Source organism: Lactuca serriola, chromosome 8, assembly GCF_051521515.1.
Source record: "Lactuca serriola cultivar US96UC23 chromosome 8, Lser_US96UC23_V15, whole genome shotgun sequence".
NCBI lineage: Eukaryota > Viridiplantae > Streptophyta > Magnoliopsida > Asterales > Asteraceae > Lactuca > Lactuca serriola.
The window spans coordinates 205,850,444-205,922,532 of NC_136415.1; the positions used below are offsets into that span (position 1 = coordinate 205,850,444).

At 35.8% G+C, this 72,089-nt stretch overlaps 5 protein-coding genes across 5 annotated transcripts; all 5 read right to left on the reverse strand.

The window, feature by feature from the left end:
* Nucleotides 1-6,283: 6,283 nt before the first annotated feature.
* Nucleotides 6,284-7,009, reverse strand: LOC145068788 (dirigent protein 23-like). Its single transcript, XM_079015784.1, has one exon. It carries the CDS (start codon nucleotides 6,962-6,964, stop codon nucleotides 6,407-6,409), a length of 558 nt encoding a protein of 185 aa, XP_078871910.1. The 5' UTR covers nucleotides 6,965-7,009; the 3' UTR covers nucleotides 6,284-6,406.
* Nucleotides 7,010-11,725: 4,716 nt separating this feature from the next.
* LOC145067784 (putative amidase At4g34880) lies at nucleotides 11,726-14,862 on the reverse strand. The gene is made up of 5 exons (XM_079014834.1): nucleotides 14,359-14,862; nucleotides 13,486-13,700; nucleotides 13,157-13,399; nucleotides 12,286-12,484; nucleotides 11,726-12,207 (listed from the first exon to the last, which is right to left on the reverse strand). Exons 1-5 carry the CDS (start codon nucleotides 14,860-14,862, stop codon nucleotides 11,851-11,853), a joined length of 1,518 nt encoding a protein of 505 aa, XP_078870960.1. The 3' UTR covers nucleotides 11,726-11,850.
* Nucleotides 14,863-15,522: 660 nt separating this feature from the next.
* Nucleotides 15,523-17,172, reverse strand: LOC145070881 (Pollen Ole e 1 allergen and extensin family protein). The gene is made up of 3 exons (XM_079017840.1): nucleotides 16,945-17,172; nucleotides 16,423-16,843; nucleotides 15,523-15,988 (listed from the first exon to the last, which is right to left on the reverse strand). The coding sequence occupies exons 1-3, from the start codon at nucleotides 17,108-17,110 to the stop codon at nucleotides 15,631-15,633; spliced, it is 945 nt and encodes a 314-aa protein (XP_078873966.1). The 5' UTR covers nucleotides 17,111-17,172; the 3' UTR covers nucleotides 15,523-15,630.
* Nucleotides 17,173-20,489: 3,317 nt separating this feature from the next.
* Nucleotides 20,490-24,274, reverse strand: LOC145068311 (magnesium transporter, putative (DUF803)). The gene is made up of 9 exons (XM_079015264.1): nucleotides 23,817-24,274; nucleotides 22,905-22,961; nucleotides 22,704-22,794; nucleotides 22,397-22,557; nucleotides 22,077-22,204; nucleotides 21,712-21,849; nucleotides 21,501-21,593; nucleotides 21,290-21,407; nucleotides 20,490-20,903 (listed from the first exon to the last, which is right to left on the reverse strand). The coding sequence occupies exons 1-9, from the start codon at nucleotides 23,941-23,943 to the stop codon at nucleotides 20,812-20,814; spliced, it is 1,005 nt and encodes a 334-aa protein (XP_078871390.1). The 5' UTR covers nucleotides 23,944-24,274; the 3' UTR covers nucleotides 20,490-20,811.
* A 23,627-nt stretch (nucleotides 24,275-47,901) lies between these two features.
* Nucleotides 47,902-48,785, reverse strand: LOC145065638 (peptidyl-prolyl cis-trans isomerase). The gene has a single exon (XM_079012669.1). It carries the CDS (start codon nucleotides 48,732-48,734, stop codon nucleotides 48,219-48,221), a length of 516 nt encoding a protein of 171 aa, XP_078868795.1. The 5' UTR covers nucleotides 48,735-48,785; the 3' UTR covers nucleotides 47,902-48,218.
* Between the last annotated feature and the right edge of the window lie 23,304 nt (nucleotides 48,786-72,089).

Below are 72,089 nucleotides of genomic sequence, written 5' to 3' on the forward strand. Positions count from 1 at the left end.
GTTTGACATTGATGGGGACAAAGAAACACAAGTGAATTCACCTTTCCATGATTATACTGACATACCAAATAATCTTGTCCCCTATCCTCCTCCACAAGATGGACCTCAAATTCAAAACCGTCAGTATCACTTAATTGTCACAATTGCAGTCATGTGTAAGAAAAGTTACTAACTTTTAGGTTTTGTAGCTAATGAAATCCATGAACAACATCCGGGAGAATGTAACCTATTTCAAGTTCTTGATTTCTGGTGGTTTACTTAATCTTATCTAATCTTTTTTATTTTTATAATGCTTGACTTTTTTTTGTCCCGATGCTTTTGATTTTAAGGTTTAATGCGGTAAGAAAGCAACTGGGCGCCAAGGTGGCGGGGTCAAAGAAGGTAAAGTAATTCTACGGGCTATTTTGGGTGGGGTTTCAGTTTTCTATATTATATATATGCTTGAACGTACTATTAATTCGGAGGCTAATTAGAAAGGTTTTAAAGAAAATAAAATTGAAACTAGTAGTAATGTGTTAAATTCCTTTTGTAGTTCTTTCTTGAGTTTTATTGTTTTGTTAACAAGCAAATATTAAGCTATCAAACTTTATAAGCACTAAATTCTCTATGTTGGTAAAAGACAAGGTTGCCCTTTCACATTGTCCCCATAATTTTTTTTAGGTTCATGTTTAATATTATTTGTGTTGGGTTTCCCTTTTCATGTTTGACATTCTTTATGTCAAAACCCTACGTGCATTTTTATTGAGCTTAAATTATTTGTGTTTTGTATCCCTGAACCTGATATTCTTTATATTCATTTTACAATAGTGATAAACTTCAACTTTGGATATTATATGGGAAGATTTACACTTTCTGTTTGGTAGAAGATGTTGATAGTGGTTTGATTACACTTCTGTTATATTATCAAACATGCTTGGTTATAGTTGTATAGTTGGATTAGATTATAACCAAAAAATGTTTATTTTTGTTTATTAGGTATAAAAAGTTGAGACCTTTTTGCCCTTTTTCTAACAGGATGTATTGCTTATCAGAGAGTTAGCTTACATTTTCTACCTCTTCCTGAATACGTTTCCCAAATTTCACCTAGACCAAATTATGAATTTTATACCCTAATCATACGGCTTACAATGTCATCACCTGTTGTATATTACTCATTTCTTATTACTTACTTTTAAAAAAATTGTATCTTAACAAAGATGGTATTTAATGATTTATGTTATTTTTTCAGTAAAGCTTGTGTGGAAGTTGGGAGTCTTGTGTTTGGTGACATAATGATGACTGATATTAATTCCTAATTTTATTATGTAATTACTCGAATTCAAATTAGATGGTAATGAGGAAAAATAGAAGTTTGTGTAGGTGACTGCTTCAATTTCAACCATTATGCCACATCAGCAACACAAATCAAATAAAGTAGCTATAAGATTCCTACTAAGAAAAATATGTTGCTTTCGCAACCTTTTATTTCTGTTACCGAGATACCGCTTTTGTAACCATCTTGATTTAGTAGCCAAGCTAATTGTTGCCGAAGGTGCTACCTCAAGGAACGCTTTGACAACCTAGACTAATGATCCGCTTGTAGCTTCCAAAAATTCAAAACAACATTTACAACTTCCAGTTTATCTTCTTTTTTGTTAGGATGTTGATGGTCTCTCTATGCTTTATGGAATAATTCATTGATGTTATATAGAAATTGTTGATTGAATGGCGAGCAAATGAGAATAACGATTAATTTTTGTTGTATCTTGGAACTAGATAGCATCTTATGAATTGTTAGATAACAATAATTAGTTTTGAGTATTCTTCTGTAAATGTTTTCGTTATTGACCTATATGATTTAACAATAATTATATACGTTTGATTCATTACTATTTCCATTCACCCAAATATGAAAATTTGAGGTAAAAAAATTGTTATTCATGAAAATTTTGGTGCTGAAAAGGAAATATCGGTTCAATGATATAAACCTTTTTATATAAATTTTTTTAATTTTCGTAAGACATTGGCCGCCAAGTTTAGGAGATGTTAACATCTTCATTTTATTGATTTGTTTGATTAACTATATATTATTTTATTAGAAATCTCAATTTTTTAATCAATAATAATTTCAATTTTAAATTTCAATGTTTATTTTCTATCCTTTTAATGTTAATAAGAAAATATAAAAAGTATATTTCTTCTATAGGTTGATGTAGTAGGTATAGAAGATAGTTTTTCTATTTTAGGGAATGTTTTATCAAATTAATTGTTATATAGAAAAGGGTTTGGATCAATTTTGTTCACTTAATTTTTGGTATTGTGCTCATTTGGTCACTTAACTCTTTTTAAGTTTTAAAAAATCATCAAACTTTTGGTTTTGTGCTCATTTAGTCACTTAACTTTTGGTTTGATCACTTAAATTTTGGATTTGTGCTCATTTAATCACCTAACTTTTAAAATTGTGTTCATTTAGTCACTAAACTTTTAAAATATTTTAGAAGTTTAGTGACTAAATGAGTATACTTTTAAAAGTTAGGTGACTAAATAAGCACAAATCTAAAAGTTAAGTGACCAAACCAAAAGTTAAGTAACTAAATGAGCACAAAGTCAAAAGTTCGATAACATTTTAAAACTTAAAATAAGTTAAGTGACCAAATAAACACAAAGTCAAAAGCTAAGTGACCAAAAATGACTTAAACCCTATAAAAAATAAGAAAAATGATGGTGTTGAAAAATGTGTATGTGAGGAAAAGGATGTGGAAGATAGTGCCGGTCGTGACAATATATGATTTAAATTATTTATTTTTAATGTTGTTCTATATTTTGTTACTTTTTTATTTTTCTTATTGTTATCATTGATTTATTCAATTAGGTTGGTTATGCTACCGTTGAAGATGATATTTTAACACACCTATCTCTACATGTGGTTTACAAGATGGTGAAGAAAACAAGATAAGTTACCATGTATTGTCTAAAGTTTCTATTTTTCTTATGATATGGAAAAAAAACAAATTCAATGGTTATTGTCATCTATTTTGTTATATTATTTTATATGTTATGATTCTTATTATTGGTTTTTAATTTTTACAATTCGGAAGCTTGTGTTGTTGTTAAAGTTCATTCTTCAAAAAAATCGTATATCTGATCCTCAATAACACCAATGAAGCGTCGACTTCCATAATTGTCTGAGGAGTCTTCGGAAGATGAGATCATTTGTTGACTTTAAATTAGTGTTAAAATGTTTTCTGACATTGTTTTGTAGTTTGCATTTCTTTTCCAATTTTCAGTTTTCATGTCATCGTACCCGTATGTTGTTTGTATATGTTATTTGAAAGTATAAACTAAATTAAGCACTTCATAAGTGTTTTTAGACATATTTATGGTTCGAGTATATTAAATTTATGGAATCACATAGTACATTCATTTTTTTGTTCTTATGGGGAAACACATTATTGTTTGGGTACCATAAGCCAAAGGATCTTACTAAGTTTGTCTTTATGGGTGCTTTTATCTAAATTGATAAGTTAATGTTGTCTTCTAGCTCTACATTGAATAATATTTAAGTTTTAGAGTTTTAAATTAACTGTTTTCTTTCTTTTTATGTTATGTATGCAACACAATTATAGATATTATTTTAGGACATAAAAGATAATTGGGTAAATTTGTCATGTACATTGCTAGTATCGGAATAAATGAAAGAAATATGCTATAAAACAAAGTAAAATCAATGTATTGTCTATACATTTATCAACATGTCTACTAGATGGGTATGACACTAGTACTAATAGAACTCAAGAGAGTTTACATAAAGGACAAGATAAGTTTTGTAGTTCTAAAACCGCCAAATTTGAGAAATTAGGACATTTTAGTCTTTAAAAGTTTCAATCATTCCATGTTGGCCCTAATTTTGACATTCAAAATAAAAATCATAAAGGTTTACATCAATAGAAGACCAAAACAAAATGCTAGAGTAGCAAACCTAAATTTTAGGGGTAGCCAGGCTCCAAGTCTCCAACTAAAGTTTACCCTAAGTTAACATTATTCATGCTAAAGGTGTGGTCACTACATGTTGACTAGAAAAGTGATGTCATTTATGCGCCACATCATTTCCACTACATGTTCGTTAGCCCTATGAAATGTTTATCACTCCACATTGTTTATCATTTTTTTTATATTTAGATTAAATAATAAACATAAATAAATATTTCACATTACATAACTTAAATTACTAAAAAAACATAAAAACATAAATTTCAAACCTAAATTACTAAAAAAACGTAGAAATTTAAACCTAAATGACTTAAAAACCATAGATAATTAAACATAAAAATTAAAACGTTAAAAACCTAAATTCCATAACTGTCACGAACTTGTTGTTGGATTTTCAGAAATGCGGCTAGATTTTCCGGTCGAAATCCGGTTGCGGCTTTGTGTTTAAAATTTGAAGTGCTAGTTTCGACGACGAGCTTCCTTCTTTGAGTCATATTTTTTGTAAAAAACATAGAGTTTTGTCAATTATTTCCGCAAGTACGTCTTCATTACTCGTTTTTCCGCTTGAAGACGTCACCTTTTTCCATTTGTCCCTTCCCTGTGGTCGACGAAGTTGGACTTCCGGTGGACCCTCCCCTACGGTGTCGTTGAAGTCTTCATTGAGGTCAACACCAAAACCCACATCCGACTCGGACGTTCTTGGCATTTTGCTGGAATCGATAGTCGATTCCAAATGCGAAGTCTCCGGTTTAAGGACCCATTTTGGACCCTTACAACAAATTTCCCACGTTTTTTTGGTGGCCGAATGTTTTACTGTCGTTGGTGACCTTGTATTGTTTGCAAGCAGTTGATAAAATATTGAAATCTTTGCTACCACTTTTATGCATATTTTTCAAATTTTTAAATATGTAGTTAAACTTGGTGCAAGCCGCTTGTAGTTCACGTCATTTTTCATTGACCGTGTCATACGTTCGACCCGTTTGCCTTCCCAAAAACGAGCGAAAGTGATCTAAAACACGAAACCAAAAACTGTTTTCCGTTTGCGTATTGTCCATCCTCGAGTCACATGAAATAAAAATCCAAGCTTTAGCTAAAGCTTCCTCCTCATCTTCGTTTCAAGTTGTTCCTCATTTTTTGTAGTTTTTCCTTTTGGTTACCTTCTTATAGATGGTTGTGTTTCTTCGACCCCGTCGTCATCGTCATTGTCCAAGTTTATAGATGGGGATTGAGATAAGGGACTTGAGATGGTTGTATTTGGAATTGTTGAGATGGTTGTGTTTGGAATTGTTGAGGTTGAAATTGTTGAAAAGCTTGGAAGTGAGGTTGATTGAATTGTTGTGGTCATTGTTGTGGGAAGTAGTTTGGCTGATATGGAATATTGGTAAATAGAGATTGTTATTGGATTGTGGATGTTAACATTTGCATGTAACCTTGATATTGATCATTTGGAGTATTTTGGGTTGTTTGAAGTGGTTGGGAAATTTTGATTTTGCTCCATACTTTGAGAAAAAATAATGAGAGAATAGAAAGATATTTGAATGGTTTTGTGGTGTGAAATGGTAAAAATGTTGGTATTTATAAGGTTTAGTTTAAAGTTTAAAAAAAGATTTTCTTTACAATGTTAAAGGGTCAATTTTTGACCGTTTCTATATATCAGATTCTATTGGTCATAAGGAGGCGTAACAGGCATCAATCCACACTATACTACGGGTGATGGGGCGGTGTTCACGCGTAAAAATGTGTGCCACATCACCCTTTACGCGTAAAAAAGAGCGTCATACCCCATGGTCTCATGATGATTAGTTTCTATATTCATATATGATTGTATGCCGGTATGTTGCTTACGATTGCTTCAGTTTCTTAGATTATCTTAGATTATGTGCATTTTAGATGCAATTTTTAATGAAAATTAAAACATGTTTATATGAGTCGACGAGATGAGATAAATAAGTCTGTAATTGATAATATGAGACATCATTGATAATAATAATCATGGACGTCGACTTTAGATTCTGGTTCAAGACAATCGTATAATAGTAGTGGCCGACTTAAAGTTTTTATTATTTGCATCATTCTATAATTCTGTTTAAAACAAAAAATAACGATTAAAAGTTCCATTAGAAGAAAATTGTGTACAACATGTAATTATTATCTATAAACATCTATAAAGCGAGTCTTGAAATAATAGTATGGTCGTTCTTAATATTTTCTTTTCTTAAAATCAAATAATTAACGATATCCCAAACATTTCCAACAAAACAAAATCAATATCCATCTTAAAATTTTCGCATACAAAAGATTTAAGTGGCCACCATTGTACTTTCTAATATATTACCGATTTATTAAATATTTGATAATGTAATGAACAACATACATCTAAATAAGAATCTCAAATACATTGGACACTAAAAACAAACATTAACAAAAAGGTTACAACTTAAATATAAGTAGATATCGTGACATTGTACCCTACAACAGCATCACCACTAGAATTAATCGAGTACGTTTGAGCCAACGCATACCCACGCGCCAGTCGAAAAAGTCCAGTACCACCAACTATCGTCATCTCACGAACTGTCTGCATAGCAGGGTTTAAACTCAAAAGACTGAACGTACTATCTTTATATATCCCATCAGTAAAACCATAATTTAAAACCATAATCAGCCCAAGCTCATTTCGGGCAGCTTGACCATACATCCCACGAGCATGTCCAATGAGCTTGGAGTTCTTGTCAGGTCCTTCGGTCAACGGGTCATCCACCATCATTAGGTTACCAAACCCTCCGAGTGAGTTGCTGCCTGACTGCGGTTGAGCCACTTGGATTGCACTTGGATTGCTTCCACTTAAAGTGTCATGGAAGTAGAATTGCATGGTTGTGACTACTTGTGAACCTGTGTCTACACGTTTGGCCCAACTCACATCATCCGAGGTTTGACCTTGGGTTCCTATGGCTAAGAGGAAGATGAGGAAAAAGGTGACCATGGACTCGACCATTGTAATTGTGTGTATGTGTGTGCTTTTTGGATCTATTCCACTAGTCTTCTTTTTAGTTTTTATAGTGTTCCAGCTAGGGTGTTGGTTGGGTTGGGGTGGGGTGGTGGGGTTTGGGGATGGTGGTTCAGCTACAATAAAGAAATCTTGTAGTGAGTCATAGAACCAACTTGGAACCCATTTGAAATTGGTCCTTGTATTTTTTGAGTTCATGACACTTGAGCCCTTATCTTTCTAGAATATTGTGTAAAATGACGTTCCTAAATCAGAATAAATCAATCAAATGTATTTAAAAATAAATTACATAGAAATTGGTCCTTGATTTTATGATAATAATTGTATCGTGTCATTTTATTCGTAAATGTAAACCATTCAAAATAATTCAAAATAATGATATAACTTGTAAGTTTCTTTTATGCACGTCATCGCTTATTATAAAGACAACAGAATCAACAAATTATTCGAGTTTAACCAATAATATTTCCGAAAACACCCCCTTTGCTTCAAAGTCAAATACATGATTAAAGTGGGTCAACCAAAACCTGTCGCTAAAATTCAACATTCAAAAGGAAACCGTGGTTTGTTGTTTGGTTACCAACTCCCCTAATTATATTCATAATAACCAACTAAAAGAATCTTTTTTTTCAAACATTGTTCTCCTACAGTTTTAATATATGACTTTCGTACCGTTATAATCTTTATATAAACATCGATGACATCATATGTCATGTGCATGATTGAAAACCAATAAGATTTGATCGACAAACATGCTATGGTGACATATAAACAATGAAGAAGTAATAAAAAATGAATTTGTTCAACTCGAATAACTCAAGTTCTTTGCCTTTCTTTGTGACCTGTCATCAGATGTCATAAATTTATTTTATTAAACATCTGAATTATTATTAAAAACCAGCTAAAAAGCATTACAAATAAGAAATTGGCATCGTTGGGTTTTGCAACCACCCAATCAAGTTTTCTTTAAGTTTAACACCTCTATTATACAATCAAAAGTACAAAAGTACGATTGAGAAATAATATTTTCTATTAACTCATCTTTTCTCGGCTTCTTCGAACCAAAGAGTGTAGTATTTCAGAAGAGACAAATAAAAGCAAGGACAACTACAACAAAACACATCTTTTGTGAAGTATTGAGTCTTAGGGCGGATATAGGCATGCACAAACCGGTTTCTTTTTTTGAACCGGACCGGTTCGGTTCTAGTCAAACAAGTCAAAACCAATTCACCCAGAAACCGGTTCGGTTCCAAACCGGTTCACCACAAAAAAAAAAACCGAATATATGTAAAAAGGTTCGGTTTTATCGAAACCGATTTACAAAAAACCGGTTAGACGCATTATTTTCGCACACATTAAAAAAAATTGGTTTAAAACTAAACAACTTGTAGGATAATAATCCCCTGATAAAAAAGTAGTTGTTTTTTTAAAAAAACATCAAGCATGTCAGTAACAAGTTTGATAGTATCCCAACTTGATTCCGGATAAGCCATAACCTTATTACGGTCCGCAAGGTTGTCATGAAACATTTTTAAACTATCTTTTTGACGTAAGACACATCGGGTATTATTTTCCCAATCCGGACCTAAAAAAAGGGCATTCGCATCGGCACAAATTTGCATATAATTATGATATCGAGCATTACTAGAACTAAAAACATCTTTTAGCATGTCTTTGAAACCATCTTATATAGTTTCAATTCTAGTTAGTCCATCTTTTTTTTTGGAAAGGGAACTTCCCTAACGAGGGTTTCCGGACCAGCTTTCGCGCACCGACTAATCCCCCGCTGCAAACATAAAGCTTTGCCTCATACCCTGGAGTCACTGCAGGCGAACCTCCATGGCCACAAGGGCTAAGTGGTGTCAGGATTTGAACATGGGTCAATATGTTATCCACCATATCTTCCACATGTCTTACCAAGTCATCACAACCCAAGTGGTTTAGTTAGTCCATCTTGCACAACTAAATTAATGATATGTGCAACACATTGACTATGAAAAAAATATCATCGCAAATTGGTTTATATTTTAGTTTTAGTTGTCCAACCGCGACGGTGTTGTTTGAAGCATTATCAAAAGATATAGAAAATATCTTTCCTTCAAGTTTATAAGTTTTGATCACACAATCTAAAATTTTAAATAAATTTCTACCGGTGTGCGGATACTCAAACAATTCAAACGTAATCGTACGCTTCATCATTACCCAATTAGTTGGATTAATCCAATGAACGGTAACACAAAGGTACGCATCCGGTGAACCGTGAGGGGCCGTCCAAACATCACAAGTTAAATTCACACTGGTTTCTAAAGATTGAAATCCTAAAATCAATTCATTTTTTGCAAGTTTCCACATTTCAATACAATCACATCTAATAGAAGTACGACTCACATGGCAATATCGTGGTTGGAGAGTATCTTGGATTAGTGAAGTCAATCGTATGTTGTCGAAGTGGTCAAAAGGCAAGCATTCTTGAATCACGAACTTTGTCATCTTATCCCGAACTTTAGCCAAATCGTAACTCCACAATGTTGTATCATTTGTCATTGTTGTTTGATTATGTCCCGACCCAAATTTCACCGCGGGGTATCTCTTGGTCATATGAGTTTTCAATGTCGAATTCCCATCTTCATTGAAAAAAGCACCACATGTCTTGCATCGCGCTTTTCTTGGACCGCTCAACATTACACACAAATCGAAATTGCACCAAATAGTCGGGTTTCTACTTGTTTCTTTGATGCTAACAACGGTAAGATTTTCTGATGAATCTCCAACACCAACGGAAGTCGAATCCATTGTTTGAATTACGAGCGTTTTTTGAACTAAGAGAGGCTTTTGGAGGTTTGGTTAAGCCAAAACAACTAACAGCTATTTATACTATCAAGTATTGGTGAATATGGTCAAAAGGGACCCAAAATCGAGTGTGTAACAGCCTTAAACGGCTATATAGCCATTAGTATAGGACAAAAAAACGGGCAGAAAAATTAGAGGTTCAAAACCGGTCGAAAACCGGTTCATAATAAACCGATTTGAAAATGGTCCCAACAAAAAACAAGTCGAATTGGTATGGTCCGGTGGTTCGGTTCATATGTGAACCGGTTCGGGGATAAACCGGTTTTCGGTTCATTGACCAATTCGGTTCACAAACGATTTTTTTTCCCATGCCTAGGCGGATATAGCGTTTAAGGAGAAGGACCGAGGCCCAAGGCCCAAGGACTTTTGTTGGACTAGAAGTAAAAGCCCTAAATGGTAACAATGAAAAGATGATAAGACTTTTGTTGGACTATAGTTGCACGCTTTTTTTTAACTAGGAAAATGACCCATGCTCCGCATGGGTCGGAAATGCTTTTTGTTGGAGGCTTCGACCTCACCGGGGCAGCCTCTGCAAGGGACTGGAATTAGGGCTACAAATTATACAAACGGCGGTCGGCTTTAAAAGCAAGGCAACTCCAAAAAAAAATTCATGGTGCAGAACGAAGACGATGTAGAACACATTCTCCAACCACCGATAGAACATAAATGAAACGGTGGTGGAGGTGGGTGATTGGAACGTAGAGACGGTGGAATTTTATGCAAAGCTTTTATATGAATTTGAGTCGGTGATGGACCGCTTCACATATGAAACAATATTGACCCGGTCAATGGAAGAAATTTGACAATCTATTATTAATTTTATGTGGCAAAATTAAAAAACAAATGAAACAAAGGGACCAATTTAAAAAACATGTGGCAAAAATGAGAAGTTGAAAACATGATTGTGAAATTTGACAATCTATTATTAAACCTATGTGGCAAAATTAAAAAACAAATGAAACAAAGGACCAATTTAAAATTCATGTGGCAAAAATGAAAAGTTGAAAACATTACTGTTCATACATCCCACGGGATTTAATATATATATATATATATATATATATATATATATATATATATATATATATAGAATTTGTGGAATTTTTTATATAAAATGGTATAGAAAACTTAACATATATTTATCTCACAAGATCATATTGATCATTTGAACGGCGTTGCTTATATAAATTAGGGGTGTGCAAAAAAACCGTAAAACTGAAAAACCGAGCCGAACCGGCCAATCCGAAACCGAAAAAACCGAAACCAAAAAAAACCGTAACCGAAAAAAACCGAAACCGAAAAAACCGGATATCAACGGGTCGGTTTTTGGTTTTTATATTTAGGTATCCGCGGATACCCGAACCGAACCATTTGATTATATATATATATATATATATATATATATATATATATGAACCGTTAAAAAAAAGTATTATTTCATTAGTATTGTTTCGATTGATCTACGAGTGTAATAACCTAAACAAAAATCCATATCGACAAATCCAATTTTGTAATTCTAAATTCATTTGATTTTTTTGTTTTTATTATTGTATTTATTATACAAATTATAATATATGATATTTGAACTTCATTATGTTTTTTTTTAACTCTTTGACTTACTCATTTTAAGAAAGAGATAAGTAAAATGGAGTTTTTAGTTTCAATTGAATTTAATTTTTTATATTTTACCGGGTACTCGTGAACCGAACCGTGGTTACCCGCTTTTATACGGTTCGGTTCGGTTCGGTTTTTTTGTCAATACGGTTTGGTTTCGGTTAGTGCGTATGAGGTACCCGTCCCGTGGTCACGGTTCACAATTTCATTACTATCCGATCCGAACCGCCCCGTGAACACCCCTAATATAAATGACCAATAATGGCCCAAGGAAAATCCATCTAAACAACAACGCACTACAGCACTACTAATCCCCTCACAAATTAATGGCTGAAACACCTTTTCATGTTCTAAAAGCAAACAAGTAAACTAACTTCGAGATCCATACAAGTATCGACAAAGATTCTAGATCAAGGCAAAAACGTCGGAATCTTTCTGACATTTGTTGCTTGTTCGAATCCATAACTGATTTCAATCAATGTAGGTTCAGACCCCTTCAATCCACTGAAACAAATACCTACAGGAACACCCTTGTTGTCATACGCAGCTGGAACACTGATCGCCGGAAAACCACCTATAGCCAACACCGGAGAAATATCAGCACGTGGACTCACCACCGCGTCTAGGCGGTTCTCCACCATCATCTTCTCGTATCCCTCTCTCGTAAGCCTCGCCATGTTTGCAATTGCTGCCTTCTCCAAATCTCCGATCCCATTTGTCCCTTCTGCTGCCAAAAATATATCTTGCCCAAAATTCTTAATCTTTTCCTGCAATCAACCATAACTTTTTGAGCTAAAAACTTGGAAAACAAGAGTGTTTAAAGTTTTTATGAATCGGGTTGTTACTAAATCGGAAAATTTGTTATTGAATGCGATTATATCCGTTAACGAGCGAACAGAAGACGCTACAAGTGATTTCAAGTAAGCGTTTATTGCGATCTTAAATTCGGCTATTGCAACTGCTGCTTCACCACTAGCAGTGGCATTAGATATTGTGGTAATTCCCTTAATCTCCAAATTATCAATCAAGATCGCACCTTCGTGCCTAAAAAGTTTATCAAGTAGTAAAAGAATGCAATCGTTATATAATGATGAGAATAAAAAGACATTCATAAGGTAGTGAATGAGTCAAAACATAACCATCGAACTCAGTATTGGTTGTTATTGAAATTCATAACGCCATGATTGGTAACTTTAAACTATAAGGTTTACTAACCATATTTAATTTTGGCCATTGATTTTTTAGTTATACTGTTCTGTGGTTTTGTAGACTTTATACTTTTTGGTTTTGTTGTGGTGTTTTTAGACTTTATACTTTTTTGTTTTGTTTTGAACCTCTCACATTCAATGTGTTGCACACAAATATGCACATACACATTGAAAAAGATTGTTGTATTTGTGTAACATTGACATCGGTTAGGGTCTTAGGGGTGTTTGGATAAGAAAAAAAGAGGTGTTTATTGCTTATTCCCACAATAAGCTAACTTTGAGTGTTTTGATAAAATCCAGCTTATTGCTTATTGCTTATTCCCACCACAAATAAGCTATAAGCAATAAGCTAATAAGCTAATCCAAACACACCCTTAATTAAATGCATGTCAAACATAAAATAACAGATTATGTTATGTCTACTCAGAATATATAATAAGTGAAACCTTATGTTCTTGTTTTCTAATTATATTTTTGTAATTTAAACGGTATAATCCATTAAAGATACCTTAGCGTTTGCAAATGATTTTCAAATACTTGATGTAAGTTTGATCCATTAGAGAACACGAAAAACGGGTTTCTAACAACACCGATTCGCTTCCCCTTGAGCCCATCAACCTTTAGGAACTGAGTGTATCCACCATACGGGATGTATTGCGACGCTTTTCTAGTAGCGTCGCGATCATTGTAGTCGAATCCCACGATGGTCTCAAGAACATAAACCGCATCTGACACGGTCCTACATATCGGCCTGATAAAGGACCAAAAAACATTATATCATACAAAATAATACAAAAAAAAACAAAAAAAAAAAGTCGATTGTGAAAAAAAGTTTACCCGATGGTGTCTAGTGACGGAGAAACCGGGATGACCCCGGCTCGGCTAGTGAGACCAACAGTAGGTTTGATGCCAACCACTGAATTGAAGCTAGCAGGACATAAGATAGACCCGTCTGTCTCGGTTCCTATTGACACTGCCGCCATATTAGCCGCCACTGATATTGCTGGTCCGCTACTCGAGCCACATGGAGTTGCTGATAGGACGTAAGGATTCTACAAAGATGCATTAAAAAAATTTAGATGATGTTCATTTTGTTCATAAACAATACGACATATTGCAGAAAATAGCAATGAACGTACTTTCGCTACCGATATATACAATGTAATTATCTTTTACTCATAATAGCAACATATTTACATTTCATTATCCATAATAAAAATGGATTTTCATCACTTTACCAGTAACAACACAATATGTAACAAAGAATAGGTATATATGATCTAAATATGTAAAATGCTTAAAGATGTTAGATTACATTATTCTATTTTTCCGTAAAGAATAATAAAGTATATTGCTATAATGGGTAAAGAAATATAATTAGGTTGTAATTATGGATAAATAAAGTTAAGTACATTGCTACTATAGGTAATTAATAAAGCACAGTTTATTTATTTCGTTTTTCATATTAACACGATCGGTATAGATAAAAAAGAAAATATGTTGATATACGAGGAAAAAATGTAACTATGTTGCAATAATGGCAAATAGTTACTTATAGTGATAACGAGTGGTAAAGTAAGTTGTTAATTTTTGCAACTTACCAAATACCATAACGTGTGTTGTAAGAGCTTCTTGATTCTTTAGTTGAGCAATTCATGTAAGTTGCAAGTTTGAACTAAAACTCTAGACACTATAATTTTTAATACTGACCTTTCCTTGTCCACCTCTCGGGCTCCAACCACTAGGTGCACTCAGAGATCTAAAATTAGACCACTCGCTCAAGGTAGCCTTACCCAATATAATTGCTCCGGATTTCCGCAATTTTGAAACAATCCCTGCATCTCGGGGCACGATGGACCCGAGTAGTGCAAAGGAACCACTTGTTGTGTTAAGTTTATCTTTTGTGGCAATACTGTCCTTGAGAAGGACAGGAATGCCATGCAAGCCGACCAGGGACCGAGGCACGTTAGCTGCCCGCTCTTGGTCGGCTCTATCTGCTTCATATAGGGCATCGGGGTTCACTTCAAGGACCCCTTTAAGAATCGGGTTGAGTTTCTTGATCTCACCAAGATAGAACTCGACCAGTTGCCTTGAGTTGAGTCGGTTTTGGTTAAATGCGATTCTGAGTTCGTGAATCGTGGCTTCTTTATGAGCATGGCAAGTAGACAACGAGAGCAATGCTAGAAGAACTAGGAAGAGCATGGGTGTTGTCATTGCTTAGTCAACTCGGTAGTGAATCGAAAACAGAGTTCATTAATAACTTATTTGGATCTTGGATGGGTTTATAAAGCTAAAATTACAGAATTCATCCATAATTACAAACAGCTAAATGTCAAAAGAAAAAATTAAATAAATTTGCAGGCCAATCCTACTTAATTTGCCGTTTTTAGGAGACGAAAAAGTCTTACAACGCATTAAATAGTTGTACCGTATAATTGAAAAACGTCTTGCAACGTATTAAACACTTGTACCATATAACCCAACATCGCATTATGTCGCTACCAAAAACCGCATCTTGTACCAACATATGCTCATTGCAAACCATATACGGATTACATTTTTTACCCAAAGTAGTATATACAATAACCATATGTCTTATTTATAATATCAACATCGTCGTCATATATTTTTACTAATAATAACAACTTATTTGTTACACATAATTATTATTGGTAAGAAATATGAGCCTAAGAACTTTTATGAGGTGGTTAATTTCTTATGAGTAAGTACGAAATAATTTGAACTAATATCTACATAGATCATTACAAGTTTATTTAGCCTACATATATAGAATATATATTGCAACGATCAACAACATCTTTAATTGAAATAAAGAATAATACTGGATTTCTTAAACTATCGAATACAACAACATTAGGATTTTAGTGATACCTCACATATATCATATATTATAAAAATAGTAATCAGTCAAAATATACTCGTTTAAACATAAGAACAAGTTTTGACACGAAAACATCCATTTTACTTGCAAGTTGTGAACTTGCACGTAACATTTCCGGGTCGACCCGAATTTGCCCTAAGGAATTGAAGGGCAGTGATGAGAACTTGACGTGTGGATCCTCCAATCAAGGCCATATTTAAGTGTTGAACAACATCGAGTGGATGATAGGGGAATTCGATACTATTGTAAGAGTTTAAAAGTGCAGTTGTAGCTTCTCTTAAAAGGGTTTTGTATGGGTCCCCACGACCAGTCATGCTTCCACGCAGTGTAATATCATTCCCGTATTTCCTTGCTGCCAGTGGTCCGAATACAAATGACACTTTTAGGTCCGGGGCTAACACCCTCCAATAACACTCGTGCTCCGGCATTGTCCACATGCTAAAAATAAAGATGGTGAAAAGAAATTATTAACCTTCAAGACATGAAATAACTTCTCTTCTCATTTTGTAGTTATGTAAGATACAATTTCAAAAAATTAGATATTATTTTAGGAAATACATACCATTGTCATGTAGGATAATGAGAATTTGTGTTAGTCTAGCAAGGTCACAGTGATCGCTATATAATTTTTCTTTAAAAAAAATTGATTAGTATAGTTTTTTTTCCTATAATTTTTTTTCTAAGATGTACACAAGTTAGTATATCATGATACTTTTATATGCATAATGTACAAGTGAATGTAGCATGGTGCATTTCAGTTTTCAGATTCATAAAGTACAGTCAACGGAGAATAATAGCAGGAATTTCATATGCACAAAGTACAAGTCAATACTGCATGGATAGAAGTTTGAATGGTTGATGATCACACTTACCGGTATGGGCAAGCTGAAGCTTCCAAGAACGGAACTGGCGGCATGGGCGGCAACCGTGGTAGTGGCGGTGGTTGAAGAACAGGCGGAGACTTGGCCGGAGGAGGCAATGTTGGCGTTACCGGCGTGGGCACAGGGGAAGATGACCGCGGGCAGTTGGGCATTGGCTGGGCAGGTTGGGAAATCAAATGACCAACGGTATAAATCGAAGTGTCAAACATTTGAAACACGAGATTCAAGCTCTGGGCAGGACCGGCAACTGCCCGACACCCTTGCCCGTCGCCGGAAACCTGTGCCCGGCAGCCACTCATATCCGGTGCCCCATCAAACCGCATTACGTAGCTCCCTAGAAAATTTGTGGTTTCTTCGCTAATCACCTTGAGCTGCCCGCCCTGCCCCGGGCAAGCCATTGCTACTTTTACTCCTTTAGATAGAATTTGTTTTTGATCAATTAAATTAGATTAAATCAAAAAAACAACTGAAATACAATATGCAAAAACATTTTTAGTCTTTGTAAAAACTGACCAGTGAGAGGGTAATCCATAAAAAGGGAAACTTGGCCATCTTTGCATTGGTCACAGAAGACTGAGCCACTGACCATGGCATCTCCATTGGCTCCACCAATGGCTGCACCCACAATCAAAATGGTTGTGACCAGACCCATGCCCACATCCATGGTTCTTCGAGCCATGAACCCACTTTGGAAGGAGAGAGATCAGAGAGAGAAAGAATTGTGAATACTGGATATGAAGTTTGAGGGTAGAAGGGAGTTAATAAATGAAGTAATACACTTCTCAACTGCCTAACATTTAATGAAATCTTGAAAAATCCATGTAATCTTGATCCTTTTTCACATGCACAAATGGTCGGATCATAAAAATGTATAACTTTTTTATTGCATAGAGTACAATAGTGTATAATTCTATGAAACCTTAAAAAGTCGTGAAGTATTAAACCCTATTTGGCCATAGCAATCGGCCAAATTAGGAACCATATATATTAGCATTTTGGGCAATTTGTTTTTCTTTTGTAGAATAATAATATACTATAATTTGGGTCAATATTCTAAGGTAATATAAGTTATTTTCTGCTATATAACAATGTACTTTAAATTTTATTGTTAAATAAAGTATGGTCAATTATGTAATGTGGACGCAAAGAAAATACAATGCCTAAAGTATAATCAATACAAAATATGTTCTTAACTTCGTATTTTTACATTTAGGTATTTTTCCTAAAATGGTTGGTAACAAGAGATTTATTTGTGCACAAGTGTTTGTAAAAATAGATTTGAAGGTTTTAAAAATATAAAATTATATTAACAGAAAAGTTAGATGTAAAAGCTACTATGGTTCTCTCATTAACTACTTATTTAAGAGTTTTTTTATTGCAAACTAAAAGCTTTAAATTTGTATCCTCAAACAAATTCAAGAGTTTTTTATTTGTAAAAGCTTCTTAAATCTTTCAAATTCGTTGACAAATATGACAACTTTAAAAAACTTGATAAATAACTTAATTTATCAGTTAAATGTAATGCATCAAATACATCTAAAGTGAGAATTAGTACAAAATATGTAATTTTTCTTTATATATAACTGAAAACAATGAAATGTTAACTCCTTTTCCATTCCAAAACCATTCAAAACTAAGATAATGTCTAACCGCTAAACTATGTTATGTAAATTGTATATACCAGTTTGAGTTAATTTATATACGCACTAAGAAAATAATGAAATAATTAGAATTGAGAGGTTACCTTCTTTCTTTACAAGAAGCCGTAGATAGGGATTAATATATGTAATTTTCAGTATACAAAATACAAGAAAAACGATATTTTTCTGCTCAAAGAAATGAAATAAAAACTATTTTTTGCCAAAACTTGAACGGAATCTATCAACTTGTTTTGTGGGATTTGTGACGAAAATGTATAAAAGATAAACCTTTACGATAATACAAACCCAATAATATTTTATAATCCGCCAATGTTTAAAGATCTGATAAAAAAAAACATATATTTTCAAATATATAAAACATATGTAATACATTGATACCGATTCAATACCATTTAATCGTTGCGGTTATGTGATGTTCAACAATTTGTGCCTTAGTTACTAAAATGATATTTTTTTTGTACTTTTGTAAATTAAGTGTAGCATCCATAACGATTGAATGCACAAATTATGAACTTCGGATCTATAAACGTGGTAGTAGTATTTCGATGTCTCATTAAAGATAGTAGTAAGATCTTCGGTGAGATTTGAAAATAAATGGTTTTTGAACCAAAATGTTTGGTGGTAGAATTATAATTTAATATAACTTTTGACCATAAACATTAACTTCTGACGTAACTTTGGTGAAGAAAATAGTGAACTTCTTGACATTTGTCTCCAAAACATTTATTGTTATTCTAACCAATCAAAGCGTGCATTTAAAGTGCAAATATGAAACCTAGCTACTTTGGTGGGAGTTATCAATACAATGGAAAAAATTAAAAGACAATTTTTGTGGGCCGAAGCGACAATAAGCCAAAAATAAGTTGGGTTGTTTGGTAAAAGGTTGTAGCACCAAAGGAAAAAGGAGGATTGGGATTGGGTTCACTCCGAGCCTTCAATTTCTCTTTGATCGTAAATGGTGGTGGGTTTTTGTTATGTTTTTTTTTTTTAATAAATACAATATATTTCTAAAGTACTCTTAAATCTACCTATGTCTCAGACAAGACTTGAAGCCTCAACCTCAAGGGTAATAATGGGCATCCACAATTTAAGTAACAAACCTTCTGATTCATTGTCTAAAATATCCATTTATGGGGTATGGAACAATGTGGTTGGGGCGAAAACTGAATTACAAAAGGTTAGAATTGAGTTTCAAGACATTCAAAAAACAAGTATGTGAAAGAGATGACACTCTATTTTGGATTGATACATGGTGTGGTAATGAGCCTCTCAAAAACAAATTCCCAGATTTGTACCAACTTTAAAAACATAAATCTTGCAAAGTTAATGAGCGGATACAAATGTCCCAACAGACATGGAACTTGTGAACGACACCTAACTATGATGCTCAAGTATATGGAAGATGATGTCAGGCATATTCTAATTCGATGTCCACAGGCGGTAATAGTATGGGAGTGGATCTTTAAATGGTGTGACATTCCTACCCCACAATTCGACAACATTTGAGAACTCATTTTTTATAAGTGTATGCGATGGTGCTATCTAGCTGATATGGAAATCAAGATGTGACGTGGTTTTTAAAAACATTCGTATTGCTCCAACTAGATGTCTATAGAAATCAAAAAACTATGATGTAATCTATTTTACATGTTTTTCTTTTTGCCCTGTCTAGCTACTTGCTAGACAGTGGTCTTTTATAATATATTTGTCAGTTCTAAAAAAACTACTTTGTTGGATGATATAACAATCTATCAACTTTTTTTGTAATATTTAGATTTTTATAAACATTTTTTAACTTATAATAACAAAATAGAGATACATTCCATCAGACAATTACACAAATGGTAATTGTGGTAGGCAGAAAATAACACAAGTATTTTTTTTAATTTAATATGATTGATTATTTTCAGGTTTAAAACCCACACAAAATGGATCATTTTGAATAACACGGTTGGTCATTATTATATTTTTAAAATGCACATGATGTGTCCTTGTGGTTAGCAGAAAATAACAAATTATATGCGTTTTAATCCTAAAAATGATCAACCATGTTAAAAAAATTTCAAAGACTTCCAATAGTATTTTCTACCTACTACAAAGACAACTTATGTGATTTTATCTCTTCATACATACTTAGACCTTTGACATGCAAAATAATTTTACATTTTTACTCATAATTACAACATGCTTATAATCCATTGGTTGTAATACCAACATACTTAGTATCCATTGCTCGTAATACCAACATGCTTTAGAAAATAACTGAATTTTCAATTTTTTTTAAATCCACCTCAAGGGTAGTAATGTAATTTAGTACATGCTAGCATAGTGACTATTAATTAGAGTTCATTTTCACCATTCATAATTTCTATTTTTGAATATCTTTCACCGTCGATGTATAAAGTATAAACTAATATGTGTATTAAAAGATGAATAATTGTTCTTTACAAACTAAAAAAAAAACAAACACACCAAACTAAAATCATAAGAACAAATAGAAAAACAAAAAAGAATATATGTACAAATCTTGATGAGAATTCAAACAATTTGAGCCAATCGAATGATAATTTGTTGGAGACTTTGTATCAAATATGATACAATCTTTAAAAACCTTTTTTGGCCAATAAAACCCTTGCAACGTTTGCGTTGATCCAACCCCAAAATTGCAATTTCAATGCATCTCCAAGAAATTATGAATTAAAATCTTGAAATGAGATTTCTAGTCGAAATAATCCGAATTATGAACTGTGATTAAATGTTCATCCTCCTCAACGGATTTTATAGGATTTTGATCATACCATGTTACATTTCCTATAAAAATCACAATCATTTATATCAGTCTCAGCCCCAGTCCAACAACTTGAATGTGAATCTTTGTCAAATGTCTAAAATACCCTAATATGCCCGTATGCTAAGTTTGAAGTTTTTAACTTGGTGGGTGGTTTTCAAAAGTAGATTTTTTTCTTTTTTGTCAAATGACTAAAGTACCCTTTATCCAATATCAATCAATCTTTTTAAGAGATAGGATGATTGATTACTAGAAACACCATTACGCGAATCCAAAACCTCGAAAATGGTAATACTTCACTTTACACATAGTTTTCGAGCAAGGAAAGTATCGTTTTTTTGTCAAATGACTAAAATACCCTTTTGTTAATGAGAAAATAATCCAAAAGCTTAAGATGAATGAAGCATACCTGTTGGTGAAGAAGGTTCTTGTTCTCTTGTTGAATGGAGAATAATTGTCCCCGAAAGAACAGTTATGAATCCACATATTTCAGATACTATGTCACTAGCCTTCTGATCTTTCCAATCCTGCATTTGTTTTTTGTTTTTTTTAATGATTATAATAATTTTACATCAGGGGCTGAATCTATTAAAAAAAATAACAGTTTAATTAAGAGATACCTTGAACATTATTACACTTGCTATGATTGTTAGTGAAGTGAACATCACATAATATATTGGGGAAACAATTGCTGTATTGAATGTATCCAAAGCCTGCAAATAGAGGTGGCCCCACATCACTTTGCAACTTCAAAGGTTTCTAAATTACGATAATACCCTTTTATACAGATTTGACTATTTGAAAAATAATAAAAAAGAACATGAATATTACCTTGTTAAGATAATTCAACTGTGTAATCACACATAACACAGCAACAGTAACAAACACCCAAGTTTGAGGATATGAAATCTGACTGATTCCCTCTAGAGTAAGCTTTACTGCAATACCAATAGCCTTTATGCTTACAACCTACAAAATGACACAGGGGTACTTTAGTCAAAATCAAAAAAAGGACACTTGATTTAGCCACTGAACTCTTATTATAATAATAGCTCAATAGCTATACCTATATCTATATAGATAAAGTAGTCAAAGTAGGTTGTGCTTTTTCTATATTTTGCCTTAAAGAAAAAAAAATTGTTTTTTCTTTTTGAGAGGAAATATAAATATAAATAAATAATAATCAATGAAAATACCGTTAGTGAACCCATTAAAGAACATATCCCCAAATATATCAATATATTTGTTTGCCCATGACGTGGCTCAAAATGCATCACAAGAGCTGCTACTAATGACAATGTAGCTGCTACATATATCAGGAATGCTGTAAATAAAAATAAAAAATAAATTACTAATTTGTTGTTTATGTGTCTGTGTTTATGACTTAATACAAAAAGAACGACTTAACACACAAAGTCAAGGAAACCACCCTTGTTTATTATTTTCTCAATGCTTTATAAACATGATTTAACAGATGGGAAAATTTATATATAAAAAAAAAAAAGAAAAAAAAAACCTGGTTCAATTGCTAGATTCCATATTTCTTGAACAGAATTTGGGGTGTGTTCAGAGGGTGCATGAATGACAATTACAATGGACCCCACTATGCATGAAACACATCCAAGAACACCCAATCTCTTCAACCTTTCTTTCAACAAGAAATGTGCCAAAACCGCACTGTTTAAGATTAAAACAGATTATATTTCAAGAGTTTATAAAAAAATAGCAACATACTTTCATTTATTTAAAAGGATAATTGGTTTGTAAAATGATAAAATGAGATACAATAAATAAATTAATGAAAGTACATTGCTATTTATTACCTAACAATTATACTCAATGCACCAAGTGGGGTTACAAGAACAGCTGGAGCATAAGCATAAGCAACAAAATTTGCAGCCTCTCCAACAATCACTATATGTTATTCAAAACCCAAATTCAATCAAATATTCAAAAACCAAATTCAATCAAATATATTCCATATTATGAATTAGATCATGTTCTTTTGTTTATTGAAAACTTACTTGTAATCATTCCAGCCCACCATAGTGGTTCTTGTAGGTAAGTGTAGCCTCCATGTCCTAAAATATTGTGGAGATAAAGATTAAAATGAAAGAAATAGCAATTGGTAAAAATGTTGCATATTTTGGTTGTAGAATGAAAAGTTGCATAAATTAGAAAATGTGGAAAATTGTTGCCCACAATGATTTCGTGTGGTTACAAGCTTGTAGTTGAAACTTCGAAACATGTAGTTCATTTTTCATGTGAAACATAAAAAGTAATTGTTTTAAAATGTTTAGAAATATTAAAGTTGGACTTATTAAATAAATATACTGATAGCAACTTGGAAAAAATTTAAACATAAAGAGTTTAAAGAAATCGTTGTAATGTTAGTAAAGTACCTTTATATAAAGTTCCTTAAATAATAAAATCTTGTCAAACACTTAACATCATCAAAAGTTTTAAGTGATTATTACAGTTTCAGGAAGCAAAAGCAAATCCAAACACCATCATCATCTCCTATCTCCTAAACCACGATTATCTGATTCAGATTATTCAGTATCATTTAATTAGTTTCTAAACTCTATCTCCCCTCACTATATATTACAACTGTTATCTTATTCTAAATCTTTAATACCGCATAATCACTTGTGAATAACATATCCAGAAACACACTCAAAAGATATGGAAAAAGAACCTACATTTGGGTTACAAACAATAAGTCCACAGATTTATGCAAACTCCATCTCAAATTCATACCTTCAAAGAGCCTCTACAACACTAACCTTATCAGATATTCAGATTGCAAACTGACCAAAGTAAACAAATACCCAAATATAATCCAAACCCTAAAAGCAATGCCAAATTATCAAAATCACTATATGAAGCTCTAACAACTATGAATTCAGTTTTACAAGATCCCAACACCTACGTACCTGCACCAAAACCAGTGGAAGCAGCAGCACGCTTAAGACCTTTCTTCTTCAATATGAAACTTGTTCCGATAAATCCACTAGATAAAACCGCCAGTAGCAACCCTGTCGAATTATCCGAAACACCCATCTCTTTATTCAACAAAAACCACTAGAATTCTCTGATCTGCTACTCAAATTCTCTCCTCAAATTGAATAAAAAAAATTCGCCTACAAGTAAGAACAGATTTCCCGCCAATCAAAATCGGGAAACCTAATAGGACAAGCCAAAATTCGAACCAAATGGGTTCAAAATCTAGAAAGAGGGATCTGACGCAAAACGAATTTGATTGATTATTGGAGAGGTTCCGTAGGTGAGTATGTAGTCTCCGAATGTGGGTCCGATTGAGGAGAGAGGATATTCGGGTCAATTTTTCGAGTGGACCCATATGGTTACAACGCCATTGCCAGCTACAGAAGAAGGTAGATGAGGTCCAGCTCATTCTGTACCCCATTTAGGTTCTCGTTTCACATTCAAAAAGTAGGGTTAATTACATAAACTACCCTTTTAGTTTAAATATTTCCATTTCCGCCCTTTTAATTTGTGTATTTGAATTTGAATTTAATCTAACACCTTTGAGTTTGAGTTGAGCTCAATTCGACTTTTCGTTAGCGATGTCGAGTAAGATTGATCTTCATGACCATTTAAGTTCAACTATTGTCCAAACAATCGGATTAAATGGTAAAATACAACCAAGCACACAAAAAAACAAAGAAAATTTTAAAATTAGATTATTTTTATAATTGAAAAAAGACAAAACGTCAAAAATGGTCTCTGTGGTTTTCGAAAGTCCCTAAGTTCAAAAAACCTCACAGATTGTCCATGTGGTTTCAAAACTTTTAACATTTGGTCCTTCCGGCTCACTCCGTTACCATTTAGCCGTTAAGTCATGGGCATTTTTGTCATTTCATTACCCAGGGACCATTTATGAGGTTTTCTATTACTTTTTTTTAAAATAAATAAATAAATTTAATATGCAAGGGTCCCACCTCTAATGGAACAAAAAAAACCCAACACCTTCATGTGCCTTCACCCTTTTACTTGTTGACCAGCCAAAGGCCAAGCCTTCTCTTCTTCATCTCGGTGGTACCAACTCGAGCATAAACAACACCACCACCACTCTCCCTCCCTCTAACTTCTTCCCTCCCGAGGACAACCCAAACCTCCAACACCACTGAGAAACCTTCATCACCACCTGCCATCTTCCTTTCCCCACTCTCTCTGAGTTCACGCCAACAGAACGCAATGGAGAGGCAGCGGAGCTGCCACAGCACGCCACCCATCACCGCCACTCGCAACTCTGCCATCCGCTGACATCATATTTGCTGCAGATGTGAGTTTTCCGACCACCACCTTATACCCCTTCCCCTCGACTGAAAATCACCACCAAACACCACTCTCATTCGTTTTCTCTGTTGATTTCGACCAGAACCCAACCAAAAATGGGGCTGAAGGCTGCCGGAGTAACCTCCAACCACCACAGCAGGTCGCAGCTTTCAACCAAAACACCTCAAGAACAAAACAAAAAAACATCCCTTTTTGTCTTTACCCTTTTCCAGAAATCTTGATTACAATATGTAAAGCTTTTTCGTTATTAGGTTCTCCGTGATGATTAAATCCCATCTTAGCCAAAAGCAAAAAAAAAAGTAGCCCCCTTTTGTCTGTTGATTTGGATTAGGTATGTGATCTGTTGGAATTCGATTGGTGGTAATGTAAACGGGTTCTCTTGAAAATGGAGTGTTGCCATTAAAGAGGGATCAGTTACTCAAATCTTCATCTAGAAACGAGAAAGAGAAACAATTCATTTGCGCAGAGACCCAGATCGAATTTTGCAAGATTTATGGTTTTAAAGAAGCTGGATTACTTGCAATGGATTTGTGTTGTGGCTGTGTGCATCTTCTTTATGTTCGTGTTTCAAATGTTCTTGCCTCTTTCTAGTGTCGAAAAAGACAGTGGAGAACAACGTATAGAGGTCCAAGCTTATGGTACATCTGGGGAACAATATATAGATGGTCAAGATCCAAACAGTAGTTGATTGATTAAACGAGAGAGAGAGAGAGAGAGAGAGAGGTAGGACCCTTGCATATTAAATCTATTTATTTATTTAAAAAAAAAGTAATAGAAAACCTCATAAATGGTCTCTGGGTAATGAAATGACAAAAATGCCCCTGACTTAACGGCTAAATGGTAATGGAGTGAGTCGGAATGACCAAATGTTAAAAGTTTTGAAACCACAGGGACGATCTGTGAGATTTTTTAAACTTAGGGACTAAACTTGATATTTTCGAAAATCACAGGGACCATTTTTGAAGTTTTGTCTTGAAAAAACTTTCTAACAATGAAAACAAAATATGTATAAAGAGGAAAAGATAAGTTTCTTTCCATAACTCTAGGGTTCATAGTAGATTATCATAAGATCTTCAATTTATTATCTAAATCAAAAAAAATAAAGTTGTCCAAAAAAAATTATAATAGACAAACACGTTTTTGAGGCTTTAAACGTGTTTATATCCATATTATCGTCTTTATTAGACTAAGGCCTAAATTATCTATGAATATTCTAATTGTTTTGATTTTATGGGTTTTATTTATTCGTTTCTAGAAGAAACAAATACTAATAACATATTTGAATTACCAAACTAAAGACAGAATTTATAAATAATGAATGACAATAGAAAAATGAAAGTAAGTCTCATTTCTATAATGTGAGAAGAAATATAGATGAGATCACAAAACAAAAAAAAATTAAAAGAATTTGTATAAATAAATGCAATATGGACAAATGATTATATTATTCGAAGAGAAATTAAATATCCTCCTACAATTTTCTCCTATTAATATTCCTATTTATGTTAAATGGTGACAAGTGGATTAAAATATTATTAAGGAAAATTAAATATGACATATTTGATATAGGTAGGAGGACGGTACGAAGAAATTGTAGGATGATATTTAATTTATCTTATTCGAAACATATAATTTTATTAATGCGATATAGCATATATATGATACTTTTTTTCCTTATGACAAGTCATCAAACGATAGGTGATTAACCTGACTAAACGAGTTTTGGTACTCTATTCTATTTGAGATAGATAAAAAAAATAATAATATGGAATTCTCAGACTATATCCGATATATAGGTGAATATATTTTATTTATATAGCAAAGCCAAGTTGTTTAAATATCCATACATGGTTGTAATTGTATATGTTGGTTTTGATATCATTTGTCTTATTTTCTCCGATTCTAATTATTAGAAACTGACTTTAAGTGAAGATATTTTTTTTTAAATGGTTTGTTTAATACTTTAGTATTTAATTTTTTCATCATATAGTTCTTTATTTTCATTTTCATCAATGTCTACCAAAACAGCATGAACGTGTAGGTTTATCATATATGGGTTCCTTCGAATTATTCAAATTTTGAGGATAGTTTTTCAATTATTTAAAACTATAGGGGTGCTTGTTTAATTATGTTTTAGCATCAATCACCGTTCACCGGGTTTCTGGTTTAAATAAAAAAATAAGGGGAATATTTTTTTGTTCGTTTCCTAACGAAAATCTTACAAAAATACCCTTAGGCTTTGTCCTATCTGATATTTTTTTTCATTTGTCAAATAATCATTGCTAAGTTACTTTTTGTATAGTTGTAGGGACTAAAAAAAACATCCAATTTTATTATATAAACATCTTAATTTAAGTTTGAAATTTTTTTATTAGTTGAAATTGCATTATTTTTCAAAAAAACCGATTATAAGTAGTTAATTATAAGTTGACTTTTTATAAAAAAAATTAATGGGGTATCTAAGAGTCTGATGTCTTATTAGCGGCACTCATAGTTGTATTTTGTTGTGGTTTTCGTTTGCTTATGTTTATTCGTGCGCTCTACCTTAAAATCAAAGAACAATTAACAAAGGCCAATTATTTAGTTTAACTATAAGATTATGTTTGACATCATAATTAGTTTCCAAGAGCTTTTTTTTCAAAAAAAAAATATTTTACTTTGCAAGCAAAATTTTCATTTATTAGATAAATCGACATTCCCTCTAGCCATTTAATTGTCTTGCCTTATGATAACTAAGATGTATTAAATTATTGATTGTAATAACCCTTTGGCCATAAAATAAAATTAACCAAAAAAAATATTAAAAAAACAAAATTTATTAGATAAATCTACATTCTCACTTCTGTTTTCTTTCGTATGTCTGATTGTCACCAATGTTTTGAAAACTTGACCGAACATTGAACCGGTCGTCTTATCGGTTCGATGGTTCAACTGGTCTGACCGGTTGGACCGGCCCAAAAAACCAGATGAACCGGAATATATATATATATATATATATATATATATATATATATATATAAAGCAATGGAAACTAATCCCACATCGGTGGATACATAAAAGTAGAGCTGACAAAATTTGTTTATAAAAATAAAAAACTATAGAGTTTATTCATAAAACGAAAATATTATTTTCCACATTTTACGGTAAGTACAATCTAGATAGCAAACTCGGTTTTTATAAAATCAAATGAGTGCCGTTCTAGTATTATTGCTATCAAATGGGCCGCGCCTTGAGTTTGTTAAAGGATTAAAGAAAAAAAAATCAAATTTTTTCAAAAAAACTGGTTTTTTAGCCGGTTAAACCGGTCCGGTTCAACCACGGTTCAATGAAAACTGACGGTTTTTTCCAGTTTGATATGCTACCGGTTTTTAGAGTCTTAAGAACCGGAACCAGCACCGGTTCACGATTGAACCGGCCGGTCTGGCCCGGTTTTCAAAGCAATGATTGTCACTCATATTCATGTGAGTCTCACTATTTTACTTTTCTCAATTTGAACAACCATAACTAACACTCTTACCCCCACCCAACCGATCATTAGAGATTCAAAGTCAACATTGTTGGTAAAAAAAAAGTCATGAACATATTTATGTATAAAAATCACAAACTTATTAGAAAATCGTGACATGTTCAAAATCTGGAACATGTTCGAAATTGAAGATTTGTGTCTATTACATGGTGTCCAATCTAGAAGCTAGGATGACAATAATTATGGATGTTAACGGGGGCAAACGGGACGGAGTTTGCATCTTCCGTCCCGCCCCCGCTCCCGAAATGTTCAGTTTTCCTACCCTCGTCCCCGCCCCCGAATCGCATTTATTACCCCCGCCTTTGCCTTCGTTCTCCCGTCCCCGATTGATTTTGGGCTAAAAAATTTGTTATTTAGGCCAAACGAAACTATTTTTTAGGTAACAAATAATTATTTATAGTAGAATTTTACATGTTAAAAATAAAAAAGTTCTAACATTTTAAGAATATTATACTAACAACTTAAAAACATGTTTTGTGATGAATTTTGAAAGCTCAAGATCATGTTATAATTTATTATATTTATATAATATAATTAATATATGTAAATAAGTGTAATTTACTAACGGTGTCCCCATGGGGTTTCGGGACAGGATTGCTTACACTTGTCCCCACCCCCAAAATTAAAATGGGGGTTAACCTTCCCTCCGCTCCCGTCTACACCCATGATTTTTTTTTTAAATTCCCCCAAACGAGACGGGCCCCCACAGAAACGGGTCCCACAGAATTTTTTGACATCCTTAGATGACATGTGTTAAGAGATTACCCAATCCAACCTAGGAACCAATAGAACATTTGGCATTTGATAATCCCAATTCCCACCCATCCAAGAAGATGTTACGTTACGAAAAAAAAAATTATCTCTTGGTTTGATAATCAGTTTAATAAAACTATGTTAGAGACAAATCGTTAACATGAGTAATCATCGATTAAGAAATAAAAATCTATTGTTAGTTTTTTTTAACAACCATATAAATTATTTGCGAACGTTTACTGTGTATGGAACTTTCTTATATATAAAAATTATGAGATTATCTAATTAGGAGTATATGGTGGTTAACTGGTTATATATTAAACTAGTCGGTTATTTGGTAGCAAATTTCTTAAATTTAAATGAAACGCATGACCAATATTATAAATAATAATTCACATAAAACAAAATAAAATTATTGAAGTTAATGCATACATATAACAATTTGAATAAAATGTGTACAATTTACATTGTAGAACAGTTTTCGTGTGAATAATGCATGTTGATTTAACAATAATTTTTTCAAAAATATAATTGTTACTTTGTAGACGATCGCTACTCTCATGAAATATTAGTTTCCAACAAACTTTCACCTGGGTTTTCAACAAATCAATAACTAGATATAAATTTCTCAAATCACTACAATAAATATATGGACATTAGTGACAATACCAATACGGACAACATAGGCATTAGTGGCGACACCTGGGAATGTCGTCAACAATGTCATTGTCGCCCATGTTGGTGTCATTACTAATGCCGATGAAAAAAGACCGCATTATTCCCCCCCCCCCCCCCCCCATATTTTTCATATTGTTACTAAAGTTTTGCAATTGTCGTCTCTAATACTCTCGTTGTCAGAAATATTGTCGCAACTATTGCTCATGATCTCTGCTCTCATCTTATGTAATCGAACCATCTTGTAGACAATCCAACGTCCATCTTATGTTCTCATTATATGATAAGCCAACCTTGGATACCATCCACCACCATTCTCTCTCTCTCTCTCAAAAAAAAAAAAAAAAAAAAACCTTAACTACAACCACCACCACCAACCTTGGCCATAATCCACTAGGCTTGTTAATTCGGATAGTCATTTCGTGTATATGCCTAACACGATAGGACACACATTATTTTTGAATAACCCAAATACAATACGACACGACTTCGTGTTTTTTTCTCTAGCACGAACACGATCCAAATAAAAAACTAACAAACACGTCATACACGTCAAAAGTAACATAAATTTTTCTTTTGTTTAATTAATTCATGCTTAAAAAATGACAAACATAACGACACGACAAAATAACAAAAAAAAAACATCAAAATTTTAACTTAATTAATGTTTAAAAACGACAAACCCGACAAAAAACATAAAATGGTACCGAATGTCCTCAAATTTATAAGATAAAATAGAAATGTGTTCATCTACTCGCGCATATCATTGTTATCCAATTTCATGATATCATTGGTAAGTTTTGGTAAAGATAATTTAACTCTTTTTCACCTACAAAACAAAAAACATAATGTAAACTTAATAAAAAAAAATTAATACATTGAATTCAAATTTTTAGCAAGTAAAAAAAACAAATACCTCTAATTCCAAGCAACCAATCGTTGGTACAGATTATAGCCTCAGCAATGTCGTGTTTCAAATAACTTTGATATTGATTAATAATACGACCACCATTACTAATGGCAGATTGGATGCTATAGTGGAGATTGTGATGCTTAAAATATCTCAAGTTATAGAAGAAAGCTCCAGATAACGGTATAGATGTGCTTTCTAAAAAGAATGAACATCTAAATCCCTACATATGTCATTTCTTGGCTCATCTAAGTACATCTCCAACTGTGACTTTTGAGACAAAGAAAACTCTGTGATGAGTTAAGGATTCAGTCAAGTATCGAATTCAATAAAAAGAAAGAACACAAGATGTAAATACCTTTTTTCAACTCATATTCAGTTTGGATGTAGTCAAGAGTACAAGTTCAATAGATGTGGTAAAATGCGTCCCAAATACCCTAGATTACAACACTATTTATAGTGCTATCACAGACTACAAAATATACAATGTGCCCTCAACATCAAAGAGCACCTACATAAGCACCACATTGAAATACATAGATATATCGAAGGAGTGTATCCTTCGATATAGACTATAAACTTCGCTAAGATTTATAAAGTAAGCTCACATCAAAGTCTTCGACATTTAACACAATATAAACTTTACATTCTCCCCATTTGTGTTGAATGCATCTATCTTCACTTCTTCTATAAAGAACTGATGACTCCAAGAAGGGCTCTGCTAACTTCTAGATACCATCTAAGTATAGAGTGTATCTCTTGCTTTACATCCTCAGTGTTCGTCATGCAATTCTATATTCTTATTAAAGCATTATTGATTTGCAAAGTCAAAAATATCTCATTTAAATCAGTATAGAACATGTGTTCTTCTGCATTTTGTTCTGTTGTTTTTCAAAGAAAACAATTCACTTAGGAGCTTGAAGTGCTTCGCCATCATAAAAACCTGCAATCCCTTCCATTATCGTACATGGCTTAGGAACAGTCTTCTTGAAATCCTTTTTCAGGTCAAAGTTAGACATAATCATTTGAGTATAGTAGTAGATAAGTGTTAACGTATCCCTCAGGGAGAACGTCAAAAAAAAAGAAGTCTAACTAACACCAGGCTTGGCCTAGTCAGAGCCCGATTAAACCCAGTCTGAGGCCAAGGCCAAGCCTTCACCTATGCAAAGATCACTGGCATGGCGGTAAAGATGCAGAACCGTGCCATAACCTCTTCTCTAAGGAATAACACCCCGACAAACGTGGGACCAATTAGAGAGTTCCACTTGCCCATCTAACGATAGCCACTATCATCATAATATCAAAAGATTCCCCTCTAGCCAATGAGGAGATGAGGCAAAAATACATGACGGAGGATCCTCCAATATAGGTCCTCCACGTCACACCTCACAAGTGAATTCTCAAAAGAATCAGTTGAGAGGCACACGCCTCTCAAACAGGTACAAAAGGATCCTTCTTCCTCACGAAGAAGGGGACGGAACTCTTTGTAACAACGTAAATTTTCAAAACAATTTTTCATTTTTAAAACATTCATTTACTCACGAAATAACATCAAACATATTGTATCAAATGTTATTATCACAAAAACATCTTCCGAGAATCCAAAACATAAACTCCTCAAGTGTGTACGAATCATGTCGGCGCCTTCCCGCGCTCATCACTAGTACCTGAAACACATCACACAACAACTGTAAGCATAAATGCTTAGTGAGTTCCCCAAAATACCGCATACAACACATACGCCACTTGAGGCTACAATACGACCCTTCGGTCGATGTGTCTCAGCGGGACCCTCCAGTCCCCCAGCTCGTTGGACCCTCTGGTCCGGTCATAGCTCGTTGGTCCCACCGGCCCGGTCTGTATCGTTGGACCCTTCGGTCTGGTCTATAACATCATACAACATACACATAACACATAGCACATAATCTCATACATAGCACATAAGACCCTCTGGTCCACACAAATATACCACTCTAGGTAACGTATAGTGAGAAGACTCACCTCGCTGTCTCGGTAAGTATCTGACTCGGAAGAAATGTGATCTAGCATCCGCCTAATCACACAAAGTAAATACTCTCATAAATACAACTGTACTCAACCCTAAAAGCCAACAAGGTCAACGGTCAAACTTTGGCCCGACTCGTCGAGTGCGCTAGGGCGACTCGGCGAGTCCACGCGTGTCCACTGACTCTCTTGATCCTTTTCTTGGCACGTCGAGTTCTTCCACTGACTCGACGAGCTCCACCTGGCATGAATCGCGGGGCCACCCCGACTCAACTCGCCGAGTCTCAAGAACAACTCGGCGAGTTCCACTTGAACTCAGTCCCCTCTGACTCTCCCTGACTCACTGAGTTATACCCCAACTCAGCAAGTCCACTCACTGAGTGATTAACAGGCAATCTTCATACTACTCGCCGAGTCTGTTCTTCGGACTCGGCGAGTTCATGCCATGCACAAACTCTATACAGCTCCTGAGGTCAGATCTGTTCCATATAATCATAAATCTGGCCTCCCCAAGCATGATAATCATGTAAAGTTTGGACCTTGGCACTCATAACATGCAAATGGTCCAAAATGGGGATTTAGCCCCAAAAATGAAATTCCAAGTTCATGGCTCCCAAAGTGACTCATAAAGCTCCAAAGGTTAAGGCCTCTGGACCTCTTTGGGTCCAGATCCAGAACACAAACTCGAGGAGGGACCAAATGCTCTACTAAATCAACCTCTAAAAGGGTTAGAAAACCCTAACATAAGGAATCAACAACAAAACTGAGGAAGGTCCGAGAATAATACCTCAATACAGCCTCTATGAACTCAAAACCACCAAAATTTTGCACCTCCTTCAGCCTCCTCTTGCCTTGACCACTTCCTTCTTGCAAAAACACCCACAAAATGATCGAGAATGGCCTTTCCTTCCTCACAAATGCTCTAGATCTCTTAGGGTTTCTCTCTGGGGGTTGATGGCCGCAAATGACGGCCATAAGGGCCTTTAAATAGGTCCCAAACCCTGTAAATTAGGGTTGCATTAAACAGCATGGACTCGCCGAGTCCAGACGCAAACCTGCGTGAACATCCGCGATCCTACTCGGCGAGTTTAGACCCCAACTCGCCGAGTCTCCTACAACACCCAAAAATAAAAGGAACAAAATAATACCTGGGAATCCGGATGTTACACTCTTTTTCATGTGATTTACTCTTACTTCTCTCATCCCTCATTCTAACTTGATCGTCGGAGCTTCGTCTCAAGAATTCCTCTCGGACGTCGACTAACGATCATCTTTCTCTTTTGCATTGTGATATCAAGAGAAGGAACTTGCACAGAACCCATCATCTATCTTAATCCAACCATATCCAACATATCACAACATTTGGCGCCATCCAGACGTATCTCTAGAACGATACATCCACGAAGCAAACCCAAAGAGCAACAATGACAGGCGAAATCCCAGTGGCATCAGGAACAACAGAGAGAAGTCTGTTGCATCCAATTTAGCCATTAGATGAAGGGAAAACTTCCGTTTAGGAAGAACACGCTTCAAACCGCACACCAGTCTCAGAGACACCGTCTAGCTTTGCAGCTGAAATGGAGGCAAATTACATAGCTAGTCTATGGCTCCCAACAGCTAACCCAGCTCTGCAAGTAGCAATCGTAACCACAACTCCACAGACTATTGCAACACAACTAATAGAGATCCCTATTTCTCACCAACAATCCTTCCCGCACACTTCGGGTACCGGAACCTGGATCCCTCTGTAACACCTGATTCATGGTACACATTTAAATTATAAATTATTCATTTTTATAGAGCAACTCGACGTGTTGGAAGCCCCAAACTGGTCGAGTAGAGATTGTCAAAACCGCGTGATTTAAGTGATCTACTAGACGAGTTGAGAGGCCTCAACTCGACGAGTAGATTGACTGGTATGAAACCCTAATTTCCAGGGTTTTGCATCCTATTCCAGGGTTTTGAGTGGATTTATGTGTGTTTTGTGCTTGGAAAAGGAGTTGGAAGAACTAGAAGCCATCAAGCTTGAGGATAAGCATTAGATCTGGGATTTTGTCCATTTTTGGCAGCTTCCTAAGGTAAAAAATCTTTAACTTGGTGTTTCATAGGTTAGAACTCTTTTAGTTTTGCATTATGGGTCTTTTTGACCCCATTGTGGGAAACATGATACCCTTCATAGATCATATGCTAAGGATTCCCATTTTCCAGTGATATTTGACCCTTAGAATCATAAAAAGGGTCTTAACCCCGTTTTTGTTCAAGAAAAGACCATGTCCATGGAAGTAGGCTGCTATATCTCGAGTTTGGGTCCATTTGAGGCATGTAAACCATCAAGTTGTCAACTTTACAGAAATAGGTTATGGAAACAATATGGATCTGTATTCTGGAACCTTTGATATGAGGAAAGGGATTAATAGACTAGAAATGCAAGGGACTCGGCGAGTTCATAGAGAAACTCCACGAGTTTGGTCGAACATTCCCGATTCTGTTCATGGAACTCGGCGAGTCCACAAGGGAACTTGAGGAGTTGTACTAAGAAGTCCCGTTTTTGTTGAGAAGGAGGAACTCGACGAGTTAGATCGCGATTTGACGATTCTTTGATTCATGAGAACTTGGCGAGTTTAAGGGTAAACTCGACGAGTTGAGTCAACTCGGAGCGTTGACTTTGACTTGACTTTGACTTTGACTTCACCAGAGTTGACCTTAAGGGTTATGAGTATGAATGGTACCTAAGGGGTTGTTTTGGTTTAGGGAGTGAGTAGAGCTGATTCCGGGCAGAGACGTTTCAGCTATCATCCGATAGTGAGGTGAGTTTCCTCCTGGTTTGAACGGGTCGAAGGCACCAAGGCTGGCCCATATATGTTACGTGTATTGATTAGTAGTTGAGTGTGAGCGGGGCCCATATCTCATAGATAGCTAAGTGTGGGCGAGGCCCGTATCTCATAACATTATTTGAGTATGGATATAGGACTGATTTGATAGATTTAGTTATACTTGTTGTCTGTGTGATACTTGTATGTATGTTTAGTAGCTGAGTGTAGGCGGGGCCCGTATCTCATAGTAGCTGAGTGTGGGCGGGGCCCGTATCTCGTAGTTAGCTAAGTGTGGGCGGGGCACGTATCTCGTAGTCAGCGGAGTGTGGGCGGGGCCCATATCTCCTAGTTAGTTGAGTGTGGGCGGGGCCCATATCTCCTTGAGTGTGGGCGGGGCCATATTGACATATTCTGAAAAGAGGATCGATTGCAAGTGCTATAATATTTATCCTTTCCAAAATTTTCCAAATGCCTGGGGCATTAAGAAGGGAAAAGGTCTAGAATTGGATATGACTAAAATGATTAAGCAATTGTCGAGGACAATCTAAGGTTTACCAAATATTGGTTGCTCAGGACAGTTGGAAGTATAATGTTAATTTTGGAAGGACATATTGACATATTCTGAAAAGAGGCAACTCTTTTTCAGAAGTGATAGTCAAAATGGGAATATGGAAATGTTTCCATAGGTGGAAGTTAATAAATTTGTGTAAGATTAGAAAAATTAATGCAAGAAGGATGTCTCCATGGAGTTGATCTCCATTTGAATACTCTGTAATGTCTGTTGATAAGTCTTTGTGACTTTGTGCATAATCATTACAAGAGGATCAATGCATATAATTTTAAAATCTAACAATATTTCGGTAAATGGCATGAATTGGAAATCTTGCATTTGCAGTAAGGATTTGGGATTGTGAAATGAGAATCATTGGAATTATATTAAATCGATCTATTTCACAGATTAAAGATCATAGACAAACTTAGTGTGCATAGTTGGTGTATGGCATAACTAATGTTTGGAAAAACATAGTGTGCATACTTGGTGTATGGCATGGCTAGTGTTTAGAAAAAACATAGTGTACATGCTTAGAGCATGGACAACTATTGTTTTTAATTCAAGTATAAAGTTTATAACTTGAAACAGTATACAATGAATGATGGGTAATCAATATGGTGATAAATAAAAGGTGTTTCATTTATAATCATAAGTTCTGAGACCATATTGGATTTGATTATTCTTGTGTTTCACTTTGCATATTTTGACTTCCAGGATAACTAGGTCGTTCTTCCTGAATGACTAAGTTATTCAAACTATCCACAGTCGGTCATATGTTGGAAGTAGATATGAATCATGACTGTCATGAAGCTGGATTGTAGATGTCCAAGGTAGTGGACATAGTAAGAGTTGCTGCAACATTCATGAGTGCTCATACGTTCTGAGTATTAGATTCAACCCACGCTCATTTGACTCGCTTCATGGAATTTATCACGAGTGATCATGAGACGATAATATCTTATATTCTTCAAATCTAGAGATATGAGCTGTTGCCTGTGAGTTGGTTATACATTGATTGTACAAAAACGCGTTGGTAAGTCGATGTTATAAAACGTGCCTTTATGTATGATTCAACAAGTAGTAGAACAAGAATATGAGTCGAAGTTTATCCATTCCTTTTACCCTTGAAGGGATAAAAGCGATATCTGTGGGCCCCTCGATGATTTAGTGATGAGACTCCGAAGTGCTTGGCCAAGCCAGGACTAATGTGATTTGTTCAATTAGTCAGTTGTCATAAATCGAAAATCGGGAAACAACAAATGGACAGAGAGAATGATTTTAATCCATGTCTCAGTCCATACGATATCTAGAATGGAGGAATATGTGATCCCTTATCTGATGGACGCGTCATTGATTTGTTCAGAGTTCGACGGCAACAACTTTTAAGAGCTACGATTGCTAATCGGGTTTTGAAGTCATACACAATAATAGTTTTAGACTTTTCCAAGTGGGAGACTGTTGGATTAGTGTCTAAGTCCATAACTATATTTGGTATGTACTTGAACCGATTGGCATGGTCCATTTGGGTTGCATGGCATCATGCATTTGGATAGACTAAATGAGAGAAATAACACTTAAGGTTGATTAATATATTATAAGTTCTAATATATTAATAAGATTATTTAATTAGTATTGATCAATAATTAATTTAGAATTAATTAAGTTTTTAAAAGGAGAGTAATTAAATATATGGGTTGTTTGTGTAAATCATCCATACTTGTATAGTGGGCTAATGCTCCATGGATTATCAAGTTGGGCTAAAACCCATAGGATGCTCCATGGTGTTTTTGTACCCATGGATCATGGAAATGTAAGGCCATGACAATTAGGGTTTACATGGTGTAACCCTAATTGTGACACACTATAAGCATCTTATTCTTCCCAAAAATCGGCGACTATGAATGAATTGTGAGGGCTAGTCGATTTCATGAAGTGGTTCATTTCTCTTTAAGTTATTCCAAGTGTATTTGGTGTTGTGTGAACCATTTGAGGTGTCACACTTGGGGCACTAGGCTCTTAAGATCCATGGAATCAAGCTACACCAAAAGGTATGTCTTCTAGCTAATATTATTCCATATGAATCAATGTTTTGTATGCTAGTTAAGATAATACCTTGGAATATTCATATTTGCATGTATAATAGAGAAAACATAGATTCAAGGTATTTAGGGTTGCATGTACACTTAGGAGTGTTAGAATGCTCATAATCCTACAATAGGATCAACGTTCCAGGGTCAGAAACTATGAACTGGAGATGTAAAAGTGTCACCGGGATTTGGGTTCCTTCTAAAGTTCGGTTGCTCCATGCCAGGAGGTTTGTTTTGCGGAGATTATTCATTCCAATATTCACAGTTCTATGGTGAAGTGTGGAAATGCTTGGTTAGGACAGTTAAGTAGTGTTTTGATTTCGCCACTAGTAGGTAATGGTTAGTGTCCCAAATGGGGGAGAATAGGAATTTTCAGATGGAGCATCAGTCATTGAGGACTTTGTTAGCTGTCTGGGATCGGCAGTACATTCAGCACGAGTATGCGGGTTATTTAGCATAAGTGGTAGACACGCGAATCAGGGAACAGACCATGGATTTTCGAGAGGATGGAAGATCGACACGAGGCCTAGAGTTAGGCCAGGGTTAGAGTCCATGAAATAGATCGGGAGTTCGGAACCCCAATTGGGTGAGAACAATCTACAGGGGAAGGACCACCAGGAGAGGCGGTCCAGGGAAATGTTTAACAGTTTAGAGCGGTCCGGATAGACTGAAGGATGGTGACGCATACCAGTCAGGCCGAAGGCTCAGAGAACGGTCCAGACAAGCTGAAGGCCCGGAGGGGCGGTCCAGACATGTTGAAGGTTCTGAGAGTGGTCCAGATAGGTTGAAGGCCTGGTGAGGCGGTCCAGTCATGCTGCAGACTCTATATGTGTTGTAGATCTATGTGTGGGTATTGAGTATGTTGTTATGCTATAGTATTCAGTAGGTCTGTCCCCAAGTATTGAGCATGTTGCTGGAGTAGGCTGAAGACTCCGGTGTATTTTTGATTTGATCAGAAGTTCTTATTGGAGATCGGATGAAGTGAAAGGATCTTGGTGATCTCATTAGTTCGGAGTGTCTCAAAGGATTAATCTTCTTGGATCGGATAATACTCCAGTTTGGGACTAGAAGTGGATCTGAATGGGTATTTGTCAGCTTTGGGAAGGCTTGGGATTAGAATGTCTTGTCTTTCAGGTTTTGGGAACCGGGTTAGATATTTCTCATGATTATCTATGGCGTTTGGATAGGGTTGGGGCGGTCCTGCTCTATGCAGTAGGCCAAGATACCTGGTGCGAACCAACTGAACGTCGTGGGCACGGAGGCTCAAGAGGAGCGATAGGGTTGAGGCGGTAGGCCAACAAACCCTAAGAGTTTCAACTCGATGATTGAATCGATTCAACATGTTGGTATTCCAATCTAGGGCATTCCATCCCGAGGATGACCGAGCCCTATGATCTTTTGGACTCGGCATTGGTCTTCCCACCTGCAGGGTGGTATGGAATAGATATGAGTACCGTACTGGTGGGCTGGTAGTGGTAGGCATGTTGTTGGTGGTAAACGCTTGCGGGGCTGTTTTCTATGGAGGTGGTGGATGGCAAGGATTGGCATGGTAAATTATCGTAAGTATTAAGTAAACATCCTTTTATGATGGTCTATTAGATGGCATGTTGTGCTTGATCGGGCTGAGGCGGTCTTGCTCTATGCAATAGGCCAAGATACCTGGTGCGGGCCAACGGTGAGTCGTAGGGGCAGGGATTCAGGAGAATGTGACCCATGGTTCTATTTCGGGTAGGGACCTCAGGTTCTTAGGGCGACATAGTCTGCTAGCAGTTATGGAAAGAGAGCTAGCGATAGATAGTTCGAGTGGTCGGCCAGGGGGTCAGACCGAATCCAGGTTTCCAGATTGCAGGTTTTAGGTGGTAAAGGATTGGGTGCCGCAAGGGATTGTAGAATCGTTTTTTTCTTTTTGGAATGGAAAGATCCCCCTTTAGGTTTAGTCTCCTTCGAAAGTCGTCGGAGGTTATGATTGCGGAGGTGCCCTTCAGGGTGTCGGGTTCCAAGGATGGTAAGGAATGATTTCGAGGACGAAATCGAATTTAAGTGGGGGAGAGTTGTAACATCCCAATTTTGTCATTGAAGTCCTTGGGGATGCAAGGGTAAAGCCATGAAGAGCCTAAGGGCCAAATTGTAATTTTGGGACTAGGAGGAGTACGATGCGCGTACATAAGGGTACGCTGAGCGTACTAGGGCGCACCCCAGTGCGCTGGGCGTACTCATAAAGGATGAAAACCCTAATATCTCGGGTTGCGGGCTATATAAACATCCTTATGGCTCATTTTCTCTCCTCCTTCTCAGCCTCCATCTTCCAGAAACGTCCCCAAACCCTAGTTCTTGTGTGTGAGAGTGAGTTGGTGGGTATTTTGAGCTCTTGAAGGTGAAGCCATTGCAACAAATAGTTGAAGAAGGAGATTGGCTTGTAGATTTGAGGTTGTGTTGTGCCCTAGAAGCTCCAGGAGGTAAAAAAAAGCTTCAAACTTTATGCTTGTAGGTCATAAAGCTAGCCTTTCTAGCATTATGGAACCATTTATTGTCCCAAAAACCCCAATATGGTGCATGATGCATTTTGGACGAGATAAGTTGTCCTTTCTGGACCTTGAAGAGGTCTCAAGTGATAAAAATGAGGTCCCAATGGCTTAAGACGTTCCATACATTATGTAAAAGGGTCTTAATGGATTAAGACCTTGGATTAAGAGATTTTTGGATGTCCAAAGTGATAAAGTTCGAGACTTTATGAGTCCTAGGCACATTTGGTCACTGGATCTGGAGTTTGGGCTTAAGTGCTTAAGACATGAAGCACTTATTAAGGTTTTGGTGAAAACCTTGTGTACGCCCAGCGTACTAAGTCAATTGCCCGTTTCCCAGTTAAGGCGAGACTTGCGTATGCCCCGCGTAGCCTTGGGGTACGCCCATCGTACGTCTTCTGTGGACTTTTGGTGATTTGGGCCTTGGGTTTGGGCTACTTTTGGGCTAGTAAGGTTTGGGCCTTGCTAGAATTTCTGAGTAGATAGTGTTGGGGCAGTTTTAGTGATAGAGGATCATGGAGTTAAGCCCAATAAGGAAGTTGGGCCCAATTTAGTAAATTGGGCCAATAATGGGCCTTGCATAAGGTCTATCAAGGTTATGGACTTGGAATTGGACCTTGGCCCGATAAAAGGGAATGGACATGATGGATTGAGTGGAACCTTTTTGCCAAGTTTGTTATGTTGTGTAATGAATTGGTATTTATTGTGTGATAGTTCAGGATTTCCAGTGAGATAGCGGTTCGGGAGTTCGTTTTTTCAGATCAGATCAGATCAGTGTTGCGAGGTGAGTTATCCTCACTATATCAACAGGGTCTAAGGCACCAAGGTCGGCCCTTTATCAGATTTGTATCCTAGTTTTGTTTGATATGTTTATTGATCTGCTATATCTGCATCCTTGTAGTTAGGATGGTATTATGTTTGTGACCTGGTTTAGGTCAGTATCTTGGTATATAGGATGATGCTATGTTATTGACCGGTTAGGTCGGTATCCTAGTTAGGATGTTGCTATGCTATATGATCTGTTGGACCGGTTTGTTGTCTAAGGACTGTTATGTGATTGTTTGTTATATGTGCACATGGTTGTTTGATTGGGGTTTTGGTTGAGGCGGGTCATGCTTTGTTTGTAGGACAACATACCCAAGGCGGACCGGATAAACTGCAGGCCCAGGAGGGCACCTAGTCAGGCCTAAGGCCCGACGAGCGGTTCGGATTAGGCTGAAGGCCCCGAGAGGATGGTCCAGACGTGCCGAGGCTTGGAGAGTGGGCCAGATAGACTGAAGGCCCGGTGCAGGTGGTCCAGTCATACTGTAGACTCAGAAAGTGGACCAGGTGGATTGAAGGCCCGGTGCGGGCGGACCAGTCGCACTATAGACTTGTGATGCATCGATATTCTATATTTGCTGATATGATATGGTTATGGTATTGTTGAGGTTGGTATTTTGGGGGTAACTCACTAAGCCTTCGAGCTTACATTTTATCGATTATTGTTTCAGGTACTCCTGACGATCGTGGGAAGGCGAAGGCGTGATCGTACTGCATCTCCTTATGTTTATGGTGTGATTCTGGGAAACTCATATATTAAACTATTTTGAAAACATATTGTAATAATTAATGGTTTTTGAAAACTTTACGAAGTTTAAATTGGCTTGAATTTTTAAGGATGTTACAGAGGGTATTTTGGATTTTTCAAGTAATTTTTTCTATATTTTAGATTTATGAGTGTGTGTCTTTTTCACCAATTTACTTTTAAAATATGACTTTGAACTTTGAAAAAGATTACTTTCGCCCATTTATTTTCTAAATTTTTTTGTTTAACCCCGTATATGTAATTTGATTTTTATTAATAATTTCCGTACGTTAACCTAAAAAAACTATTTTTATGTGTTTATCTTTATATAATTGTCGGTATAATTCAAGGTAATCAATGTTTCGACTTTAATTTAAAACTTTCTTTCGTTATTTAAAAAAAAAAAAAGATTACATGGTTTTTTCTAAGTTGTCGGTTTAAATTCGAGTCTGTGTATGTTTCAATGTAGATTTTTTATGTTTAAACGTTTATTATGTATGAGATTGGCCATATATAATAATTTTCATTTGTTAATTTAAAAAAACATATTATATACGAGTTTGACTATGTTTCGACATAATTTTTTTGTAACATCCCGACTCCCAGATATAAATTTAATTAATTTATACTCATTTTGACAGGGCAACTCGACGAGTTGGAGGCCCCAACTCGTCGAGTAGAGATTGAGATAGTCGCGTGGTTTTTAGAATCTACTCGACGAGTTGAGGGGACTCAACTCGACGAGTAGGAAGCTGAATGTGAAAAACCTAAATTCCAGGGTTTGCACCCTATTTAAAGGACCTTAAGTTCTTTACCCCGCCACCCTCGTTACCTTAACACGCTGAGAGAAACCCTAATCGAGCTATTATCATATGTGTGTGTGAGAGAGAGAGAGGCTAAGATTGTATGTTTTAGTGCATTCTTGGAAGGAGTTGGAGGAGCAAAAGGCTTGGAATGTCAGTATTCCTTCAATGTTAGCTGCCTTTTGGAGGAAAAAATCTATTACCTTGACCACTTGTGTGTTAGATCTCTCCATTAAGGAGTTTATGGCCATTTTTATCTTCTCTTTGAGTCCCTTAGTTGTTTGAGCATGCCTTGAAGATGAGACTTCAGATCTGGACAATACTAAGTCCCTTGGGCCTAAAGATTCAAGCTTTATCAAGCTTCGACCAACTTTCATGCCTTAAACCCTTTATTGAGCTTTGGGTTGGCAAACTTAGCCCTATATGCCATGCATGGACATAAAGCTTGCAACTTTACGTGGTATTTCAACCTTAGAGGGCTAGATCTAGAGTATGGGGCCTTAGTTCTGCTTAAAAACGTCTGAATGAGAGAATGGCTTGAGGAAAATCGATGAGTTGGTGAGACAACTCGGCGAGTTGAGTTAGATTTTCCCGATCTTTTAGAGAAACGAAGGAACTCGACGATTCGCATAGATGCACTCGACGAGTTGGGTCAACATGGACTGTTGAATCGAGTGTTGACTTCATTTGACTTCTAGGGTTTGGTCAAGTTATGGGTTATGGAGACCATAGAGGGGTAAAATGGTCTTTCACCCTTTCCGAGAGTTAGAAAAGGGGTTAGCTTAACATCTTGGAAGTTGTTGTTATAAATTGTTAATTAGAGATGATTATGATATGTAGGTGGAGTGTAGACCGATCGTTGAGTACAAGACCTACTTGCTTACTTACGAGGTGGGTATTCTCACTATACTTACCTGAGTGGTATTTCATTATGTGACCGGAGGGTCTTATGTGCTTATACTGAGTTATGTGATATATTATACATTATTTCTTTGTGATTTATGTTGTATATCATTTTGTGCCTTACTGAGTTACTCTGTCTTTGTGGGACCGGAGGGTCTTCACTAAGATACAAGACCGGAGGGTCCAACTAAAGCTGTGAGACCGGAGGGTCTTCACTGAGACACATGACCGGAGGGTCCTTATCGATATATATCTATGAGAGGCTAATTATTTGTGTGTCGTATTTTGGGGAACTCACTAAGCTTCGTGTTTACAGTGTTGTGTGAAATGTGTTTCAGGTACCTATCAGGATCGCGGGAAGGCGCCAACATGATTGTACACACCAGCTTGAGATTATGTTTTGAGGATTTTGGGATAATGTCAAACATTTTGTTGTCTTGTGTTTTGAACAACTTATACATTTGGGTTTTGAGAAATATGAAATTGTGTTTTGTGTTGTTTTAAAAATGAAAAAGTTTATTTGAAAATTTAGAGTGTTACTTTTTTTTTTACATTTCATGCTTAATTTTATATACATTCCTATGCATCATTTATGTCACATATAATAACTTGTCTTCATTAACTTACAAAAATATATTATCATCAAGGTCGTAAACATCGTTCGGCAGTCGACTGTGATTAAGGGATTAATCGGTCTCGACAGAGATTAATCGGGTACCATTAATTATTAATAATAAATAAATAAATAAACATATATATATATATATATATATATATATATATATATATATATATATATATATAACCATAAAAAAAAGTCATGACTAGTATTTAAACAATTAAGTCATGATCCATCATATTACAAGTCCAAAATAATTTAATAATAATAAAAACACATATTCTCATATATTTAAATGTCGATATTCTTCTAATCTCCGGGTTCTTCCAATATTTGAACTCCTTCCAACTCATATCCATCTTATTCAAACACTTACTCCTCATTCTCAGATTCGAAATCTTCATCAAAAAGTTCCCTCGGTGTTGAACTTTTTACGGGGTACTTGATTATTATTAGTCCCAAAAGCATCATCAATCTGTCCCATAACTAATTCGGGCCAAACACTTTTCCATCCAAGTTACATTTCACTGTATCCATCTTTTTTTATCCGGGCAAAAACCATATTTCTAACCAATATCGTATGAGTTTCATTTATGAGCACCGATGACGGTTGATCCCACCGATGTTGAAATCGGATTTTTAGATGTCATAATTGAAACACATATTTTCGTTTATACACCAGAAATCAGAAAGTCACACATCATAAAATCATCATAAATCAAAAAAATACATTAGAAATATAAAAAAAACTCTTGCAAAAATCAGAATAATATAACAGATACGCATTAGAAAAAAAAATAACCAAAAATACATCAGAAATCAGAAAAACTCATCAAGATTCAACATATCACAGCAACATGCACCAGAAATCGGAAAAACTTATGCATAAATCAAAATAGTACAAAAGATATACACCATAAATTAAAAAAAAAAAAAAAAACCCTCAATAGAAATCAACATATCACAACAACATGCACCGGAAATCAGAAAAACTCATGCAAGAATCAGAATAATACAACTGATATCCACCATAAATAAAAAAACAACCAAAAATACATAAGATATCATATAATTGCACTAGAGATCAGAAACTCATAACATAAATCACATAAATTTTTCATCAGATATTAGGCAAAATCAAACTAGAGAAAACTACATCAAATATCAACATAAATTGTCATTTCCCATAAGAAATGAACAAGAAATCAGAACAGTAGTACAATAAAAGCAGCAGAAAAAGTTAGTCTAGTATAAACGACAACAACAACAGACCTGAAGTTTGTGGGTGAAATCAAAATCAAAATTTGGTTGTTTTCAAGAAGCATAAACAAAATAAGTTTATAAACCACAACTCATCCAATTGCTATGTTTTTTGTTGCATTAAACGCTTTGTATGCAAAAATAAATAAATAAATAAAGGACAATGGTAGAAAAATAGTGTGCATTTGTGGAAGAAAATACAAAATCAACTTCATATGTTGGGTCAGCTGCAGTAACCTTCGGCGGCTAAAGTGTATGGGTGAAATCAAAATTAGGGATGTCAAAAAGTCCCGTCGGTTGGAAAACGTCAAACGATTAATCCACGGCTAATCCCGATTTCTGCAGCCTTCATTATCATCGAGCTTGTCTACGTTTCGCAAAACGTATTTTGTAACGTTTATCTGCAGAATTTTATGTACGTTTCATACGCATGACTTTGATCATATATAATACGTTTTTGATTATTTAAGCTTTCGTTCGTTAACTTAAAAAACATATTACTTATTTTTATATACATGCCGATATAAATTTAAGTTTCCTTTTTTTATGTTACGATGTAATTTTTTTTGTATGTTTCGGTGCTTATTTTATGTATATTCTTATATATGAGTTTGTTCACATATAATAGATAAAAGCGTTATTATAAGCATTGAATTTTGACGATTGTATTAATGAAAGTTATATTTCGACATAAAGATCGTTACAAAGGGCGATGTTATGGAATCGAGCCTGTTCCTGGAGAAGAAAATCAATATATTGCTTATGTAGCTTACCCATTAGACCTTTTTGAAGAAGGTTCTGTTACTAACATGTTTACTTCCATTGTAGGTAATGTATTTGGGTTCAAAGCCCTGCGTGCTCTACGTCTGGAAGATTTGCAAATCTCTACTGCGTATGTTAAAACTTTCCAAGGTTCGCCTCACGGCATCCAAGTTGAGAGAGATAAATTGAACAAGTATGGTCGTCCCCTGTTGGGATAAAAAATCTCTATTTGATAGGGCTTCTTCCTATACCTATGAATTCCATTGGACCCAGAAATGATATATTGGAAGAATCCATTGGGTCTTCCAATATCAATAGGTTGATTGTTTCGCTTCTGTATCTTCCAAAAGGAAAAAAGATTTAATATAATGTTAAACGCAAAATACTCTTTTATTATTGCTTTAACCAACTAAACATTTAATATAATGTTAAACGCAAAGCAATTAAAAAACTATCATTTTATTGTATAAAGTTACTTCCTTAGTTTTGTGTTTTTTTTGTTTGTGGACAATAATTTTGAGACGGAGAGAATAGTTTTTTCGTGTTAAAGAAAAGAAATTATTAGTGAAAATCAAATTATATATAATACGAAATTAAACAAGATAAAATAATTTATAAACATAAAATATAAAAAAAATACATAAATGGTCCTTATAGTTTTATAGTTTTGTCATAAAAATAAGAAAGTATGAGTAAAAATTAAATTATTTAAGTAAAAAATAACATGTAATCGGTTGGGGTATGTTCAAATTTTGAATATGTAGATACTACTAGAATGCAATTTTTTCTTTTACGCGGAGAAAAAGAAATGGAAACACACTATGCAATAATTAATAGTACGGTACGTTAACTAGATAAACCATAGCAACAAGAAAGATCTACAACACACAACAGACAAAATAACCAAACACGTGTATTCATACTCTCGAGACTTTTTCGCCACATCCAACAACCACCCATTTTTTGAAATTAAAATCATAATCAAGGATCACAATGTTTCAATCGACTATCAACGAAGATTGAAGAAACTAAGAGACTAATTGAAGATTAAAAGCACTAAATCTAATCTTATTTCATACGGATCACTTACTAGTTAATCTCATCAACATAAATCGCTGATGAAATCAACGAAATACAGATAAAATCTCACACAATCAGTACTAAAAACACCTCTAGATGACTGAAAGTAACACGAAACGATACGATCAAAAGAAAATTGTAAACGATATACTAACACTCGTACCATCAAGATACAGATCTATCAGAGTTGACCACAATCGGCGATAACTACAGGCTTGGAGGTGCTTCCGCTGCCAGATCCGACCTTCTCGATCGCCTTAACGACGTCCATTCCTTCAACAACTTTCCCGAACACGACGTGCTTCCCGTCGAGCCACTCCGTCTTAGCTGTGCAAATGAAGAACTGAGAGCCGTTGGTGTTCGGACCAGCGTTAGCCATGGACAGGATTCCAGGTCCGGTGTGCTTCTTAATGAAATTCTCATCGGCGAACTTGTTGCCGTAGATCGATTCACCGCCGGTTCCGTTTCCTCTGGTGAAATCTCCTCCTTGACACATGAAATTAGGGATCACACGGTGGAAGGACGATCCCTTGAAATGCAAAGGCTTCCCGGAAGTACCTTTTCCCTTTTCACCGGTGCAAAGCGCACGGAAATTCTCGGCTGTTCTTGGAGTGGTGTCGGCGAACAGCTCCATCACGATCCTTCCGACCGGTGATCCGCCGACGCTCATGTCGAAGAAAACCTTAGGGTTTGCCATTGCTGAATCGGAAATTTTCAAACGGGTAAAACAAAGCTTAGGCCTGATGAACGGGTCGTATCGGATTATATAGCGGTGGGTGACGGTCGATCATTTATGTGAGCGTGATCTCAACCGTTAGAAGTGACACGTGTTGTAATCCTACGGTGTTGTTTATATAACTAGAGTCGGGTTAACTTAACCATAGTTCGATGTAGATTTATATGTCACGAACGGATCACGTGGTATATGCTTTGTAAATATTCTTAAATTTTATTTAAGTAAAATAATTAAATGTGTATAGATAAATATGGAATTGATCCTATTTCAAAAAGAGTTATTCATTAATTGACGGTATAATATTTTTAGGCAAAAAAATTGATTGCAAAATAGCGATATATCAGGTTAAAGTTTGAAAATTTGTCACACAGAAAATTTATTTTTGGTGAGATTATTTTTATGTCCCATCGGTAATCTAAATAGCTCTCGAACATTTTTGCTAATAATTCGTGATACGGAAATCATATAAAAGATGTTGAGGACGAGGTAGAAAAAATTGCAACAACATAAACGAAACATATATATTGATGAAACTTTCATAAACGATATATGTTAGATAAATGCATTGCAATATATATTATGGATAATACTCAAGTACGTTGATAAATGATTTTTGATTTTATATTGTATGTTGAGTCGCTAAAAACCTAGCTCGTTTTGTATTTTTTTTTTTTTTTTTTTTTAATATAGGTGTATAGAAAGCAAACAAATAGCTTACAAATACATCATCTTGTTGCAGAATGAGAGGCAAACGAACAACTTAAGTTGATTAATGTACATATAGTCTTCGTACGAATTAGCATGTACAAAAGGTTTGTGTCGTCATTTGATGAGGATATTTAATGATCATACATTTGCTTCTTAAGATGTGATCAAGGTAACAATGAGAAAACATGTGTTGAAAATTTTCATGTTTTTTTAAGGTTTAGTATGTAAGAGTTTGTGTTCTAGTAGATATATGGATAATGTTCTAGTTATATACACATGAATTTTAGGCAATAGAAGTGATTAATAATAATGTTAAGTGTACATGTACCCTAGATCTAGGTTTCACTATTATGACAACCTATTTTCAAAACTATGATTATAAACTAACAAGATGGATATAACTACTAAAAATTCAAGTATAATCATATATACTTGTGATTCATTGAAGATTTGTTGGATTAATGTGTCTAAGGTCCTAACTAAAGTGGTATAATATTGACGAATAAAAGTGAAGTCATTTTTGGGTTGCATCATAGCCAAGAAATGACTTGGATTAACTGTAGGAGAGAGATATATGATTTGTTAATATATCATATGATTAATATATTAATTAGAAATAGTAATAACTAATTAAGAATTAATCAGAATTAATTTGGAATTAAATTTGGGTAAATTATAATTAATTAAAGGTTACAAGGTCTAAGCTGTAATTGTTCAAAAGTTAAACAAGAGAATGAATCTTGTTGGTCTTAAGCCCTTTGTAGATTCGTAGATTGGATACAAAGAATAAAGAATAATAAAGAACACAGAAGTGTCACAAATATTTCTTTCACCAAGCAAGAAGTTGTTTTCACCAAGAAAACGGGTTGTCACAAAGACAGTCACCAAGACACACTTAGGATTTTACCCTAATACATAAATATATATACTAATGTATTCTAGAGAATCCCTTCAACCAAGGGATTGTATATAATCTACATTTATACAAATCTTGTATAAAAATGAATATATATATCAAATCATATCTTCTCCATATACGGATATTAGCACCAACAGATCAGACGATGATCAAAGCATCAACTTCAGGGAGTTTCGTTGATCAGGGCATCAGCGTCAGCGTCTGGGAGATCAGCTTCAACTTCAGCAGATAGTACTATCAACGTATCACCTGATTAGTGTGTCATCAATGTATAACCATTAGTTTCTGGACACACTGATCAATCTTCAGTAGATGGTGTCTTCATGCCTTTGGTACTGATAGAGTCTTCAGGGTCTTTCAATCATCAGAGGATGTTCTTCAGTCTTCGACATATGAACTTCCATCAACATATCTTCAGATTAACTATAACTATAGCTATAGTGTATATCTAATCTATACAATTGAGTGACCCAACAATTTCCCCTATTTGATGATGTCAAAACCAAACTAATAAAGAATGAACTAATAACTACATCTGAAGTAGAATGTTGATATCTGCTTCCCCTTAGATTTAGCTCCCTTTGGATAAATAACATCTGAGTATTTCTCCCCTTTAGATGTATAATCTTCTTATTTCAAGAGTGTCTGCTTTTCAATGAATGATTAAGTAACAATGTAAGAACTAAACTTTTCTCCCCCTTTTTGACAACATCAATAGGTACTGCCTTCTTTTTTTTAAGAAGGCAACATGAAACCTTAAATGAAAATAAAAATAAAAATAAAAAGTCAAAGGATAGGAGAGAATTTAGTGTATTACACTATTGTGTTGTTGCAATAGTAGATCATTTACACAAAATTGCGAAGTCTCATTAGTGTATAGTTTAATATGTTGAATTATTAACTACTTCTATTAGAAGAAAAAGGGCGAGAGTGGGTAGGTGCGTGTAATACATCACGGTACATGATATCCCCATCGACACAAATTTTTCCATTTCTCATCAATGTTTGGCATTTGACACTGAATCATAAAACTTTTAAGAAGAATGATGGGGAAAAGAATGGGTTAGTGCGTGTGATATAGCCTACAGTACATATATTAACCATCGGCACAAAATTTAGAACTTTTATCAGTGTATGGTATCGCACAGTGAATCATCAAGTTCCTATAAAGAAGACTTGTGGGAGAGAAGTAGGATGTCTCAATCACGCTGAGGTGAAATCAACGTGAATCATTGACATGGTATAAATCATCGGCAAGAAGTAGTTTAATCCTTGCATCATAGAGTTAGTTGCAGTCTAGAATCATAGATTCACCATCAATTCATAATGGTATTATGTCATACCTCAGATTAGGAGGTCAAGGACATGAAAAACCCTTTGTTATTTAAGGACCACACAAGTATCTCTTAGGATAATGACTATGCAATCAGGGCAAGCCAGTGGGTAATGCTCGATGTTTGACTTTATTTTGTTCTTTTTATAAAGCTTTGTTCCCAACATACCTGATTCTGCGAGAATAATTAGCAAGAGATCAGCTGGATATTGAGAATACAATGTCATTTTCTTTGAGAGACAAGGCCGACAAAAAGCTTTCTGGTTTACAGTGGTAGGTGCAGCAAAAAAGAATTCTTTATTTATTTCTTGAACTTCAATTCTTGATAAAGCAAATACAGAGAAACGCATCTACTGTGCATTGTGGCCCTCGAACCAACTTTACACCTTTTATTTTGATGTAACATAATGTTAGACCGAAATACCTCTACATGGTATCTTTTGTTGACTCGAAAATTTATATGAAATAGGTCATGCAAGCATATTGATAATTTATTAATAGATTGGAAAGTGATTACTTGAAGCATTATTGTAGGAATGAGAGAACAAGAAAATCAGAAACGAGTTAAGATGAGCATGAACATGAATCGTTAGAGGGATCATGACCAAGGAAAATGACTTTGAAATTTGCATACCCTCAATGAATTTCCAACAACCATTCATTTCTTTGTGCTTATGGTTTCATATTTATGGTTTTAGGTACCTCCGGTTCAAAAGGGAAGGGCCCGACATAACTGCACAACATCCCCAGAGTTTACTCCGCATTTGATTAATTGTGATTTTTACTCTGATGTTTAAATACTATTTTTCACATCGAATGATTTTAGGAATAGAATGTTACATGAATTAGTGTTATCAAAATGAAAATTTTACACCAATTTTTTGGGACGTTACATGCTGATCAGGCCCCCACCGAAAAGTAACATTCTTCTTCGTCAAGAAAGTCAATGGCACTACAATCTTGGAGAAATCCTGGATAAATCTCCGATAATACCCTGTGAGACCTAAGAAGCTCCAAATCTCATATGGGGTCCTCGGAACCTCCCATCGCATCACGACCTCATTTTATCCGAATCGACCAATATACCCTTCTGGTTGACGATGTGCCCCAAGAAATGCACCTCATGCAACCAGAACTCATATTTGGAGAATTTGGCATACAACCTTTCTCTCCTCAGGGTCTCTAATACCTCTCGCAATTGTTCTTCATGTGGTTCCTTGGTCTTGGAGTAGACCAGAATATCATCTATGAAAACTATCACCGACCGATCCAACATTAGCATGCAAACCCGGTTCATGAGATCCATGAACGTTGTTGGTGCATTGGTGAGCCCGAATGGCATCACCAAGAACTCATAATAATAATAACAAGTCCTGAAAAGTCGTATTATGCATATCATCATCCCTAACCCTCATCTGATGTTACCCTGATCGCAAATTGTTTTTGATGTGGTAATGTTCATGCTAATCCAATTTAAAAGATAATTATCAATAGATTCATGTTTTGTATTAGTTTAAGGTTTAGAATAATTACATGAAAAAGTTTGATTTGAATTATCTTGTTCTTATGAGTTGCTTAGATTAATAGGAAGTTATGTGAAATTGTTGTTTTCAATCCAAATTAATCTAAGAGTTGATTCTAAAATGTTTTTTTTTGTAACGTGTCCTCAAGTTATATGAAAAGTCACATTTAAGTTTCATAAAACTCATAAAAGTTGGAAAATGTTACAAAATGAAGAGTCTTGTCTCATTGAATGGTTTTATAACTCCATAACTTGTCCTCAAGTTATGGAAGTTCAAGAGTCACTTCATTAAGTAATAAAATGTGTAACCTTAATTAATTCCATAAGTTATAAAAATAAAGAAAAGTTAATTCTTTTATTAGTTTAAAGTCTTCCATAACTTGTCCTCAAGTTATGGAACTTGAAGAGTTTTTGGATTAAAACTACTTTAAACACATAGGTTATGGAATTAATTAGTTTTGAATAGTTTCAAAACTTGCCCTCAAGTTTTGGAGTTTGAAAAGTTTTCACTTATGAATACTTTAATTCCAAGTTAGCCCTTAGAATTTTAAAAGTTAAAATTCAACCCTTATACTTTATAATATTATAAGTTAATAATATATATATATATATATATATATATATATATATATATATATATATATATATATGTATGTATAAGAGCAAGTCAGTCTTACCATTAGTAGGCCTCATTCACGAAGCCGGTCTATAAGGGGGTATAAGGTTACTGCTTATAAAATGGCAGTTTAATGGGTGTCCACTCTCACCCACCGCTTCCTTGACCGGTGGAGGGTCGTTAGCCGAATGGGTAGGACAAGGACTAGAATTCTCCCTTCATTAAAAGTATTAATGATAAATACTAAGTAACTAAACCATTTATAAATATCCAATCTTAGTTACTTAGGAAAATGTGAATAAGGTGCTAATCCATGAAATTACACTTTGCACTTTGCTTAAGTCGGTTAGTGGAGCGTGTGTGGTTAACCGGCACACTAACTCGTATTTAACAAGGTAGGAAAAGGGTAACTTAATGTTTATTATAGTATCGATGGAGCGTGTGTGGTTAATTGGCACATCATTTGAGGGGTAAAAACTTTAGGGTACCAAGTAATTTGCATGGTTACTTCACACCTTGTTTTGTGATCCTCGGCATCTCAGTCACAAAACCTGAAGGGTAAACTCGAGATTGAAACATGCCATTGAAAATTTCAATGAATCTCAAATATCTAGGAGTTTCAAAACCAATTAAAACCTAATAATACATTTTGTTTATCTTGGTGGAAATTGATGAATCGTCATTCACATACCTTCAAATCTTTTATAGCTTGGATTACGGCATCCCTCTTCTAAGTTATAAAATAGTTTGTAGGGTCCTAGCCTTAATATTTCATATTGGGTGTTATATTAAGGACATTAGATCAACTATCTTGAATATCTCCCAAAACATGTCTGGTTTAGACATTTATGATCTTCCCAAATCTCTTGAAACAAGCTTTCCTAAATGAAGATGATGTCCCATGGAAATCATACTTCCTTCACCTCCTCCAACTATTCTCCCTAACCCATTAGTCCTTGCAAAGTTTAAGGTCACTCAAGCCCTATTGGCAAGTAAAGGTCTATGTGTGATCACATCTTGGAGATGTAGTCACATATTGACAAGCCGGGAGAGTTGGGTGTCAAAGTCTTGAGAAAGTTGGTGGCTCAATCACCTTCTAAGTCACATAGTGAGTTCTTTTGGGATTCCTATGAAATAGACTATGACAAGACCCTTAATGATCTTATCTATTTGCTAAGATCAACTTCCTAAAACTTTATGGACATTGACAATGATGACATTGGATATCTAGTAAAACTCTCTCTTCCCAGTGGAAAGGGATCGGCCATAGTCAACTCGGTTGACCAAATGGTAAAAAGAAAGGATAAGTCTGTGATAGTCCTATGTACCATTACCAAAGGGTCCATATGTTAAGTTGCCATAGGAATGGGCATTGGTTGCGAAGCTGCCAAATTTATCTAAGGATGTTAAAGTTAATAAGTTTGACTCTACTTCAGGTAAAGTCCACTATCTAACTCTGCTAAGTTTCTATTCTGAGATTCTTGATACATGATGTGACTGGGTCACATGTTGATGTTTTAAGAATCAAAGAGAACTGAAGAAACTTAAAGAAAGAATATGCTGAATCTGATCGCGTAGATGGATTTCTATCGCATAGTTTGAAGATCGGATTCTTGAGCTACTTCTTAGGAGTTATGAGATATTGCTTAGGAATAGATAATGACAAGTTTTCATATGGATTGTAAGGATAATTTTTTCCGCAAAGTTTTAAAATAAAAGGAAATTTTTGATTTTATTTATTTTATGTATCCTTACAATGGCGTTTGTGGAAAATTGTTGCTTATATGATTCCATTAAAAGCAAGAGTGGAAATATGAATTTGATTCTTTCATTTGTGGTAATGTCTAAATTTACCAAATACGGAAAGATTCTCGTCACCCAAGTTTCAGTTGAATAGAAACTTGGAATCATGCAAGGTGTATAGCATGATGAATGAGAACTTTCAAGCATTGGAAAATTAAGACTAACTACTTATTCACATGGATGTGTGAGTCAAGTAAAGGACTAAGGGGTCGAGTACACATTATTGTGCACTGGTCAAGTCCACTACAAAAGATCGACAAGACTATTCGTCATAGTTTACTAAAGCTTAGTAAATATGATTATACTTACAAGTTTAAGTGTAACTCTGAGACATTGGAAAAGGTTCCAATGTATGGCAGAGCGAATAAGAAGAATCAAATTAGGCAGAAGGATAAAAGTTTCTCAAATCTGAAAAGATGGGAGAGTACTTTAGTATCATGTTATATGATCATCTTAATGATTTAGAGACCTTATCACAATTCATCCTCTAAGTGCATTCTGATAGTTAAGAAGAGGGGTTATGAATTGTTGAAGTGGTTCAATCAAGAAGATGATTCATACTTCGTTCCAAAAACAATTCTTAGAGTTATACTCTAAGATTGTAACTTGAGTGACATGTCTTAAAGAAGGTTTAAAACACTTATCAAATGTAAGAGTAAAAGTTTTCTACTCTTGTACATTTGAATTTGGTAAGTTGTGATGTTTTGGATAAAACAAAGACCAACTAAGGCCAATTGTGTGAAGTGCTTGTCTTGATTAGAATCCACACTATCTCTTGAATATCTGACAAGAAAGTCTTGTATGTCAAGAGGAAAGTGGGAGTCTTTAAGGTCTTGAAAGTCTCAAGAACTAATCTAGAATAAAACCTGAAGTTCTTCACTAGCACACGACTTGAGGTTTTATAACCTATCGTGTTGACATATTTTGTGCCCATTCTAGTTTAAGTTGGTTTTTCATATGAGTTCTTGGAGTTTTCAATTGTTTGGACAACAACTTGGAAGCAATGGCAGGCCCTTGAGCTGCCAGGTGGCAATAAATTAAGTTGAGTTCAATCCATATGAGTTTGGATTTGTCATTATCCTTGTCTTGTGACTATGGTTTTGACAATTCACATGGATAAGAACACATACACCATTAAATCTAAGGCTAATAAGGTTTCTCTCCGATTCATGAAAATGATGGTGAGGAAACACTTCCACCAAGTAGATTTGAAGTAGATAACAATTGTGATATTTGCATTCTCAAAGTCGTTAGTGGAGCTGTGTGGTTAACCGGCACACTAACATGGACTTGTGAGAAGTGGCAAAAGGGTCTAAACAATTGAGACTATGATTACGGCATCCCTTTTCATAGTTCTAAAATTGTTTAGACACACCTGTGAGCTATCTAAAAGAGGTGTATGATTTTGATAAAGTTTTATCAAAACAATCTAGTATCAGAAATCTGAATTTTGGTAAGAAAGTCAGCTAATTTCTGAGTACATGTCAAAGCTAGTGGGAGCATAAGTGTTATGCTAATAATCATCATGTTAGTGGGAGCATGATAATTATGATAAAGGTTGCAAGTTAGCAATGTTAATTATAGAAAACAAAAGTTTCAACTGGGAAAGAGTTGTTTTGCTATAATTAAGGGAGAGGAAATTATACTTCATCTCAAATCTAAAAGCTTAGATTGAGGTTTTAATTGTATTTAGTCAAGGATATATATATATATATATATATATATATATATATATATATATATATATATATATATATTATGAATTTCATGTTGGAATGGCTCAACATAAGGAAATTTTGTATATTGTTCCATTATTTGCGTTCTAAAATTCGATTATGATTACGGCATCCCTTTTCATAATCTGAATTATGAGAACTTGGCAAATAGAAATAGAAATGTTATAGCAAAAGACTGGTTTAGTCTTTATGTGAGACATCATGAATCGTGTCCCATATGCTTCGGATATAGGATCGATTACATGTGTTATATTCATCCTTTCTAAATTTTTCCAAATGCTTGGGGCATTAAGAAGGGAAAAGGTCTAGAATTGGATATGACTAAAAGGATTAAGCAATTGTCAAGGACAATCTAAGGTTTACCATAGATTGGTTGCTCAGGGACAGTTGGAAGTATAGTGTTAATTGTTGGAAGGACCATATTGACATAATCTGTAAGGAGGCAACTCTTGTTCAGAAGTGATAGTCAAAATGGAATATGGAAATGTTTCAAAGTTAGAAATTATTCAATCTATATAAGATTAGGAAACTTAATGCAATAAGGATGTTTCCAAGGAGTTGATCTCCTTTGGAATGCTCTATAATGGTTGTTGTCAAGTCTTTTTGACTTTGTGCATAATCATTACAAGAGGATCAATGCATATAAGTTTAGAATCTAACAGATTTCAGTAAATGGCATGAATTTGGAATTTTTGCATTTGCAGTAAGGATTTGGGACTGTGAAAAGAGGATCATTGGAGTTATGTTCAATTGATCTATTTCACAGAGTAAATATCATAGACAAACATAGTATGCATACTTGGTGTATGGCATGACTAGTGTTTAGAAAACATAGTGTACATGCTTGGAGCATGGGACAACTATTGTTTTAAATTCAAGAATAAAGTTGATAGCTGAAATAGTATACAATGAATAATGTGTAATCATATGGTGATAAATAAAAGGTGTTTTATTTATGTTAATAGGTTTTGATACCATATTGGATTCAATTATTATTGTGTTTCACTTTGCATGTTTTAACTTCCTGAATAACTAGGTCAATGTTCTGGATGACTAAGTTATTCAAACCATCCATAGTCAGTCATATGTTGGAAGTAGATATGAATTAAGACTGTCATGGGTTGGCTTGTAGAGGTCTAAGATGTTGGACAAAAGGCTACAACACCTATGAGTGCTCATAAGTTCTAAGTATTGGATTGAACCCGCGCTCATTGGAATCACTTCATGGATTTTATCACGAGTGATCATGAGACGATAATATCTTATATTCTCAAACCTAGAGATATGAGTTGTTACTATGAGTTGGTTTTACATTGATTGCACAAAAACGCATTCGGTAACTCGGTGTTATAAAACGTGTCTTTGTGTATGATTCAACAAGTAGTAGAACAAGCCATATGAGTTGAAGTTTATCCATTCCTTTTACCTTTGGGATAAAAGCGATATCTGTGGGCCCCTCGATGATTTGATGATGACAAATGGAAGTGGTTGGTCGGGCCAAGACTGATTTGATTGGTTCAATTAGTCAGTCGTCATAAATCGGAAATCGGGAAACAACAAATGGATAGAGAGAATGATTATAATCCATGTCTCAGTCCATACGATATCTAGAATAGAGGAATTTATGATCCCTTATCTAATGGACAAGTCATTGACAAAGGTCAGAGTTCATCTACAAGGTCAGAGTTCGACAGAAGCTTTTGAGAGCTACGATTGCCAGTCGGTTCTTGAAGTCACACGCAATAATAGTTTTAGACTTATCCAAGTGGGAGACTGTTGGATTAATGTCTAAGTCCATAACTATAATTGGTGAAACTTGACCCGACCCGGCATGCTCCATTTGGGTTACATGGCATCATGCATTTGGATAGACTATAATGAGAGAAATAACACTTAAGGTTGGTTAATATATTATAAGTTCTAATATATTAATAAGATTATTTAATTAGTATTGATCAAGAATTAATCTAGGATTAATTAAGTGATCAAAAGAAGACTAATTAAATATATGGGTTGATTGTGTAAATCATCCATACTTATATAGTGGGCTAATGCTCCATGGATTATCTAGTTGGGCTAAAACCCATATGATGCTTCATGGATGCTCCATGGTGTATTTGTACCCATGGATCATGGAAATGAAAGGCCATGTCAATTAGGGTTTACATGGTGTAACCCTAACTATATATGTATCTTATTCTTGACCAAAATCGGCACTAGTATTATTCTAGAGAAGGGCTAGCCGATTTCAAGTGTTCTACATTTCTCTCAAGGTTATTCCAAAAGCAATTGATGTTGTGTGAACCATTTGAGGTGTCACACTTGGGGCACTAGGCACTCAAGCTTCATGAAGACTTTCTACATCAAAGAGGTATGTATTCTATCTTGTTATATTCATTGTTTTGTATGCTAGATTAGGATAATACCTTGGAAAGTTCATATTTGCATGTATAATAGTGAAAACATAGATCCAAGGTATTTAGGGTTGCATGTACACTTAGGAGTGTTAGAATGCTCAAAACCCAACTGGAAAACCAAGATGCACCATGAAGCTAGTCAAATAAGTCATCGATCCTCGAGAATGGGTAACGATTCTTCAACTTTAGCTTATTCAACTCCCGGTAGTCCATGCACATCTTATGTGAACCATTCGTTTTTCACGAACATGATCAGTGGTCCCCAAGGTGAGCTACTCGACCGAATAAACCCCTTGTCTAGTAGCTCCTAAAGCTGCATAGACAACTCTTGTATCTCTGGTGGTGCCAAACAATACGGTGCCTTGGCTATTGGAGCCACAACATGAATCGGATCAATTTGGAACTTGACCTGCCTCTCAGGAGGCAATCCTGGAAATTCCTCAGGAAACACATTGGGAAATACCAAGAAACGGTCACCTCACTCAACGTCGTAGTGCCCTCAACTCGAGTATCTACCACATAAGCCAGGAACCTAGAACAACCCTGCTGAAGATATCTCATGGCCTTCGTTGCTGAACAGAGAGTCGGACCATATGAAGTTCCCTCACCAGGAATAACCAGCTCTCCCCATTTGGGTTTCGAACTCTCATAAGCTGGCGCTCACAGTCAATCATGGCCCCAACCCGTCCATCCCAATAATAACCTTCGACCCTCAGAGAGGAATCAACACCAAATCAATAAAGTATCTCTCGTTGAAAATATTGAGGACGCACCCACGATGAACCCTCGAAGCATTCATAGAACGGTCATCCGCAATCTCAACCACCAATGGGTAATCCAGAAACTTGGGAACATCACTAAACTTCTTGCTAAGCGCAAGAGATACAAAGGATCGTGTAGCATCTAAATCAAACAACACATGAGCAGCCATAGTATTTACTAAAAAGGTCCCTATACAAGATCATGGATACAACACAAGCATAAATAAGGAAAGAAAAAATATGATAAACTCACATACCAGTAACCACATATGGTACTGCACAAGTCTCATTGGTGGTCAGCTGAATTGCTCTACTCTTCACCACAGTTGTCTCTGTCTTATCCTGACGGCCATCAGTAATCGTCAAGGTGGCTGATGCAGGCGCTGCCACTGGCCCTCTAGACAATCTCGGATAATCGGCCTTCTTATGGACGATTTGATTGCAATGGAAGCAAATCAAAGCACTTCGGGGGCAGTAGATACTCATATGAATTGTATGATCACAACTGAAAAATCCTGAGCCCATCGCTCGATATGCTGCACTATGTGGCTTACCGCATTTGTCGCAACGGCTCCGGCCCTGTTGGCCTCTAGGGCATGAATTGGATGTCTTTTCCCTCTTAGTCTGGCCCATTGTTGCCTGCACCTGCTCTAGATTACGCTTCGGTCCGAAGCTCCTGCTCAATCTCTCGCTCACGAGCCTTCTCAATCATATCATTTAGGGTCTTGCACCCTAAAAGCTCACAAATTCCCTGGTGACATCCCTCAACATGTCATGATATCTCGTCTTCTTCATCTCCTCATTTGCAACGTACTGCAGAACCAACAGAGCCCTCTCTCGAAACTTGGCGGTGATCTTCGCCACAGTCTTAGTAGTCTGGCAAAGTTCCTGGAACTCCCTCGCCAGTTGATGCACCTCGATCGTTGGTGCAAACTCCCTCTGGAACCTCGTAACAAACTCCTCCCAAGTCATGACTTCCATTGCCGCAAACCCTACAACCTGTCCAACCTTATCCCACCAGTCACATGCTCTGTACCTCAGTAGGTTGGATGTGAATCCAACCTTCTCCCCCTCAGGAAAAAAACTTGTCTGCTAAGCATTCTCCATGCCAGCGAATTAGCATCGGCTAGCAATGCGGTCCTTAGCCCAAAGAACGCATGATCTCCACAAGCCTTGAACTCCCGAAACAATGGAGTATGTGCTTCTATCTGACCTGCATCAATCTTGGACTGAAAATACCTTATCTGATCCACCATAATCTCCACAATACCCTTATTGATGGTACCGAACATCACAGGAGTAGCATCCAAGACACCGCGAGTAACCTCGGCTGTTATGAGCTCTCGCAGTCTCTCATCAATCGGTTTTGTGCCAGAGTCAGAACTAGAACTAGAACCTGTACTGGAACCTCCTCCTCGAGTGACCATCACCATGCTCAAACTAAAGTACAAACATACAAATGATCAGCATAAAACTCGCGGGAACTCACAATATACAGGTCCCCTTAGAATCCCCAAGTCCGTCCTTGTCTCAGGTACAAATCATGTGCTTCTAGTAGTACTGGCCCAATACTACCTTTCACACATATATGTACCTTCCTCAAGAGTAGTCCTAATTCCTTTAAGTTATCACACTAAAACTATATACCAATCATATGCTAAACAAGATACATATCCTAGACTATTCTAGGAATTCCCAGTCCATCGCTCGTAATACCGAGAACCTCTATCAACGTCGTTGGTTGCCTTATGCTTGCAAGTTATACACAAAATGGAACCACATAAACTGTCAAATGATTATTCTACCTTAAGTCCACAACCAAACAAGGAACAGGAATTGAGGCTAAATCGATCATTTTAGGGCTATATGATCCTAATCGTATACAACTTTTAAAGCATACTCTTAGCAATTAACTGAGCTAATATCAATTCCAAGTAATACATAGCATCCAATCCCCCTAGGCTATAAGGCATCACACAAATGATGTAATTCTATCATATGATTCCTAAAGGTATCCTTAGCCCTAATCTAGCATGCAGTTCACACATCAAGAATACTAATCATAATATATAGGTATGGGTAATTTGGGAACCATTTACTTGAGCTCCGCTTATTGCACGCATCACATCCCTTTTTAATTAGTAAAAAATTCTTTTTAGAAACTCAAGTTCTTTTTCTTTTGAAAAGATTATCATTTTTCCAGTTTAAGTCCTGACACACCCGAAAGTGTGCCCGAACCCCTTAAGCCAAGCCTCTGATACCAACTTGTAACATCCCAAAAACTGTGATAAAATTTTTCATTTTAAAATCAATAGTTTCAATCACCAAATAGATCCATTTCAATCACAATGTACAATATCCAAAACATCAGAGTAATATGCGGAAATCGTGAGGGGAGGATGTCGTGCCATCATGCTGTGCCCTTCCCTTTTTGTACCAAAAGTACTTGAACTCATAAACATAAACTGTAAGAACATAAACATAAACTGAAATCATAAACATAAACTGTAAGAACAAGGCTTAGTGATTTACCCCAAAATACCACATACCAAACATACAATCAGGCCTAGCCTGGGGTATATGAAGGGTTTTGAGCATTCTAACTCTCCTGAGGTGTACATGCAACCCTAGAAACCTTGGATCTATGTTTTACTAAGATACATGCAAAATTATTTTCCAAGGTTCTTCACCTATCTAGCATAGCATGGGGAACTTTTAAACATAAATGCTAGAAGAAGAACATACCTTTTTGTTGTTTGGATTCCTTGAGAACCTTGTGAGCCTAGCACCTCAATTGCGATGCCTCAAATGTCTCACACAACACCACAACACTTGGAGTAACCTTGAGAGAAGTTCATTAACACCTCAAAAATCAGCTAGCCCTCTTTCTTGCTTGTACAAGTGCCGGTTTTGCTAGTCTAGGGGTCTTTATATAGTTAGGGCACAAGTAGGGTTACACCATGTAAACCTTAATTGTCATGGCTTTCCATATTCCATGATCCATGGGTTTGTAGCCTCCATGGACTATCCATGGAGCACCTTATGGGTTTTAACCCAATCTATACAAAGCATGGATCATGAGCCCACTATAAAAGAATAGGTGATTTACACAATCAACCCCATATATTTAATTAGTCTCTTTTTGATCACTTAATTAATTCCAAATTAATTCTTTGATCAATGCTAATTAAATAATATTATTAATATATTAGAACTTATAATATATTAATAATCCTTAAGTGTCATTTCTCTCATTTAGTCTATCCAAGTGTTGGAATGCCATGCAACCCAAATGGACCATGCTAATCGGGTCAAGTACATTCCAGAAATAGTTATGAACTTAGACACCTAATCCAACAGTCTCCCACTTAGATAAGTCTAATAACTATAACTGCAAGAATGACTTCAGGAACCGATCAACAATCATAGCTCTTTCAATGTCTCGCGGAACTGAGATGATGATGATACACCATTTAAGATAAGTGATCATATAATCCTCTGTTCTAGATAACAGCTGAACGAATACATGGAACAATGTCTTACTTATTGTCCAGCAGTTTGTTTCCCGATTTCCGAATTGTTTGACATATAACATAATTGAACACATCAACTTAGTTCTGACCGGGCGCGGTACATGGGTCAACACAAAATCATCGAGGGGCCCAAATATCGCTTCTAATCCAAGAAGGAACATATAAACTTTGACTCATATGCTTGTTCTACTACCTGTTGAATTATACACAAATGCACGTTTTATAACATTGAGTTACCAATGCGCTTTCGTACAATCAATGTATAACCAACTCATAGGCAACAATTCATATCTCTAGGTTTGAAGACTTATATGATATTATCGTCTCACGATCACTCGAGATAAATTCCATGAAGTGATACCAGTGAGCGTGGGTTGAATCCAATACTCAGAACTTATGAGCAATCATGAGTGTTGTAGCAACACTTTGCAATGTTCAACATCTTAGACATATACAACCAACTACATGACAGTCTTGATTCATATCTACTTCCAACATATAACCAACTGTGGAGAATTTGAATATTATGAAATACAATAACATAATTATTCTGGAAGTCAAAACATGCAAAATGAAATGATAGTAAACGATTGACAAAAGATAGCAACACTTTACTCATAAATAAACAACAACTTTTATTCATCATCAAATGTCAATTACACTTTACACATTTCAAAGCTATCTTACTACTAAAACTAATATCATCCTTCAGCCCTATGCGCCTCGCATGCTGGAGATGCTTGAGGGGATCTATTGGGTTCTCATCTGATGATAACCTCTTTGCAACGAGGCGTCCTTCTTCTATTCGATGTCTAATGAAATGGTATTTTCTGTCGATGTGTCTGGATCTCCCGTGATCCCTTGGTTCCGTGGCTAAGGAAACTGCACTTTCACTATCACAGAAAATCTCTATAGGCTCCTTTATAGCTGGTACAACTCCAAGATCTCCAATGAAGTTCTTTAGCCATATAGCCTCCTTTGCTGCCTCGCTTGCCGCTATATACTCTGATTCGCAAGTTGAACCAGCCACTGTCTCCTGCTTGTAACTTTTCCAAGAAATAGCTCCTCCGTTTAAGGTAAAGACCCAGCCTGACTGAGAGCGGAGATTATCCCAATCAGTCTGAAAGCTAGCATCACGGTACCCTACTACTCTTAAGTCATCACTCCCACCGAGGGTAAGGACCCAATCCTTAGTCCTCCACAAGTACTTGAGAATGTTCTTTACCGCAGTCCAGTGAGCCTTGCCAGGGTTCCCCTAATATCTGCTGGCCATGCTCAAACAAAGGCCACATCAGGACGAGTACAAGTCATAACATACATGATCGAGCCTACAGCAGAAACATATGCTACTCGACTCAACTCTGCTATCTCATCCTTTGTACTCGGGCTCTGAGTCTTACTTAGTCAGGTGTTACTCTGGATCGGTAACTCTCCTTTCTTGGAGTTTGGCATGCTGAACCTATTCAGCACCTTCTCCAAGTAGGTACTCTGACTAAGTCCAATTACTTTTTTACTCATGTCTCTCAAAATCTTTATCCCTAGGATATAGGCAACTTCTCTAAGGTCCTTCATAATGAAACACTTCCTAAGCCAGGACTTCACTTCCTGCAGAGTTGGGATGTCATTTCCTATGAGTAGTATGTCATCCACATACAATACCAAAAAGTTGACTATACTCCCACTAGCCTTGACATATACACAAGATTCATCTTCACTCCTCGAAAAGCCAAACTCTTTGACTTTCTCATCGAAACAAAGATTCCACCTGTGAGGTGCTTGCTTTAATCCATAGATGGATTTCTCAAGCTTACACACTCTATTAGGGTACTTTGTACTGACAAAACCCTCTGGCTGACTCATGTAAACATCCTCGGCCAACTTCCCATTAAGGAAAACAGTTTTGACCTCCATTTGCCATATTTCATAATCATGAAATGCAGCAATGGCTAACATAACCCTAATAGACTTAATCTTCGCTACTGGTGAAAAGGTCTCATCATAATCAACTCCTGGAGTTTGAGATAAGCCCTTTGCAACCAGTCGCACCTTATAAGTGTGTACATTACCATCCATGTCGGTCTTCTTCTTGAAGATCCATTTGCACCCGACTGTATTACGACCTGGCACACTGTCAACCAAGCTCCAAACTTGATTGTCATACATGGGTTGTATCTCGCTGTCCATAGCCTCTTTCCATTTAGCAGCCTCAGGGCCTGCCATGGCTTCCGTGTAGCTATTAGCTTCATCCAGACTTACCAGTGTGCTATCATTGATACATGTATCACCTTCCGTAGTAATATGGAAACCATAGTAATGCTCAGGTGCATTCCTAACTCTCGTGGAACGCCTCAGAGGTACAGACTCTTCTGTCGGATCAACAGGAGTTTCCTCCTCAGGTTGATTGCTAGGGTTTGAGGTTCCTTCACCACTTGACTCTTGAATTTCTTCAAGGTCAATTTGCCTCCCACTGTTTCCTTGGCTCATGAATTCTCTCTCAAGAAAGACTCCTCTCCTTGCTACAAAGACCACATTATCACTAGGTCTGTAGAAGAGGTAACCAAAGGATCTCTATGGGTAGCCGATGAAAATACACCTCTCACTTCGAGGTTCGAGCTTATCGTGAGACTCGCGCCTCACAAAAGCCTCGCAACCCCAGATTTTGATGTGGTCCAGAATGGGAACTTTTCCGGTCCACATCTCATGAGGTATTTTGGCAACCTTCTTTGTAGGGACTAGATTAAGGATATGGGCGGCAATCTCTAAGGCATACCCCCAAAATGAGATTGGTAGCGAAGCTCGACTCATCATGGTACGAATCATATCCAACAAGGTTCGATTGTGCCTCTCAGCCACACCATTAAGCTATGGTGTCCTGGGAGGTGTTAATTGTGAGATAATCCCACATTCATTAAGATAGTCAAGAAACTCCATACTAAGATACTCACCACCTCGATCGGATCGAAGCATCTTAATGTTCTTTCCCAACTGATTCTCCACTTCCTGTTTAAACTCTTTGAATCTTTCAAAGGTCTCTGACTTATGCCTGATTAAGTAGACATATCGATATCTACTAAAATCATCAATAAAAGTCACATAGAAGCGGTTAGCATCTCTTGTGGCGGTCCACACACATCAGTATGTATGAGATCCAACAAACCCTAACCCCTAGCACAAGTACTAGTGAAGGGTGACTTTGTTATTTTCCCAAGCAAACAAGATTCACAACTATCATCTGACTTTAGGTCAAATGACTCCAAGACTCCATACTTTTGGAGTTGGCCTATGCGTTTCTTGCTTACATGTCCAAGACGACAATGCCATAATGATGATTTATCCAAACTAGTGGAAGAATTGATACACAACACATTATCTCCTAGGTTATCTACAACCGACATAGTTTCATACACACCATCATTAGGTAATGCTTTAAAATAAAGAACATTATTAAAGAAAGCATTACTACCACCACTTTCATTATCAAACGAAAAGGTAAAACCTTGTTTTTACAAACCATGAAAGGAAATAATATTTCTTGCCATTTCAGATGAGTAACAACACTTATTCAAATCTAACACTAATCCACTACTTAGAAACAAAGAATAAACTCCAATCTTGGTGACAGGTGAAGCTTTCCTATTCCCCATGATCAACTTTATCTTCCCATGCTCCACATCCTCACTTCTTCTTAGTCCCTGCAAATCAGTACATATGTGAATACCACAACCTATATAGAGGACCCAAGAATTAGAATAGGGTAAATTATTAGACAATATAGTGTATATACCTGCATGGTTGGGTTTCTCTTTCCCATCCTGTAACATCCCGTATATTAAATAAATAAATAGATAAGGGTTAATATGAGTAGAAACCCTAAAATAATTAATAATTAGAAAGGTGTTGGTTTCGAGGAGTTAACCGTCATAATTTTAGAATTTGGGGGTTAAAAAGCGTGAGTTTTGAATTGGTTTTGTGATTATTTATAAAGGCGGGGGCTGCAATTGTAAATAATTTATAAAAAAGGGGTTGCTTGGCAAATTTGGGGTTATTATGAAATGAAATTATGGAGTTAGGGGGAAAAAGTGTAAATGATGGATTAATATTGAAGGAAGTCTAGTGAGGAGGGACTAAAATTGTAAAGAGCTGGAATGTTTAAAAGTGAGGCACGGGTTATACCCGACACTCCTTACTCGTCCTCTAACCCTAAACTGAGAAGCATACTGTAGCCGCCACCCTCATGAGAGCCTCACATCGGCACCTTCTTCATGCTGTCTTTTCTGATCAAATGAAGCCTCCAAACGGATACCTTGCCATTGTAACGCCGCCGCAACACCACTGTCGGCCGGAGACGTCAAGGGCGGCTGGAAGAACCACCGAGATCAAGGTTGAAGATGGCTCGTTATGTGTGGGATGAGAGCGACTGACAGCCATCGGTAAGTTCGTTGCAACCTATCTTCTTCTCTCTCTCTCGCTGTAATCCGTGGGTACGCGTCTGAAACGTCGATGGCCGACGTAAGTAGCAGTGGGGCCATTGTAAGCGTTTTCCGATGACTCCTACCGCCTAGTCAGCGACTTTATGGTTTCATATTTGGGTGGAATTTCTAATTTCAGCGTTCATGCGGAATTTCTGTTAGGGGTGCAAAGTCATGCTTGGATGTAATGTTTTAGGCTTTCCTCTTTGTATGTGTAAATGGGTTAAGTCTTTTCCTATAAATAGGAAGTGAGTGACTCCCATTATGTAAGAGTCCATTTGGAGTGTTAGACTAGAGAGAGAATTTGTATACAAACCCATTTGTATAATCTTTCTAGATCTAATAAGAGCTTACAAAGATTTATTTACTCCTTGTGTTCTTGAATTTTACATGATGAATCACTAGATCTTTCTAATTCCGCACATGCCATCATAATCAAAACCACTACAATTGGTATCAGAGCGGGTGTTCTTGATTTTCATCAAGAATTGATCCTTGATGGCTATTTTTATTTGGTGATTCTTATTGTTCATTGATATTCGTCTTTAGAGAGTGTTTTTGTGTTATAGAAGTCGAATTTTTCCTTGATTTGATCCATAATTCCACTTTCTCTCTCTAGAATACTTGTTTGTACCACTTTCTCTCACTAGAATTTGGTTCATATTCACTTTCTCACTCTAGAGATCTCCTTGATTTACACTTTCTCTCTCTAGAAAACTCAAGTTCATAACATTTGATTCAAAAGAAAAGAAGCAATTATGGAGCAATGGTTGGTTCGGAATGAAAGTTTTATATACGTATACACTTCTTTTGAATGCATTCTTTATCAATTGACTGTTGGATCGCAAAGTGAAGATGCACTTATGTCAAATGGAGAAAGGGATAGAAAGGGAGATTTCATTGGTTATCCAATTTATCAAAACAAAGATTTGTTTGATCGATTGATTACAACATATCAAGAAAGACGAAGAAATAAGAGGAATGGTGAAGTCATAAAAGGAATTCCTCTTGCTAATTGTAAACCGGGAAGAAATAGACTTGAATATTATGCAAATTGTCGTGAAGCTCAAGAACATGTTCTTGATGATGTTCATCGTGTTCATGATGTTCAAGGAAAAGAAGTTCAAAACAATGGAGTTCAATGGGATGTTCTTGATGTTCAAGAAAAAGGAGTTCAAGTTGATTCTCATGATGATTTTTTTTTTGCTCAATTGGAGTTCAAACCGATGATATTTTGTGTTCTTGTGATTTGTGTGAAGGAATGATTCCTTATCGGAAGTCGGTGATCCAAGAAAATCACAAGTATCAAACTCCAAAAGATTTGATTCAAACTCAAAATGTTCATGTTGTTGAAAGTGGGTTTGTTCATGAAGTCAAGTCTTCAAGATGCAAAAACATGAGAAAGAAAAAGAAGAAGAAGATGAATCGGAAGAACAAGCGGGTTTACTCACAAAAATCGTCATATGTTGTGAAGCCAAAATCCGTGAAGCAAATTTGGGTTCCAAAGTAACAATCTCCAAAGGTTGCATTGAATTTGAAGTCAAAACCCAAAAGTGTTGGTGGTTCTTTTGAAGATGTTCTTGGATTGACGAAGAACACGAAGAACGAGTTGTACATCTCGCATGGTGGGTGGTACAATGTTCGATTTGGAGATTTTCTCATTCTGACAAAAGAACCAAGATCTTCCAAATTTGATTCATTTGTTGAAAATGGATCTCGATTCGTCAAAAAGGTAACTCAAATTCTCAAATGGATTCCAAAACGTCCATGATTTCGATTCGTGTTTTGCGTTTTTTCAATTTTTGATCGATTTGTCTCATTGGATCAAATCCGTTTCAACCCCGTTGATTGATCCAATTATTTTTTTGTTTAGATCAACTCAAAATCAAAATCATATTCTCATATTTTTTTATTAAATTTCGAAGCATCACTGTTCATCAAAATGACTCAAAATGAAAATGTGTTACTGTTCATCTATGTTTTATCCCAAACAAAGTCTCGAACTTCTACTGTTTATCAATCCAAATTTGAAGCCCATTTCATTGATTTGTTTTTAATCCGATATCTTTGATGGAGCCCAAACCAAAAGTCATAAGTGATTTTATTCTAAAAAATCGTTGTTCTTGGTTAGACAAGTATTCAAGCATAACCAGTTGTACCATCGGACATTCATGTCTCGTTCTTGAAATCTTATCTTCAACTTCGCATTCCTGTTAATCGATTTGAAGTACTTGCTAATTCGTTCTTGATTTAGAATCGATTCAACTTAAAATCGATCTTCTTTACGTATTTTGTGTTCGTCATCTGACTTGTACACCAGCTTTATCTGGTTGTACAATTGTGTTCTTCATCGGCATGAAATGTCAAAAAGTCAAAATCGATTGAATTAAAACTCGATATGAGTTGTAATCGATTTGAGTTGGTAGATCGCTGATTGAATACGAGTCATATTTCATTCAAAGTTGTTGTAGATGATTTCAAATTTTGACAAACTTTCGAATTCATTGTTTGAAATCGAATTCAATTCTTTTGTCGATTCTTGAATCTGTGATTGGTATTGATTAGGAGTTGGGAAGAACACATGATGTCGAATAAAGATTTGAACAGATTTGATCGAGTGAGTTGGAATAATCATGAGTGAAGAACCGATTCAGAAAACTCATTTTTTTGGAATCAAAGATATGTATTGGGTTCGCATAATGATTTTAGTTCGCATATTGATTTTGTTCATCATACGAGTTTGTGATTTTGGAATTGCGGAATAATGTTCGCATGTTTGGTGGTCGATGATTCACGATTTTGGAGTCGATCGATCGGAGTATTTGGTGTGATAGATCGATAATTTCAATTGTTTGGAATTTATTTGTTTTTGGGGTTCCAGAATCAAAAAGCAAAGTCTAGTTTCGCATGATTGGGAGTAGATGGAAGAAAAGAAGGATCGAAGTTTTGCTTTTGCTGTAGAGAATCAGTTTACGAATGAAAAAAAAAATTGTGTGATAATCAATTTTGGGATCGCATATTGCTTGTGTTTGGAATTGGAAATTTTTTTAAACGAAACTTGGATTGTGATTAATATGCGAAAAATTGATGGGTATAAGGATATAATACGATTCGCAATTTGGAAGTTAAATGAAATGTTCATTCACATTGTGTTAGGAAATGGTGACATGGTTCGCATATGGAATCAATAAAAGGTTCGCATCTGTGATATGGAGGTCAAAAATTCACATGCGAAGAATGAATGTGCGAAGCATTCATTCAATGAAGAAGAAAGCTATTAGTTTCGCATTTGATCCTTTATATTTTCAAGAAATGACAAAAGTAGCCCAACTTCGCAAGATTGAAGAACATGCAGAAATTTTCAAAACGAGTACCTGCAGTTTCTCATTTTTGGCAACAAATACCCAACTTCGCATATGGGTAATAAAAGCTGATAAAATTGCAGAATTTTCAGTTTTGGTCCTTGCAGTTTGTGCGAATTTACGCTTTATGCCCGGTT

What these genes read in the sequence shown, in the direction of transcription:
- LOC145068788 (XM_079015784.1), bottom strand. Translation starts at nt 6,964, where the DNA reads ATGGTCGAGTCCATGGTCACCTTTTTCCTCATCTTCCTCTTAGCCATA.
- LOC145067784 (XM_079014834.1), bottom strand. Translation starts at nt 14,862, where the DNA reads ATGACAACACCCATGCTCTTCCTAGTTCTTCTAGCATTGCTCTCGTTG. An exon ending in CGAGAGGTGGACAAGGAAAG is followed by an intron (nt 13,701 to 14,358) that starts GTCAGTATTAAA and finishes GCATCTTTGTAG; the next exon opens with AATCCTTACGTCCTATCAGC. An exon ending in ATAACAAATTTTCCGATTTA is followed by an intron (nt 12,208 to 12,285) that starts GTAACAACCCGA and finishes GGTTGATTGCAG; the next exon opens with GAAAAGATTAAGAATTTTGG.
- LOC145070881 (XM_079017840.1), bottom strand. Translation starts at nt 17,110, where the DNA reads ATGGCTCGAAGAACCATGGATGTGGGCATGGGTCTGGTCACAACCATT. An exon ending in TATGGATTACCCTCTCACTG is followed by an intron (nt 16,844 to 16,944) that starts GTCAGTTTTTAC and finishes TTCTATCTAAAG; the next exon opens with GAGTAAAAGTAGCAATGGCT. An exon ending in GCTTCAGCTTGCCCATACCG is followed by an intron (nt 15,989 to 16,422) that starts GTAAGTGTGATC and finishes CTTTATTTTTAG; the next exon opens with CATGTGGACAATGCCGGAGC.
- LOC145068311 (XM_079015264.1), bottom strand. Translation starts at nt 23,943, where the DNA reads ATGGGTGTTTCGGATAATTCGACAGGGTTGCTACTGGCGGTTTTATCT. An exon ending in CTTTAATGGGTTCACTAACG is followed by an intron (nt 21,850 to 22,076) that starts GTATTTTCATTG and finishes GTCATTTTGTAG; the next exon opens with GTTGTAAGCATAAAGGCTAT. An exon ending in CAAGTGTAATAATGTTCAAG is followed by an intron (nt 21,408 to 21,500) that starts GTATCTCTTAAT and finishes AAACAAATGCAG; the next exon opens with GATTGGAAAGATCAGAAGGC.
- LOC145065638 (XM_079012669.1), bottom strand. Translation starts at nt 48,734, where the DNA reads ATGGCAAACCCTAAGGTTTTCTTCGACATGAGCGTCGGCGGATCACCG.